Source organism: Populus trichocarpa, chromosome 1 (assembly GCF_000002775.5).
Source record: "Populus trichocarpa isolate Nisqually-1 chromosome 1, P.trichocarpa_v4.1, whole genome shotgun sequence".
NCBI classification, from domain to species: Eukaryota; Viridiplantae; Streptophyta; class Magnoliopsida; order Malpighiales; family Salicaceae; genus Populus; species Populus trichocarpa.
In genome coordinates, this window is record NC_037285.2 from 41,178,886 (window position 1) to 41,250,585 (window position 71,700).

The 71,700-nt window shown below is 33.0% G+C and overlaps 6 protein-coding genes and 1 long non-coding RNA gene across 10 annotated transcripts; 4 read left to right on the forward strand and 3 right to left on the reverse strand.

Moving 5' to 3' along the window:
* Positions 1-2,483: 2,483 nt before the first annotated feature.
* On the forward strand, positions 2,484-5,462 carry LOC18095470 (receptor-like protein 7). Its single transcript, XM_024589725.1, has one exon. It carries the CDS (start codon positions 2,484-2,486, stop codon positions 5,460-5,462), a length of 2,979 nt encoding a protein of 992 aa, XP_024445493.1.
* An 8,559-nt stretch (positions 5,463-14,021) lies between these two features.
* On the forward strand, positions 14,022-17,199 carry LOC18095471 (UDP-glycosyltransferase 74E2). The gene is made up of 2 exons (XM_006370069.3): positions 14,022-14,739; positions 16,325-17,199. The coding sequence occupies exons 1-2, from the start codon at positions 14,086-14,088 to the stop codon at positions 17,084-17,086; spliced, it is 1,416 nt and encodes a 471-aa protein (XP_006370131.1). The 5' UTR covers positions 14,022-14,085; the 3' UTR covers positions 17,087-17,199.
* A 6,132-nt stretch (positions 17,200-23,331) lies between these two features.
* On the forward strand, positions 23,332-45,848 carry LOC18095472 (anaphase-promoting complex subunit 6). Of its 3 annotated transcripts, none has more exons than XM_052445456.1 (16): positions 23,332-23,759; positions 23,857-23,991; positions 24,243-24,316; positions 24,424-24,463; positions 24,751-24,796; positions 25,002-25,081; positions 25,207-25,388; positions 25,478-25,603; positions 26,412-26,486; positions 26,590-26,715; positions 28,073-28,142; positions 28,621-28,703; positions 28,959-29,069; positions 30,003-30,102; positions 31,255-31,290; positions 45,589-45,848. In XM_052445456.1, the coding sequence occupies exons 1-16, from the start codon at positions 23,514-23,516 to the stop codon at positions 45,691-45,693; spliced, it is 1,635 nt and encodes a 544-aa protein (XP_052301416.1). In that variant the 5' UTR covers positions 23,332-23,513; the 3' UTR covers positions 45,694-45,848. The 3 variants fall into 3 exon arrangements, 2 of the variants coding, with proteins under 2 accessions (XP_052301416.1, XP_024447550.1); XM_024591782.2 differs by lacking the exon at positions 45,589-45,848 and adding an exon at positions 31,424-31,764; XR_002979410.2 differs by lacking the exons at positions 30,003-30,102; positions 31,255-31,290 and adding an exon at positions 45,117-45,455.
* On the reverse strand, positions 31,843-33,754 carry LOC18095473 (pathogen-related protein). The gene is made up of 4 exons (XM_006370072.3): positions 33,547-33,754; positions 33,287-33,419; positions 32,866-33,164; positions 31,843-32,289 (listed from the first exon to the last, which is right to left on the reverse strand). The coding sequence occupies exons 1-4, from the start codon at positions 33,697-33,699 to the stop codon at positions 32,131-32,133; spliced, it is 744 nt and encodes a 247-aa protein (XP_006370134.1). The 5' UTR covers positions 33,700-33,754; the 3' UTR covers positions 31,843-32,130.
* On the reverse strand, positions 35,235-36,162 carry LOC112325360 (uncharacterized). Its single transcript, XR_002979411.1, has 3 exons — positions 36,024-36,162; positions 35,778-35,915; positions 35,235-35,658 (listed from the first exon to the last, which is right to left on the reverse strand). It is a non-coding gene; the product is annotated as an uncharacterized LOC112325360 (long non-coding RNA).
* LOC18095474 (anaphase-promoting complex subunit 6) lies at positions 35,413-38,536 on the forward strand. The gene is made up of 7 exons (XM_024591800.2): positions 35,413-35,437; positions 35,592-35,671; positions 35,797-35,978; positions 36,068-36,193; positions 37,336-37,410; positions 37,514-37,640; positions 38,299-38,536. Exons 1-6 carry the CDS (start codon positions 35,428-35,430, stop codon positions 37,593-37,595), a joined length of 555 nt encoding a protein of 184 aa, XP_024447568.1. The 5' UTR covers positions 35,413-35,427; the 3' UTR covers positions 37,596-37,640; positions 38,299-38,536.
* Positions 45,849-46,091: 243 nt separating the features above from the next.
* LOC18095476 (pathogen-related protein) lies at positions 46,092-48,195 on the reverse strand. Of its 2 annotated transcripts, none has more exons than XM_006370075.3 (4): positions 47,982-48,195; positions 47,700-47,832; positions 47,246-47,544; positions 46,092-46,530 (listed from the first exon to the last, which is right to left on the reverse strand). In XM_006370075.3, the coding sequence occupies exons 1-4, from the start codon at positions 48,126-48,128 to the stop codon at positions 46,372-46,374; spliced, it is 738 nt and encodes a 245-aa protein (XP_006370137.1). In that variant the 5' UTR covers positions 48,129-48,195; the 3' UTR covers positions 46,092-46,371. The 2 variants fall into 2 exon arrangements, with proteins under 2 accessions (XP_006370137.1, XP_052301424.1); XM_052445464.1 differs by having other exon boundaries at positions 47,700-47,845; positions 47,982-48,127.
* Between the last annotated feature and the right edge of the window lie 23,505 nt (positions 48,196-71,700).

Sequence of the window (71,700 nt, forward strand, 5' to 3'; positions counted from 1 at the left end):
GCTTCTAATATCAAAATCAAGCGATTCAAAAGCCCAAATTCATCTACGTGTAAAGGACTACAACTTTGATTAAGGAGTCGAAGTGAGATAAAATCATTTTAGAGATCATAATCTGGCAGTAATCTGGTTAGTCAAAAAGTTTTCCTTGATCTGACAATGCCGAGCATCCAAATCTGACTGAGAGTCTGCCTTAAGAACAGTGATCCCTAGGACCCAATAAAGGTGTAGGTCAACATGTAATGAGTGACAGAATATAGCTAGGATGGTCAGATATCGTACGAAATCAAGTTAGAATCAGAGCCTAAGTTCGAACAAAAAATTACAACAGTAGCAGAATCAGTTTTTTTTAGTGCAAATTTTGAGGGATTTATACAACCTTAAAAACAAGATAATGAAGGGAAAAAAATTAGCATTATGAAGACCACTAGTCAGTCTAAGAAACTTGACGATTTTGGCAGCAAAGGGGAGGATAAAAAGAGTAGAAAACAACTCAAACAGGGTTCAAAAAAAATATTTATTTCTCCTCCGCTTTTGTCAATTTTCTAGCAAACATGTGTTACACTCCTACACTCGGTTCAAAACGAGTATACACCATCTCCAGCACGTGGGGTCCAAAATTGAGTAACAACATACTCTTTCACAAATCTTAAGTTACGTCGCCTGGTTAAACCAGGCCAACGACACATCCCTTTTCTCTCTCGCATCCGGGATCGTCTTAATAAACCATTACCCTCCATTCTTTGGGACATCACATCCATCTTTGTCTCCATATACATGGACTATCTTAATAGTCTTAAATCTTTTTGATATTTTCTTATCCCAATTAATCTACTTTTTCACACCTTGTGCTATCATTTGGCCTAAATTCTTCCATGTGAACTGCCATATAACAGCCATCCTTCTTCTACTTTTGGGATGTCCTTAACAGCTCCCTTTCTTACTACAATCTAGGCTCTCCTAAAAATCTACAAACATATATAATTTGTTCATAACTTATGTTGACATCACATTTTTTTACTATTAACCTTCTCATCATCTTTAAACCAATTTGAAGGGTTAAACGCAAAAATTAAAAGAGGTAAGAGAAGAAGAAAAAAAAAAGATTATTGATGCTGAACCGGAGATTTGTTGGTCACACGTGTCGTCTAGGCACGGAGGGGTCGTCGAGACAATCAAACACCATCGTAAAAGATGTTAGGTGATGTCATATGCACCACCTGAAGATCGTGAAGGCATTCCAGAGGTTGCACATGTGTTGCACACACCAACCACTTTTTTATTTTTATTTTTATATTTGTTAAAACACTAAATTGTTCATCAATCAACTTGATTATTATGAATAAACCAGGAAGAAAATACAAAAAGGCCCATCGATTATGACAGTTAAAGAAATTTTGCTTTTAAAAATAATTAAATTATTTTATTATTCTTTAAAAAATAAAAAGTCAAGAAAGCCTCTCGGCTCCAGTTAAATTAATTTTTTTTAAGAGTAATTTAGTTATTTTACTATGCCTGAAAAAATTTAAAAAAAAAGGTCTGAATTGTTTCCAATTAACCTAATAATGACTAATTAATCATAATAAAAAAATTATATTACTAACAATAATTAGTTCATTAATTTGTTTAAAAATACAAAAAAAAATTACTGGTGAATAATTATTTATATCCAAGGGCACACTGAATTCACCTTTACTCTCCGTGTGGACAGAACGCAAAAAAGGCACCTAGGATATTGAAAATCCAATGTTAAAGTGATCGATTATCTTAACTCTCCGTGTGGACAGAACGCAAATTCTGTGTGTGTGTGTTGTTTTGTTTTGTTTTTTTTTTTTTTTTTTTTGCTTGTTTTTCAATCAAACAGAGAAGGACTCGAATAAACTAATTAATAATGGCACTTCCATTCCACCTGTCATATCTATTAGCGTCCAATGTAACAGCTTGCAACCATTTCCTTAACATTATCAACTAATTACTTTAATTTGTTCGACCATTTCAACATGTTCCTATCACCTATACTGTTCGAAAGAGTTTTACATGAACAAAATGACTCCGAGCATTCAGTTTTTTTATTCAAAATGAATAAATTAACCCCTTGCGTGAGATCTTTTTCTTTTTCTTTTTAATGGCAGTGTCGGAAGGTGTCTGTCTTTCATGAACTTTTCCAACCATCGTTGACTTGAAAAGGTATCAGTTTTTAAGGAGTATGTTCAAGATATGTTAAAATAACTGGATATGATGCGAAGTCTAAATTAAAATGTTTTTTAGTCTCTCTTTTTTCCCAACTCGCTACACCTCACAAGACTGCAAACACGAAACATCCAAGAATTATACATGAGTTTGAAAGAATTAATTTATTTTGAAAGATTAATATTGCTGACTGATATATCGAACAAGTTGGTGCAGAAAGTGAACATAACTTCCACCATTTTGTACCTCCTTTCCAAGCATCACCTCGCCTTCAATCTCAGACTTGCGTGAGAACAATGAGTTGCTCAGGACGGGCTGGTCAAGTCATATTTTGCCTCCTGATATTGATGTTGTATTGTCAACTAACTGTGTCACAATTATGCCCCAAAGATGAAAGCTATGCTTTACTCCAACTTAAGGATGGATTTGAGTATGATGAATCCGCTTCGTTGGATTGCAGCCCTCCTTATCCTAGGATGGCCTCATGGAAATCTGGAACAGATTGCTGTTCGTGGGATGGAGTCGCATGCCATGGGGTCACAGGTCATGTGATCGCTCTTGACCTTAGTTGCAGTGGTCTTAGAGGCAACCTCAGTTCCAACAGCAGTCTCTTTCACCTTTCACACCTTCGGAGACTCAACCTTGCTTTCAATTATTTTAACCGCTCCTCCATTCCACCTGAGTTTGGTATGTTTTCAAGTTTGACACACCTTAACCTTTCTAGCACATGGTTCTCAGGTCAAGTCCCAACTGAAATATCTCACTTGTCCAAATTGATCTCTCTTGATCTTTCTTTGAATGAACCATTGATACTCGAAGCACCAGCCATGAAAATGATTGTCCAAAACCTTACTCTAGTAAGAGAGATTTTTCTTGATTACATAAACATGTCTTCAGTTGATCTTGGTTCCTTGATGAACCTATCTTCTTCATTAACTTCTCTCAGCCTCAATTTATGTGGATTGCAAGGACAATTCCCGGAAAACATTTTCCACCTACCAAACCTCCAGCTCCTGAGTTTATTGTTGAATAGCGATCTATACGGGCGTTTACCTGTGTCCAATTGGAGCAGTTCCCTTGAACTGTTGAAGCTTGGCTCCACAAGTTTCTCAGGAGGATTGCCAGAAATAATTGGCAATCTTGACTCCATCAAGGTGTTGGATCTTGGAAACTGTGCTTTCTACGGATCAGTTCCAGCTTCGCTTGGGAATCTTCAACAGCTCAATCAATTAGATCTTTCGAATAACAACTGGACAGGGCAGATCCCGGATGTTTTCGGCAACCTCAGCAAACTAAACAGCCTATCCCTTCAAGTCGGTAATTTCAGTGGTATGTTGCCATCATCTGTCTTTAACCTCACTGAACTCTTACGTTTAGACCTGTCTCAAAACCAACTAGAGGGAACTCTTCCTGATCACATATGTGGCCTTGACAATGTTACTTATCTTGACCTATCTTATAACTTGCTCAGTGGCACAATACCATCTTGTTTGTTCGGTCTCCCATCATTGGTCTGGTTTAACCTTAATAATAACCACCTCACTGGAGAACTTGGTGAACATTGGTCAAAGTCTTTGCTAGAAATAAGACTGGAAAGTAACAAGATAAATGGTCTTATTCCACCATCAATCTCTGAATTGGTGAATCTCACCAATTTTGACGTTTCATCAAACAACTTGAGTGGCATTGTGGACTTAAACCTGTTTTCAAACATGAAAAACCTTTGGGGACTTGATCTTTCACACAACAGTCTGTCTGTCGTCACTAATAATAATAGGAACTCAACCTGGCCCCAATTCTACAAACTGGCATTGTCGTCTTGCAACATAATTGAGTTCCCAGACTTCTTGAAAATTCAAAATCAGCTCAACTTTTTGTCTCTATCCCACAATAGAATTCATGGAGAAATTCCCAAATGGCTGTCAGCAAAGGGGATGCAGTCTTTACAATATTTGGATCTTTCTCACAACTTTCTGACCATTGTAAACGAACTTCCACCCAGCTTACAATATCTTGACCTCACTTCCAACTTGCTTCAACAACCATTTCCAATTCTTCCACAATCCATGTACATTCTTTTAATAGCAAATAATAAACTCACTGGAGAAATCCCACCTTGGATTTGCAATATCACCACCTTCCAGATCATAAACTTATCTAATAATAGTTTGAGTGGCAATATTCCACAGTGCTTGGGGAACTTCAGTACTGAACTATCCGTGTTGAATTTGAGGAGCAACAGCTTCCATGGCACCATTCCAGGATCATTTACAGAGGGAAATAAAATAAGAAGTCTTGATTTGAATGGCAATGAGTTGGAAGGATCGTTACCACTATCCTTAGCTAATTGCAAAATGTTGGAAGTCCTCGATCTGGGAAACAATTACATAAATGATAGTTTTCCCCTTTGGCTGCAAACTCTTCCGAAGCTACAGGTTCTGGTGCTCCGCTCTAACAGACTACATGGTTCTATAGGCAATCCCACTGCGATATCTCCTTTCTCTAGTCTAAGAATCATTGATCTCTCGCACAATGAGTTCATCGGCCTTCTGCCGACACAGTACATTGCAAATTTTCAAGCTATGAAGAAAGTGGATGGAGAAGTTAAAGCTACACCAAAGTATATAGGGGAAATATATTATCAGGATTCTATAGTTTTGACGATGAAAGGGACAGAGATTCCAATGGAGAGAATACTAACTATCTTTACAACCATTGACCTATCAAGCAACCGATTTGAAGGACAGATTCCAAAGGAGGTTGGACTTCTTAGTTCACTCATAGTCCTTAATATTTCAAGAAACAGCGTCACTGGTCAAATACCATCATCACTTGGGAACCTGACAGCACTTGAATCACTGGATCTCTCATCAAATGGGCTTGGTGGAGGCATTCCTTCACAATTAACAAGGCTGACCTTCCTTGCAGTACTAAACCTCTCATATAATCAGCTTGTAGGCCCTATTCCTCATGGCAGTCAATTTGACACCTTTCAGAATGATTCATATGTTGGAAACTTGCGGTTGTGCGGATTTCCGTTATCTGTGAAATGTAGTGGTGATGTGGCACCACAACCCCCACCATTCCAAGAGAAAGAAGATCCTGCAAGCTTATTCAATTGGAAGTTTGCCATGATAGGTTATGGATGTGGGCTGGTGATTGGATTGTCCGTGGGATATATTGTATTCACGACAGGAAAGCCACAATGGTTCGTAAGGAAGGTCGAGGTTGAACAAAAGAAATGGTTAAGAAGACGGACAAAGAGGAATATATAAAAAGCAAGTGGTGCTCTCAGGTTAGGTTTGCATGCTTCCCTATCTGTATATTAGCTAGTACTTGTCCATTTCTTTACAAGTTGTCTTGCCTAGTCTTCTTGTCAGCCAGACAAAGAGGATGGGATTTTCTGGTAAAATAAGCTCTGGCAAAATAATATATTTGTTTGTTTCTCTTTACTTTGTTAGTGCATTGCCTTCATAAAAAACAACAGTAACGACCAAGATTTCTTATGCAGACCATCTACCATGGCTGCATCCACTTTAAAACCGACCCATACATTGATTCACACAGTGAAAAAGTAAAAGAGAGGGAATCTTATTCAAGCAGACAAAAGAAGAATTTAGAAAAACAGAAAGGAAGTTGGATCATAATTGAGCTGTTATGCAGTGTCCTCTGATTCGAAAGCAAATGCCTGGCTTTTTAGCAGGAAATCCAGTCTGAAAATCCCTTTAGATTGCTGGCCGTGTCCCATGATGCGTCACTGTACTAACTCAAATATATTCTACCTCTTCAGTTCTTTATTTTGGAATCAGAAAACACAAATTAAACTTGTATCTAAGCAAGAATTTATAAAGTTGAACACAGTTGTTGAAGATTTAAAGTGTGGTACATCTATCATACAAGTAATAAAAAGAACAATATTGGCATACAGTACTGTTCCATTGGAATCTAAGTGCATTAGTCACCTAAAAGGGATACAAACGTTATTATACAAGACCATATACTTCAAGGGTTCTTTTTTTCCTGTGTTTTTAAACCAGATACAGTTATCGTCCTGCCCAAGGCTCGGGTCATAGGTTTTGACTGAGTCACCTGAGTTAACCCTAATCTTTTTTTTATAAATCAAAACGACGTCGTGTTGGTTTTAAAAAAATATAGTTAACTGGTTATAACCGGGTTTTTGACCGGGTATTACCTGACAAGATTTTTTTATAAACTATGCCCGGTTCCAGCTTCAGGTCTTGAGTCAACCCGTCAAGCCGGGACAGGTTTTAAAACTATATTTTAGACTTGAAAGCCCTTTTGACTCAGTTGATTGATAACTGCCGTAATTTTAGAATGAGAAAGTAGCACAACATTACATGTGGCCATGTGTATCAGAAAAAATACACAGTGTACGTACGCCGTGGTTAAACGGAAATGCTTAGGGTTCAATATTTTTTTTTTAACTTAATTAACCTTTTCTTACAATCCTTAAGCTTCCCAATGCAGTCTGGGAACGATGATTTGAGACAAAACATGCCTTTTGTAAAAGCAATTAAGGCGAGGATGGCACTAATTAAGGTAGTCGTCTTTTAATTGCACCAGAAGGCCTGCGAGTTAAGGGGAAAAAAGCATCCAAACATTATTAATTTTCTGGATAAAACTTAATTACAAAATGTTACCCAAATAATAATTAATCAAAAACAATACCAATAAATAATCTTAACAAAGAAGGGAAATTTCCGCTTTGTATCTATATATAAATTTAACTTTTACATAATCAGCATGCATACATCCATGTATCCATGTAATGTATCCATTAAAAAGATATCAAATAGAACCTAGGCTTCTGGCTCAGCGGCAGAGGCAAGGTTTCCTTATCTCTATTACCTGGGTTCGAGGGATTAGTTGTGGTGCGCGTAAACTGGCCCGGACACCCCGGGTTACCAAAAAATAAAAATATCAAATACGGATGCACATAATTTATGATCCAAGATATGCAAATTACTCGACATATTTTTCTCCCCACGAAATGCAATGAACTAATTGAGAACTGAAGAACATGCATAGCGTTATCTGGAATTAATTGCTCATATGCTGAAAAATAGAGAATTGTATATAAAAGCATGAAGAAGAAACCCCGGCGAACTGAAACAATAAAAATGATATCATAATGAAGAGATTTGCCATGATTAGTAGACTTACATTGAAACAAGCAATGCGCCTTGTACACGCTCTCTTTGCTTTCTTAAGCTTTGAGAAAAACTCATCTTCGGAATAAATATGGCCTGCTGGTGAAGCCAAGAAAACCCTTCTGGCAGGTATTAGTGGAGACCAAAGACCACTTTGCTCATTATCGAAGCCATATTGATATGCATCGAAGGAGCTACAAAGAAGAACCCTGAAAGGTGTAGTTCAACTGGTTAAGTTCTAGGTTTACTCTCTAGAGGTCACCGATTTGAGTCTCACAAATTTTAGGATCACTGAAGACTTACATGATAATTAACTTTAGAGCTCGTGGGATTAGTCGAGGTATGCGCAAGCTGGCCCGGACACCCACATTAATCTAAACAAAAAAGAACCTACCAAGAAGTCTCTCGGAGACTGATTTCGAAACCATTTGAATACTTGGACTTGCCAGTGAAGAACTTCCTGGTGATGATGATGCCTCCGACATGTTTTTCACTGAGAGAGAAAGTGTGTGTTTTGGAATTTTCTCTATGGGATTATGCAAGAGATACGAACATGACGGAATAAAAATAGCGGAAAGGGGGCTATAATTAGATTTGCTTGTATGTGTGCTTATGGACCGGAAGTTACTTTGGACTTGGACGGATTTTGTTATTGTTTGGTTGAAAAGAAAGTTACGGTTTGGTCGAGGATTTCAATGGTATTTAAAGGGCAGTAATGATTATATTTTTAAGTGATTTTTATTTAGAAATATATTAAAATAATTATTTATATTTTTTTATTATTTTAATATGTTAATATCAAAAATAAATTTTAAAAAATAAAAAAATGTATTAATTTAATATATTTTTAATAAAAAAATATTTTAAAACATAATTTTCATCAAAATATCAATTACTACCTAACAGTCGGTCTAATTGGCGTGTGTTGTCACATGTCATGGCTCGTTGGTATACCTCCTAGTCATTGTTTCTCTACATTGTCCTCCTCTTCTACTTCACGATTTTTGCTTTTGTGGTGACCAGCAAAGGTGCTGGTAAGATTTTGTCTAATGAAGGGTATAAGCTGGGTGAAGATTATTCGAATTGGTAATCTTTTAGATTTCTAGTTCAAATATAGACTCACGATATCCCATATTTATATTATTTTTATGATTATCTTTTTGTATTCTTCCAAATTTAAGATTGATGCGTTACTTCCTGGTGATTACTCATTACAAAATGTTCTGTGGGTGAATCATTCGTGTGTCACCCCATTGGTTAGTTAGATAGGAGTTTACTACTACATTATTGTAGCATGAGCCAAATCAATTTTTTTGGGATGCCAAAAAAAAATTACTAACAGCAATTGCCAATATAACCCGATTGACTAAGCAAGTATAAAACGTAGTCTAACCAAGAAAATATAAAAATTATATTTTAAAAAATAATATTAAAATAAAAATATATTTGATTGAATTAAGTTAACTAGAATTAATATGTTAAATCCATAATCTGGATTATGAGACTGTAATAACTCCATAGAAAGCAAGTGTTAAAAAAATACAAAACATAATCCTCAATCAACCGAGTGTTGAATGATGAAATTAAAAAAAAAAAATTGACCAAAGAAAATTGATCCAAGTCAGCCTTAGTTAACCTACTAAAGCTGCAACTCATGTCATAAGACTATAATAGCCTCATGAAAATAAAATTAAAAAAATTATGAATATTAATTTCTAATCATCTCAATATTAAATGATGAAATTGAAAAAAAATCAATCTAAAAAATTAAACCTAAAAAAAAGCTCAAGTCAACCTATGTAAACTTGCAAAAATCGTGACCCGGTTCATGAGACAAATATAACCCTATATAATTATTTATTTGAATGAAATTGAATTAAAAAAAAAAGCAAAAACAATTGATGGACGAACAAACAAAAAGCAAGCATTTAGGCTTGGGTGGCTATACCTAAAAATATAAGCATTGGACAATGCTTCTAATGTTTTTATATTAGAGGGGATAATGTGTCATCCACCTTTTAAATTTAAAAAAAAATTGTAAACGCTACAACGAGTTTGTTTGGCAGTGTGGCTGCGGTTGCTTTTCAAATAACTTTTTGTGCTGAAATGCATGCTAATGATGTTTTTTTCATTTTAAAAAAATTATTTTTGATATCAGCACATCAAAATGATCAAAAACATACAAAACATATTAAATTTTAGTAAAAAAAAAATTGAATTTTTTGGGAACACGGTTTGCACCATGTTCCCAAACGGTGTCAACGTCTGTTGCCCTAGAATTTGGCGATTGAAAGGTTGCTTGAAAGTCGAGGCGAGGGTATTTTAAGCCCAAATTATTTTCAACCCATTTATTACTCAAAAAAACCTAAAAAATAGCCTATATAATAAACTCATTTATGGCTTCAAACAACTATAATATTAATCTAAAACACAAAAATCAACCTGAATTTAAAAAAAATCATAAGATCATATATACTCTCTTAAGCAAGGTTAAGGATTCAATGAAACTCTTCTCATCGAATGGAACTTATTGATATTAAAATTGATATTTTCCATGGTCAGAATTGGTGTCACTAGACTATTTTTTCTCTCTACAACTAAAATTCAGTTATCTTATCTCTTTTCTCTTAAACTTAAAATCTGAAAATTAAGAGAAAGGGACAAACAATTTATATAGATTGAAAAGTAGAAGAACCAAATTTATCTTTTTCACACCAATTTTAAAAGGGCCATCTGATCCCCTGTATTTTTTACTTTAATCCCTTTTTTAAATATTGCCCTTTCTTAATGAATTATAAACAATTGGCCACCAATTTAGACACAAAGGGATGGATTCGAAATAGGAAAAAATGATAGAAGAATTACTAACTCGATGCTCGTATTATATATACGTTGAATTATCTTCATATCTTTTAATTTAGCTCTCTATAGAAAAGAGAAGTTGATTAGAGATAAATTAAATAATTTTAATATAAGGACTATTTTGAACTTCTATTAAACTATAAGGACTATTACTTACATCTTAGGGAAATTAATAGGGCAATTGCCCACGAGTGGATTTTCGCTAGATAAACACAAACCTAACCAACTGTGTATGCTATGTTACTAACTCGGTTTACACGATTTGGTTTTAATATCTCCACATACATCGCATCCAAATAGAAATGATAATCTAGTTTGAAATTGAAGAATATTTTCATGAACCAATTTAAATGGATATCTAGGTTTTGAATTTTTTAGGGTTCATGAGTAATTATTAAAGGAAACTCAAAATGATTAAGGTATATTATTAAAGAAATTGAAAGCCAATTGGAAGACAATTGAGCCTAAATGGCCGACCATTGCAAGGATTTTTTTTTTTTTGGGGGGGGGGGGGATTTGGAATATTTGTGATATTGCGTTGTTTGATGTATTAATGATGATGAAAGTACTTGTGAATTTTGTTGTGCAAACTACAAACCGTATTATTTTCTCAAATATCTTTTGAACCGGCCTCATATCATTCTTTTTTTCTTTTCTTTTTTTTAACTTTGATGTATTTATTAATATTTTTTTTAATTTAAAGTAATTTTTAAATTTATGTTTTAATTAATACCCTTTTTCTATAATTTATTTGGCTTATTTTAATTAATATTATTGTATTGAATGTGTTTAATTTTTTAAAAGGTTAGTTTAATTCATCTATATTATATATATTGAAAATCAAATTTTTATGATATTTAATATATGCATCCTTGCATATTAATTTTTTTTTAATTCTATTCTATAGATTTTATATGTGTATTAGTTTCTATAATAAATTGATTTTAATAAATAAATTCATTAAATACAATCACGTAAATGATCCATGTTGCAATATTAAATTTATTAATTTACATTTGTCTCTCAATTTTTCCAACTATTTTTTTATTTATCGTTAATGATTTTATTTATTTATTTACACAATAGTTTTTAATTTATTTAATTGGATGCATACATAAGTTTTTCAATTTATATTTATGGTTTTTTATGTAAGAAAATGCATTGATAAAAATTTTTTTTATCATGATCCTTATTCTCATTATTTCTTATTTTTTTTCCTAACCCTTTTAATAAAAATTTATTATTTTTAATTTTATCCTTCAATTCAAGTTGATAGTATATTATATTTTTTATTTTTTACTTTTTTACTTTTGTTAATGTTTTTATTTTTTTCGATTTAACTCTTGGATTTTAACTCTCATTATTTTAATTTTAATTTTTTATTTTGGATTTCTCTACATAATTTTTTTTTCAATTTTTTTTTAACATTTTATTTTTTAGGGATTAAACTTCATAATTTTTTCATATATAGTGTTTTTGTTCTTATGATCCGGATAATGGATTTGAAAAGTTAATAAGAATTAATATTTTTTTTGTTTTTTTATATCATCATTTAATATTATTATTATTATTATTAATTTTATAATTTTCTTTAAATTTTTTCTATCAAATTATCTTAATATCACGACATATAACACAGATTTGTTATGTTAATATGGAATATCTTACCTTTTAATATACAAATTACATCCTATAATGGTAGCGCCAACACATGTATAGTTAGGTTCAAAATGACAACCATCTAGGTGGTGGTCCAGTGGTAAGAACTTGGGACCAAGAGGTTTGCTTTCTCTGTGGTCTCAGGTTCGAGTCCTGTGGTTGCTCGTATGATGACCACTTGAGGTTTATATGGTCGTTAATTTCAGGGCCCGTGGGATTAGTCGAGGTGCGTGTAAACTAGTCCGAACACTCACGTTAAACAAAAAAAAAAAAAAATACGATATTAACGTAAGTACACACGTCACATGCAAATTGGGATTCACATTCCAAGGACGTTGTTTTCAATGTTTTGTCTCGTCTTGACTACATGCCAGATTACGTGTCCTTTTTTTTTCTTTTCTTGCTCCTACATCCTCACGTATTTCATCTCTAATTATCCAAGTGTCCTGCACTTTTAGCATTATCAATTTTTATTTGTGCGGATATCATAAGAACCAATTTCTACTTCGTTACTTAATCTGGTTTATCTCTCTCTCCAAACAATTACTAGGTAAAATTTTCCTCTAACTTTACTTCTTTAAAGAAAATAATTAATGAAAAGCTAAGTTTAACCATATATAATTTTTTTATATTTGGATATCATAATACATTACTAGATTTTATATTTAATTTTTAAATATAAATCAATCAATTTATTAAATTAATAATAAATTAAATTATTTAATTTTGTTTTAATAAAAATCATGCATGATTTATATTTGAACTAATATATTAAGAACCTAACGAGTCATTTATATTAAGAATCATTAGTAAAAAATTAAATTTGAATGACTAATCAAAATTGACTTGATTATTAATAAATTTTAAAAATTAAAGACTAAAGTGTAATTAATATAGAAAATTACAATTTTAGAACTAGAAAAATCAAGTAAGAATATGATTACATAAATTTCTAATAACTATCCTGAAATAAAATACATAATATTTTTTAAGAGACAAATTAAGTGATATTTTATTATTATTAAAAATATTAGGTTTTTTTTATAAATGCAATATCATGCCTTGTATTTTTTTCCGTACCAAGACAAACAAAACTAAGAGTTCAATTAACTCTCTTCTTATTTAATTTAAGGCTCATGAAAATAAATTATTATTTTGACTAAATAGTTATGAATGAATTGACAATTAGTTTAGACTCAAATAATTTATTATATTTATTATATGTAATATTTTTTAAGAGGCAAATTAATTGATATTTTATTATTAATAAAAATATTAGGTTTTTTCTATAAATATAATATCATGCCTTGTACTTTTTCCAGTACCACGGCAAACAAAACTAAGAGTTCAATTAAAATAGATTATTTTTTTGACTAAATAGTTATGAATGAATTTACAATTAGTTTAGACTCAAATAATTTATTATATTTTCCACGTTCATAGGAATGCATCCATGTTTTTATTTTATGAATATGATATTTTTCTAGGAATTTCTAATAATATTAAGTGTTTTTTTTTTTTTTTGCATTTCTAATTTCTGGCCCTTTATTTCTATTTAGAAAAGAGGCAAGAGTTATGAATGGTATAAAACCAATGGACAATGCTTAATTTTGAATCCATTATTATATGTTTGCTCTAGTTTTTGTTTTTTTTTTTATGTTGAAACAATTTTTTTCTCTCCATGGGCAATAAGTTTTGATATATTCAGGGTATTCATATTTATAAAAACTTTAATTTTTGCTTATCCTAATTGTTGGAATTTAGTTTAGGCATGAAGAAAATGAGCATTAAAATGGTAACAATAGATTTGAGAGTGGAATAAAGAAAAGTGTATATAAAAGCGTTTAGAAAAATTTTCATCTAATAATTCGTTTTAGATTCGTTTAAATTACTATATATTAAAGATGGACAATTAGATTATATAATTCATGACAACTTAGCCTATAAGAATTTATGAACCCTAAAAAGATTTGATGTTCACGTAATCTCCAACAAATCCTAAAAAAATTTATAAAAAAATTCATGATACTCTCAATTTTGTAAAATTATTATTCTCACTAAAATCCAAAAGAGAGAAAAAAAAAGAGTAGTTGAAAAATCTCCCTTTTGCTTTGATTGATTGGTTATAAATTCAGCACGGTAATCAATCTAACTGCAGAGAAGGGTGGGAGAGAGAGAGATTAGAGTTTGAAGGTATTGGAGAAAAATGGAGAGGGAACAAAAAACCAGCAGTGCAAGTCATGTGCTAGTCCTTCCGCTGCCTATACAAGGCCACATAAATCCAATGCTTCAATTCTCTAAGCGTTTAGCTTCAAAAGGCCTCAGGGTCACGCTAATTACCCCCACTTCAATGGGCACCTCCATGCATCAAGACAACGCTTGTTCCATCAACATGGAACCCATTTTTGATGGTTACAAAGAAGGTGAAAGAGCAGCAACCGCAGAGGAATACATCGAGCGTTTCAAGGCCACAATCCCGCAAAGCTTAGCTGAGCTCATCGACAAAAATAGTACCAGCCAATACCCTGCTAAATTCATCATTTATGACTCCATTCTACCATGGGTTCTGGATGTGGCGAAGAGCTGGGGCATAGAAGGAGGTCCGTTTTTCACCCAATCATGCGCGGTTACTGTTTTATATTACCATACACTACAAGGGAGCGCTTTGAAAATTCCTATGGAAGAAAAATCGCCGGTGTCCCTGCCTTCCCTGCCACAGTTGGAGTTCAGTGATCTACCATCCCTTGTTCATGGTCCAGGTTCGTATCCCGGTATTTATGACCTCCTTTTTAGCCAGTTCTCAAATATAGATGAAGCGAGCTGGCTCCTCTGGAACACTTTCAATGAACTTGAAGATGAGGTACGTTTTAAGTTCCCAGCAGCATATATTACACTCTCTGTGCACTTTAGTTCTGTGATTGATTGACTGAATTCAACATATAATTAATAATTCCTAGTTCTATAGATTGAAGTACTCAATCAAGTCGTGGTTACTCTTAGGCCTCTGTTAAATGTTAGTTCGATGAAATTTCCTGTGGTTAAAAGAAGAAGAAAAGTGCGGTTACATGTGAATAATGAACTGGTCATGGCTTGAACTACTATTCAAAGTCAGACAGTATGGGAACCTGTCAGTAACACTCATTATGTTTTTGCTGTTGCTTTCATTTTGAGTGGTGAGTGCCATTATTAAAAGCAATAAATAAAGTAGTAAAAATATAAATTTGTTAATATTAAAAGTAAAAAATAATCACATCACCTTTGGTTTTTAAAATATTTTTTATTTATAAATATATCAAAATAATCTAAAAACACACAAAAAAATATTAATTTAAAATAAAAAAAATTCAAATATTTTCAAAAATATTTTTAAAATACAAAAATAACGACATGTTTGAGGCATTGTATCGTTGTCACATGATCACATCACTTGGCATTTCCCACCCGAGAAAAAGTCCAGCATGCATGCATGCATATGTTTTCTCCAACAAACCTGTAATACAGCACTGCAACCTTTTTCTATGTGGCTTGAAATGTTTTCTGGCAAATATCATTACCACGTTTTACAGCCTACAGTATACGGCACCCAAATGATTGCATAAGTGGTCGGCTCCCGGATAGATGTCCTTGCTGATATTGATGGTATGCTTGTTGGAACATTTCCGCCCGTTCAAACTTTCAAAAGCTAATTAATTTGAGTTCTTTCCCTTGGAAAGCGGGATGGCTCCGTCCCTAGTCTGGCAATGTGATTATGACGATTTTTTAAATAATTTTTTGTGTTAAAATATGTGTTAATGATATTTTTTTATTTTTTAAAAATTATTTTTGACATCAACACATCAAAACGATTCAAAATGTAAAAATCATATTAAATTTTAACAAAAAAAAATTCAAATTTTTTGAGAATACGTGTTGAACCGCGTTCCCAAATGCTTTCTTAGCGTGGGTTGGTTACTGTACAGCTTTTCTTATAAAAATATATATTTTTTTATTTAAAAACATATTAAAATTATAAAAACATTAAAAATATATTAATTTAATATATTTTTTTAATGTTAAACGCATTTTTAAATCATTCCCAGACACACGCAAATAAAAAACGCAATGTCAATCAGCTCCTAGGCTTTTTAAATGTTTGTTGCAAGCTCTTTTTGATCTGGTGATGGCGTAAACTGAAGTTGTAGTTAATTGACAGCAAATGAATTCAAACTTTAAACCTTTTTCTTTTCTTTTTTTATGGAGTTAAGTTGTTAAAATTTTAACCTGATACCAAGTACTTGAGCTCAACAGTACTTGTGATAATTAATTGATAATAGCATTCTATTATTTTCATTCAGTTGGTCATTAAACCCTGTACTCTGAGTCCGGGTCTTCAAAATACTCGTACTAACTTATTTCTTTGACATCAGTGCTAAACAGTAATTAAACACCTTAATGTTTCTATTCAGATTGTCGACTGGATGGCGAGCAAGTGGCCAATCAAGCCAATAGGACCAACAATTCCGTCAATGTTCTTGGACAAGCGGCTGGAGGACGACAAAGACTATGGTCTCAGCCTCTTCAAGCCAAATTCTGAAACTTGCATGAAATGGTTAGACTCCAAGGAACCAGGCTCAGTTGTTTATGTATCATTTGGCAGCCTCGCTGTTCTGACAGAAGACCAAATGGCAGAATTGGCCTGGGGTCTGAAAAGAAGCAACACTCACTTTCTATGGGTTGTAAGAGAATCAGAAAAGCAAAAGGTACCAGGCAACTTCGTAGAGGAGACAACAGAGATGGGTCTAATCATAACATGGAGTCCTCAACTAAAGGTCCTGGCTCACAAATCCGTGGGATGCTTCATGACTCATTGTGGGTGGAATTCAACACTTGAGGCTTTGAGCTTGGGAGTGCCAATGGTGGCAATGCCACAGTGGACAGATCAACCATCTAATGCAAAGTTTGTTGCTGATGTTTGGCAAGCAGGGGTTAGAGTAAAGGTAGGTGAAAATGGGATGGTGACACAAGAAGAGATAGAGAGGTGTATAAGGGAAGTCATGATGGAAGGTGAAAGAAGGGATGAGATCAGAACTCATTCTGAGAAATGGAAGAAACTAGCCAGAATGGCTATGGATGAAGGTGGAAGCTCTGACAAGAACATTGATGAGTTTGTAGCAAGCTTGAATGCATGCAACTCCAATAGCACCAAGAGTCCTGATCAGAGACCTTAAACATGCATTGAATCCCTAAGTGCTAGATGTGATGTTGTTGTAATCATTTACTTTGGATCAGCAATGGAACTTGTTAGCCCCATTTTATTTTATGGAAAGTAACTTTTCAGACAGATCTTTCTTTCTTTCTTTTTTCTGTCATTGTTTATCCAATCCATCATCGACGTGGAAAATTTATAAATAGTCCGATTATTAATTTGTGAATTTTTCTTGTTTTTAATTTTTTTTAATTCATATATTTCTTTACATTCAAATAATAGAATTGAATTTCTTTTTTATTTTAAAAATTTATTTATGATTTCTTTTAAAAATAAAATACCTTTAATGAAACAGTTTTTTGTTTCTTTTGGTAAATGTAGAAATAGTTTTCCTATTTTTATTTAATAAAAATAAAATTGATCAATGAAAAACACTTTTTAGTCAAAGAAAAATTTGGTTTGTTTTTCAAGAAAGTATTTTCTTTTTATTTTGAGCGAAAAACACTTTCAAGAAGTTGTAAAAAAATTAAAAATATTATATTATTTGCTGATTATATCAAATTTGGTCCTCAAACTTTTGATTGCTATATATTTTGTTTTGAATCTTTATTTTTCAATTTTATCCCTTAGAATTTGATTTAATTTGATTTTTATATTAACTTTGGTCCTCATTTTTATTATTGTTATTTGCTTTTCTCTTATCATTTTTTTAATTGAATTTTTTTATCTATCAAATTTAGTCCTTATTCTTTTTATTGTTACTTATTTTATTTGAAATAATTTATGAAAGTGTAATTATTATTATTTTAATTTTATCATCTTTTAATTTTTTTATCTGTTAGATTTGATCTCCATTGTTTTGATTATTATTTATTTTATTTAAGATAATTTATGAAATTAGATTTTTTTTTTCAATTTCATTCTCATTCAACTTTTTAATTTGTAAGATTTGTTTCTCATTATTTTAATAAACTTGAAAAAAAAACATTAATAAGTTATTTTTCAGATCATTTTCCATGACATGGTCAAACATTGGAAATTGTTTTCCAACTTATTTTTCATGATACTACCAAACATCAGAAAATAATTCACTTTTCAGGAATCCATTTTCCAAGAAAACCACTTTTCAAAAAAAAACTATTTTCCAGCAAACAAACGGGGTCTTGGTTACCAGAGTGATTTAGGTACCGTTTATTATTGTGATTGTAGTTCTTTTTCAGAATATTTTTTACTTGAAAATATATTGATGTAATATTTTTTATTTTTAAAAATTTATTTTTAATAATCAACACATCAAAACGATATAAAAACACAAAAAAATTAATTTAAAGTAAAAAAAATTAATATTTTTCAAAAATACTTTTAAAACACAAAAATAAACAAGTTATTAAATAGAAAATAAAAATAATAATCACATTCAACATGCTAATTAGTACCTAAACAAAGGGGCATTTGCAATTTCTAAGAATAACTTCTTATTTGGCTCTTTGGCAATTGTTGAGACAGGTAATTAAAACCTTTTTCATTGAGAAAAGAGAAAATAAACATATCAACAAAACTTGACGTTTAATTACTACTGCCACAATTTTATTTTTTATTTGGGGTTTAAAATGTTAACTAGTAAAGTATATAGTTCAATTTCCTTTTCAATTAAACTATTTATTTTATCATTCAAAAATAGTTTTATACATTAATTCAGAACGAGGGACACAAGAATAAATTATATGACGCCATTAATTAATAGTCGATCATCCAAGTTCTGCAATTTCTAGTAATTAATTAAGTTAGTCCATTTCCTTATATTTTTTATTGTCTAAAGTTTTGTCTTAACCTTGATATTTCATAGTCCACGTATTTAGAGATTTCAAAAAATTCATTTTATAAATACACCAATTAACTAGCTTAAAAATGAATGGATATGTACTTGGTGTACTTACTTTCAAAAAAAAAAAGAAAAAAAGAAGAGGAAAATTCCCACCAAACAAAAAGGAATTACTATATATATATATATATATATATATATATATATATATATATATTGATTAACGTGGGTATTCGGACTAGTTTGCGTGCACCTCGACTAATTCCATGAGCCATGAAGTTAACAACCATGTAAACCTCTAGTGGCCATCATATTAACAACCACGGTGTTCGAACTTGAAACAACAAGAAAAACAAACAATTTGATTTCAAGCTTTTATTATTTGAATACCTACTAAATGGTTAAAAATATATATATATTGTTTGAACCAGCCATGTGTTGGCCCGATGATTTGAAATGATTTTCAAAACCTTATTTGATTATCTAATGGAATAAATATTTTTAAGAATTCCAATGATTTAAATTATAGAAAATAAAAAAAATTTAGTCAAAATTTCATCTTTTTATCAATGTATTTCTTTTTTATTTTTTTCTAAATATAACATAATTAAAATAAATATTCATAAAAATTCAAATGATTTAATTTAATGAAGGAGAAAAAAAATATATATATTTTGCCGAAACCCTCCTTCCTTGGAATTTTTTATAGCAAAAACAAGTCTTTTTTTATTAGAAGAATGATTTTGAAATAAAACCTAGCATCACATGAAAGTAAATTTCAATAAAAACAAAAACGTCATGATAGCAGTATAAAAAATAAACAATGATTAATTTAAGAAAATTATACTAACAATTAAAGTAAAAAAATACTTTCATTGAGTATTCATGTGCAATATTTAAAAAAAAATTATAAATTATATTTATATAAAAATATTTATAAATTAATTGATAATATTACAATAAAAAGTTGAATTCTTGTAAAAGTAAGTTTTTTAATCATTAAAAAGAATTGTTAATAAAAATTAAAAATTAAAATATGAAGTTGATCTTTGTTGTAAGAAGCAAATAATAGATCCAAGTGCAATTATATTGCTTTGATTTTTCTTCTCATTTTATTCACTTTCTTTTATTTATCTTGGATGCTAATTATAGTTGTATATGAATTTCGTTCTTGTAAATGTATTATTCAAATATAACTCATCTATTTAAAATTTGATATCAATAAATTCTTTAACATTTTTTTTTATGATAGTTAAAATAATTGTTCCTAAAAACTCTAATGATTTAAATTATGAGAAAAAAATGTATTTTTTCTTGTCAAAATTATTTTATTTATTTATTATTTTGCTAGAACAATAATTTTTTTTAATAGCTTGATTATTTGAAAAAAAAAACCTTACAGTAATTAAAATAAATATATGTAAAAACTCAAATGATTTAAATAAAATGAGAACAAAATGCATTTCGTTAGCCAAAACTTCATTCTTTTTATTCATTACTTTGTTTTTAGTTTTGGAAAAACATTTTTTTTTTATCAAAAACACGATTGAAAAAAAAAAAACCTTCTCATGACAAGTCACTATAAAACAAAAAATTAAGAAAATATAATATTTTAATTATTTTCATGTGACTATATAAGAAAGTAAAAGAATAATTAACGGAAGAAAATTATATAAAAATTGATAATAGTAAAAATAATAAAAATATATATTCTTTTATCATTGATTATTTATGCCAATTTTTTAACTTGTGCACATTAATTTCATATATAATCATAAAAAAGTAAATATTATAATAAAGAATTACAATAAAAATCTAAAATATTAGTTAAAAATCATGGAATAATTAAACATTTTTTTAAATATCATTATAATTAATTATCTAAGTAGTATTTTTTAAGATAAAAAAATTAAAAAAAAATAAATGAGATTTAAGAGAATTACGACCAGGTACCTCTAAGACTAAAAGGAAGGCTTATATGCACCTCAGTTTTAGAGTCAAGCCAATTTTATTTTTTTTTATAGATTGCAAACAATGTATCATCCACTCGCAAACATTTTCAATTACCGAACCTGTCTTCATGATTGAAAAACCAGGATCCAAATCTTTCAATCTCAAGAACCTAGATTTCACCATTTTTTCCACCCAAAACATAAAAAAACTATGTAACTTTGAAACTCCATTTACAACAACAAAACACAATTCAATTAGCCTAAAACTCAAAATCAAATTAAATTTTAATTTTTTTTCTAAGGCTCGATCTACTTTTCCTAACATCATTGAAGGTGAAAACTAACTCTATTTAATTCATCACTTAAAGATAAGTCCATATCCATCAAAATCAAAAGTTATTGGTGGTCATAATCTAATCACATTACAAGAACTTAAATTTGATAATAAAAAAAAAAAGTTTAGGACTAAAATGCAATAACCTATAATAAGAGGGATGAACTATGACAAAATCAAAACTTAAGGGATCAAATGAAACTTTGACACCTTTTATGGAAGTCATTTGATTATTCTTTTGTGTCAAATTTGGCCCCTGATTTTTTAATTTGTTTTTTAAGAAGCTAAAACTCAATTTTATAAAATTAATCGTAAATTTAACACCAAAACATTCAAAAACATATGAGTTAGACATATGAGTTAAAGAAGAGAAAATAGACCAAAATATATTTAAATGCATGAAAACATGAAAATATACTTCAAACAATGAAATTGAAATAAAATAAATTATAATGACCGAATTGCAAAAATCCTTGGAATTAAAAAAACTAGCAACTAATGGCCTCTTTGTCTATCTATTTTTTTAAACATAGTAAAATGACTAATTTATTCTTCATAATAATATTTTAAAAACTTGCTTCCAAGGACTTTTTCATCTGATTTTTTTTTTTGTTATTATCAAGTTGAGCTGGATAGTTTGATATTTTAATAAACATAAAATCTTATTTAAAATAAAAGGTGGTTGATGCATGCAGCGCGAATGCATCTGTGTGTGGGAGGCGCCAATTAAACTTGTGTGTGGGAGCCGACCAAAAATCTCCCTCCATCGAAACATAGGGATCTTCACGAGGTCTTCTTTTTCATGGAGTAGCCTGCGGCAGCAACAACATGATGGTTTATCGTTGGTGACCTTTATTTCTTTTGTCCTTCTTTTTTCTCTCATTCTCGTGAAATTCACGTTGACCATTTAAAATTTTAGAGTTGTTTTTTTATTTATTGATATTTTAACTTTGGTTTTTATTCTTTTGATTTTTAATTTTTGTTCTTGATCCTTTTGTAAAATCTTGATTTGTTTTCAATTTCATCATTCAATCCCAATTTGTTATACGTTATTTTTTATAGTTTGGTCCTCATTATTTGATTGTTTTTTTGGTCATTTTATTAAAATGATTTTTATTTTTAATTTCACCATTCGATCAAAACTCTATAGCTATCCTCTAATTTATTTTTTATTTCAATTTTGATCCTCATTATTTTAATTTTAATTTTTGGTTTTGGATCCTTTTGTGTAATTGATTTTTTTATTGATATTTCAACTTTAGTTTTTATTCTTTTAATTTTTTATTTTTGTTCTTGATCCTTTTATAAAATCTTGATTTGTTTTCAATTTCATTATTCAATCCCAATTTGTTATACGTTATTTTTTATAGTTTGGTCCTCATTATTTGATTGTTTTTTTGGTCATTTGTTAAAATGATTTTTATTTTTAATTTCACCATTCAATCAAAACTCTGTAGCTATCATCTAATTTAATTTTTATTTCAATTCTGATCCCCATTATTTTAATTTCTAATTTTGATTTTGGATCCTTTTGTGTAATTGAATTTTTTTTTTTCAAATTCATCCTTCGATATTTGATTTGTTGAGAATTGAGTTTTATGGTTTTTCCAAATAGGGGGCTTATAATCTCATGAACCAGATCACGAGTTTAAGAATCTAGCACGAGTTGATATTATTTTTTTTCACATATTTTCTTTTTTGATTTCATCATTGTTTTTTTTAAATAGGCCTTGTGGTTTTATTTTCTATTGGGCCATCCTGATCTTATGACCTAAGCCGTGAGTTAACTTAGATTGGCTCAATTCATGTTACTTGGGTTATAAGTTTGTCATGCTAACTCGGATTAGGTTTTTTGTTTTTTTTTATCCAATTTTGTTCTTTCATATTTAATTGGCTAATAATTAAGCTAATTTTTTTTTTGATTGTTTTTTCTTATCGTGATTTTTTTTTATTTAACCTATTTGTTGTCATTATCTAATTTTTTTTATATATAATCTAGTTATAATAGGTAAAATTTATAACTCAAATTATAAATATTTTTTTATTTAAAATTTATTTATGACATTTCAACATCATTTTTTATAAGAAAAATAATTAGAGTCCGCGGCGTAATCGAGAGAAAGCAACTAAAAGAATGGTTTCTCGTGTGAACAGCGAGCCACAAGAACATACGAGAACAATAATTAGCAAAAACAAAGGGAAAACCTCCCGCTCATTTGCTCTTTCTTTCTTTCCAAAACTAAGACAACACAAATCAAAAACCCTTGATTTCTTTTTCTCAGTTCTACCCCAAAATCTTTCTACCTCTCTCTTGCATTTCCTTTTTCTCCAAAAATAAAAAATGAGAGAAGAGCAAATAGAGAAGCTGCGAGGGGTAGTGCGCGACTGCGTGAGCAAGCACTTGTACTCCTCCGCCATTTTCTTCGCCGACAAAGTCGCCGCTTTCACCAACGACCCCGCCGACATCTACATGCAAGCCCAGGCTCTCTTCCTCGGCCGCCACTACCGTCGTGCCTACCACCTCCTCAACGCCTCCAAAATCGTCCTTCGCGACCTCCGCTTCCGCTACCTCGCCGCAAAATGCCTCGTAAGTCTTTGGTTTTGGATTTTTTATTTTTAATTTGATGGTTTATTACCTTTAGGTTTTTTTTTTCTTAACTTTTTTTTTTTTAAATTGGGGTCAGGAGGAATTGAAAGAGTGGGACCAGTGTTTGTTAATGCTCGGTGATGCAAAGGTTGATGAGCATGGAGATGTATATGATACTAAAGATTGTAACGTTATGTACTTAGATAAGGATAGTGAAGATCGCGAGATCAATGTGAGTTTTTTTTTTTAATGAGAAGTTGTTCTTTTTCTTGCTTGGTTGTGTTAGTTATGCTATTTTTAATTGGCAAGATTGGATTTTCTTTTTAACATTTAAAGTTTTGTTCTTTGTCTCTTAAAATTTTGTGTGAAATTGTGAATATTTATTTTTTTGGGTGCATTCTATCAGTTGATTGTGATAAATATTCTTAACTTATCACTAAAAATAGTGCTTGGCGAAATGTTGTTTTATCTGTTTTGGGACAGATTTCTGCAGCAACATGTTTTCTAAGAGGCAGGGCTTATGAAGCATTGGAAAATCGTGCCCTGGCTCGACAGTGGTTAGCTTTTCTCAGCGATCTTCTTTATCAAGATAGATTACTGTTTCTTTTGCCACTTTTTTTTTTTTTTGTATAATGATTGATTTGCTTATTTATGATGATTTAAGGTACAAGGCTGCTATCAAGGCCGATCCTTTATGCTATGAGGTACCCTGCTGTTTTACCTTTTCCTTCTGTTTGTAAGTTGCATAATAGAGTTTCTTTGCTTTATTGTAATTGTGCATGCAATGGTCATTAACATAGCTTTCTATGAAAAACTGTGAATTTCCATATTAAGAGCTTGATAAAGATCTAAGATTTTTCTTGATAGATTCAACTGAAGTTTTTAGTCTTTGTTTTTTGGACATATTCTTGTTTTCCTTTAGTTTTGCACATCATTTTTACTGATTTGGATTGGAAGTATGAATGATGGTTGTATCTTCATTGTTCCCCAGGCTTTGGAATGCCTTATTGAAAATCACATGCTCACATGTGAAGAAGGTAACGGCTCTCCAAAACTCTTTTTGTTAAATACATTCAGCTGCACATTGCCATTTAACTGTGGAGAATTAATGTTACCGGATTTTCAGTATTTATTGCTAATGTGTTGATTGTTGAGAATTCTCTATGCTGTACTATTCCAGCATTCGCTTCATTAACCAAATGAAATTAAAATTAACCCTGTATATTTGCTACTGAATTGCAGAAACAAGGCTGCTTTCCTCCTTGCAATTCGGTCCAGAAGATGGGTGGCTCTCTTCATTCTACTCATGCTTGATAAAAAAGGTAAACACACACAAGTTCAGAATATACCAGTCAATATGAATCCAAACAAACCATTTCCAGATAATCTATTTGCTTTAGTTAGTCTCTGTGCTTCTTTGAAACTAACCTTAGTCCCCTGGTCTCAGTATGAAAAAAAGAGTGTTGTAGAAGCCAAATTCAGAGAAGTTGAAAAAGAAAGCTGCAATAGCAATCCTTCTAGCCCATCTATCAAGCATACACTAAAAAATGATACTGATCTTTTGACCTGCAAAGCAGAGTACTTCAATCAGTGTGGTGAATATCAGAAATGCTTTGAACTAACTTCAGAGTGAGTTTTTAACTTTTTTCAAACAGAATACATCTAAGATCATACCTTGGATGCATCAGGTCATCTGAGCTTTATCTTCTCTTTCACAGCCTGCTTGAGAAAGACCCTTTTCATTTGAAATGTACCTTAGTACACATAGCTGCTGCTATGGAGCTTGGAAATTCAAATGAGCTTTATCTTATGGCATCGAACTTAGTGAAGGATTATCCTCAAAAGTGAGTTTTATTTCTCTGCCTTTACTTTTATGATATGCTCAGATGACTTGTGCTCTTTGGAGTTGAAGGATTACTCTCAGAAGCTACTTCTTTATTTCCCTTTCAATTTGAAGGATTATGCTTTGATTGAGCTCTCTGTTTTCCCTTTTTACTTCTATTTTCTTTGCTTGCTAGATGTGTTAAAGGCACAGGATGGTTTGCTTGTCATCATGATGGAATGTGATCATGGTTATTATCTCAAATGATTTGGTGTTCCAATAACAGCTCAGCTAGCTAACATAAATAAAGAAGTTAAAGAGATGGAAGTAAGAACTCTTAGCAACCATGTGTCCACAACACCTGAAATACCATTCACAAGTAACATGTGGGATATGCATATGATTTGCCAGTGATTACTTGCATAGTCTAATAAAAAGTACTGTGCAAGGAGTAGTATTCATCTATTGTAGTTATTGGGCTTCTCATCCATTAGGACAGTCTAATAGTGAGTGCATTCTCCTATTGTTCCTCACTTCTGTTGGATGATAATTGGGTATTGGCCTCCTTTTGTATTTCTCCAGATGTTTTGTTATGTCCTGCTCAAAATTGTAGAGAAATGATATCTTCTGGATGCTTATCTGTATTTCATTCTTAAGTGCTTTTGAATTACTAATTATGAAGTTTTGAAGAGAAAAGGAACAGGAAAACAAAAGGAGATTGTTTCTCTCTCATAGACTTCACTTCAGCTTAAGCATGAATACAAGGAGTGCCTATTAGATATTATGTAATCATGTATCATGTCTACTTATTAGGGCTTCTTGTCATTTAGGGCTCTCTCATGGTTTGCTGTCGGCTGCTACTACTACTGTATCAAGAAGTATGATCAATCACGGCGTTATTTCAGGTAACTGTTGCCTGAAGCTCGGCAAACCATGTACCCATTTTGCTTCTTTTGGCCTTATGGAACAAATTTGATTTTCTTCTTTATCTCTTTTTTTACATTACAGCAAGGCTACAAGTCTAGAGGGAACCTTTGCACCTGCTTGGATTGGCTTTGGGAATGCTTATGCTGCTCAAGAAGAGGGTGATCAAGCAATGTCGGCATACCGCACTGCTGCTCGTTTATTTCCAGGGTAATTTGGACTAGAACCTCATCAACTCTTCTAGTTGAAAATAATATAATATTTTTTCACCATGTAGTAATTGAAGAGTGCATGTTTTTGGCACGTTATATGCTTTTGTTAGGCTGCCTTTGTTCTAAGAAAATATTTTAGTATTTCCCTGCATAGTTGAATTTCCCTGCCTCTCTAACTTTAGGAGTTTTATTTGAGGCCTCTCTACCAGCCTCCAAGGGAGGTCCATATATTATTAAATATCTTCAATAAAAAAGCTCTAATTTATAAATTAAAATAAATATGAAAAAGAAAACATATATAGAATTGGCTTACAAGCAGTATAAGAAAATTAAAGTGTTTCATGTTCTTTGAAAAGTTTTTGATATAACTATAAATGGAAACATCCTAAATATACAAATTTTATAAATATATGCGGGTTTGGAGGCCAACGTGTTTTCTCCATACCCAACCCCATCCTTCTACTTGTAAGAATTGTAAAGGTTCACCATGGAATATTTCCGGCTTCATCTTCTTTCCTTTCATAGAATTGTTTTGGCCTCATTAAGAAAGAATAGAAGTATGTCTTTCCTTACCGTACTTTTTTATTCTCTCTTCCTTGCTTACATGGATCCAGAACTTAAGATTCATGGCAGTCCCATTTCTTATTGTTTGCGAAGTCTCAACTATTGGCTAACGTTTTAACTATGAAACTTTTAGATGAAATCCTGGATTTTGTCATTAACCAGCCCTTTCCTTAACTGTAATGTGTTTTCCTATACCATACTTTTTTATTCTCTCTCTTCCTTGCTCAAATTGAGTCAAAACTTTAGATTCATGGCAGCACCACTTTTGCTTATTGTTTGCAGAGTCTCAGCTACAGGCTAACATTTTAACTGTGAAACTTTTAGAGGAAATCCTGGATTTTTTTTTCGTTAACCTGCCCTTTCCTAATTGAATTGTATTTTCTTGTTGCTCTTGTTCCTTGTGTTCTCTGAGTGTAATTGTTGGTATTGCCTTTATAATAGGAATTTGAGGTGGAAATTTTTATACGTGAGCATTATAGTGTTGCCTGGTAGTTTGGTCTTTATCGCTTTGTTGTGATTGATATTTTCTGGGTGATTGGCTGGCTTACTGGCTGGTAGCTAAAGATTCTTTTAGGTTTGGAGGAGTTAATTTAAACCAGAAAGTAATAGTTGATTTGCCCTGCCTCGCAAAATCTCCATAGGTAGTTTAAGTTGACAAAGAAGCTACTCGTTGATATAATGTTTTGAAATTAATGTGTTTTTTTCTCTCCAAAATTATGCATTGTTGAAGACCTCTTATTACTTATCAATTGTCTTTTTACAGGTTGAATCTTGATATTCTGTTATTCCAGGTGCCATTTACCAACTTTGTATATTGGGATGGAGTACATGCGAACTCACAGCTATAAGCTTGCTGAGCAGGTGATGTTTTATCTTCTGAACATTGGCCAATTGCTATTTTTAGTTTGAATTTGGGAAATTGATAAAAATTGAGTTTCAATAACACAATTAACCACTGGTGTTTTAACGGGCGCTGCATGATTCTTCCCTGATGCTTGAGAAAACTCTGCTTTAGTTTTTAATAAAAATGAAAATGGGGGCTTTGGTTTTGTTATGTTTCAGTTCAAGAATGCTAGATTTGAAGTTTGAACCCTTGGTAGGATATTATTTGTTGCATTGACTTCAAATTCTTGCTTGTAGTTTAAACAAATGATTTCCTTTTTCCATTTGGGGAATTATTTGTAGCTTGCTTGCAAAATGAGTATAAGTTGGAAGGACTTTGAACATAATATTATTTCACTCTACTCATTTGTCTTTAGGAATCCTGTTTCCTTTTATACTTTTCTTCCTGTTTCTTGTTATGGTTTGTCAACATTCTGATTCGCCATCTGTTTTTCAGTTTTTCATGCAGGCAAAGGCAATTTGCCCTTCAGATCCACTTGTATACAACGAACTTGGTGTTGTTGCTTATAACATGAAGGAGTAAGGATATTTCATTCCTCTTATCATTCTGTGGAAGTTTGACTTGGAAATTTTACTAACATGTCTCTTTTATGTTGTTAATGTTCATGGCTTTTCAAAGCATAAAATAATCAATTTTGCAAACAGCATTCATTATTAAGTGTTGTATGATTTTCATTGTATATGGTGCTCTGTACTAAAAGTAATTGGATGTATACTTTTTGATGCCAGTCAAGCTATTTGACCTGCATAATTTTGTTTCTCAAACACTTTCAGGTACAATAAGTCTGTGTTGTGGTTTGAGAAGACTTTGAAGCACATTCCGTCTTTAAGTCAATTGTGGGAACCAACTATTGTTAATCTTGCCCATGCCTACAGAAAGTTGAAGTACGTTTTAAAATTTGTTGGAATGGCAGTTATACTCACTTTTTTTTGTTGCTTCTTGCCATATTTAGGTACTTCAGGATGTATGATTGGTGTGCTTTTATCTAGAGTTTTCCTTGTACTTGAAATGAAATATCTCTCTTATCCTCAAATTGAAAGATTGTTTTTATAATTCATGTTTTGATATTTTCATATTGTTGTAGCGATGATTAGTATATTATGTTTTGCATTTGTTTGTCAATACTCACTTGCTAAGGTCTTTATCAACCTGAATGAAAGAAAAGTAGTTTAACCCTCTAATTCAACTATTTCTGGTAGTTGTGACAAATATATTGCTTTGAACTTGCATAACCGTTAATTTCAATTAGTTCACTGAGCAAACCCATATTGATGAATGCTTTTTAGTTACAGTTTTTTTTTTTTGGAAACCTTTGGTGATGTTTTTAGTTCTTAGCAAGGTTCTTATAGACTTATTAGTTTCTGTTTCTCCTTTCAAAGCTTTTGTGCGAGTATTTTTAAGGTTCAAGTTGGGAGCTTTCTTGGTGCACTTGGTGAAATACAACAGATAGGAATCTAGTATCATGTTATAGCAACTACTTGCTCAAATTCCATTGATAAGATTATAGGAAGATCAACTCGGGCCTTCGTAACCCTCAACTCTTCAAGAATAGGATGGAAAGAATTTTCTTGAATACATTAATGCTTGTGTAATGTGGTCATATAGAGGCTCCTCATTATCACCTGATTGATTTGTTGAGCAGCATGGCTGACATTGAGACTTATGGTTTGAATTTTTGTACATATTCGAGTTGGAGTCTTGTTTTTCTCATCCACTGCTTGCAGCCATCATCATAGAAATACAATTCTCTTATTATGTGTATAAATAAATGACATGGCATATAATTGTTCATTAATCCTATCAAACTACAATGCCAGGATTTACCATGAAGCAATTTCATATTATGAGAGAGCACTTACACTATCACCTAGAAGCTTGAGTACTTATGCTGGTCTTGCATACACTTATCATTTGCAGGTAAATTGAGCTCTTTTCATTTCAATGTAAGTCTGTTAAACTGACATTTCATTTGGCTGTTGTAGTTGAAAGCAATAGTTTGAGAAAAGTAATTGTAAGTGCTTGAAGGGGGGGATAATGAATGAGTGGTCATGAAAATCCAAAATGTTATGAAAAGTAATCGGATTATGATATCATTGCTAATTTATAGGTTGTACTTCCAGTGACTTTTGTGCAAGGGTTCAAAACTAAAAACTATTTCAGAATATATTTTATTATTATAAAGGAGGAGTACTATGAGAAGATGAGCACTATCTATGACTGCTATGGAATTTTGAATATTTATTATATGAATAAGAAGCCCTAAAATCACTCTCAAAAAGGAAAAAAGAAGGATGAGGTCCTTAACTAGTCTATGAACTTTGATATGCATGATGTGTAGAACTCAATAATTGGTGGCCTTGTTATGATGTCAAATAGGCCTATTCCAAGGGTCAAGTACCTCAAGTTTCAAACAGATAAAAGAGAACTAGGTTCCTGAAGTTTAAGTCTTTGATATTGAAAACTATTATAGAATATTGGGGTTGCACTTGGTTTTGTTCTAGATCTTCAATAAACTTTCCGGGATGATACAAAAATTTTAGGGGGAAATTTTAGAACAGGAAATAGTACTCTCTTGACCTATCTTTCTCATAAAATTGTAGTCACGTTCTATGTTGTGCTTAAATGTCATACCTCATAGTTACTGGTCTGGTAAGGCAGGCAACAATGTAAAGGTGGATTGGGTCCCCGTAAAAGAATATATCATCATCGTTTGAGCATGTACACAAATTAACATGGGACTACAGTTCAGTTTCTCGTGTTGATTGCTTGACAATCTTTTCTATTATTGAAATCATCCAACAACATCCTGTATTTGCTTGAAGCTAAAATCCAATTCTTATACTTCATTTTTAAGTAGTAGTGGATTCCCTAATTTACTAGTTGCAGATTATCTTGTCGGACTTGAACTGACTTGGAAGAATGAACAAGTTTTAATGCAAATTATAATGACTTGCCATTAGGTTGCCGGAAAAGTTGGACTATCTAATCGGGGGCAATGTTACAATTTGATTCTATCATGATTTAAAAGCCATCTTATTGGTGCCCCTCTTTTTTCCCCTTTTTGCGCAGGATAACTTTACTGCTGCAATCACATGCTACCACAAGGTAAGTAAGAGTATTGTATGCTTTCAAACACAAAATTATACTGTGGTTATAGTGTGCTTCCCCCATCCCCTCTATCTTCTTCGTCATTAAAATCCCCTAAGCCCTGGTCTTATCATATTTTCTTCTGAATCAGGCTTTATGGCTGAAACCAGACGATCAATTTTGCACTGAAATGTTGAGCTTGGCACTTGTAGATGAAGGTCGTCGAGGCATAGACCCCAAAATTGAATTCCGCTGAAATGAGTCATTCTTAATGACACTATTTATACTCCTTTGTTCTTGTTGTAATGTATGTGGAATCTGAAGTCCAAGAATGGGTTGATTCATTTTGGTCCGTTTTAGAGTTGGGCAATATTACATTAGGGAGAGTTAGGCCCGTGATATGACTGACAAAACCAAAATTATTTTTAGCATAAAAAGGATGTTCAAGCACCTGAAGTATGTTTTAAAAAAGTAAGAAAAACTTGCGCCTCATCTTATGATCTTGTTGGTTAAAATAATCTGTTATTATTCAAGAAGATAAAAAAAAGCAATGACATTAAATCAACCGAATTAAATAAAAAAAGAAGTGATCATAACTTGATGCAAAGATGGAATCGGTGTAAGATCCGAGACCTGAAGATAGAAATGGGATAGTTTTTGCTTGACAGTCCATGTAATATGTGGAAGAATCTGCTAATGAAAATAAAAGCAAATGTTGCCTTGTGAGGAATGGACAGACACACAACAGCAGATGAAATGGTAACAAAAGCAAGCAAGCAAGCATGCAGTTTGATTCATCATACAAACGAAAGCAAGAAAACACTCCTGGCACAACGACAAACACATGCCAGCCTATGTTTATTTGGAAAATGGACAGCCACGCGTTGCTGTGGCGGTGTTGACAGTGTTATCTTCTGATTGGCATGGCGATATCAGCGCCCCTTTCAGGAGCCCCCCAAATAACTCTGCTGGGTCATAGTAAACCTCCACATCTTCTGCCCTCAAAGATTCATCCACCTGGGAACCCGGAAAGAAATCATAGTTATTTCGTCTTATGTATTAGGTTGTCCTTTATTTTTACTTTTCTTCCACAAATTCAAAATTTTCAAGTTCTTAAATTATAATTTCTTGTGATATTGTCAAATGGATACCAACTTATCAAATAAAATGCCATTATGAATATTTTGCAACCAAGAAGCTAAAAAAAATATTTATGTTATCAGTAAAAGTTTTTCTAATAAACTAAATACCGACGGAATAAGGCAATGATAAAATGCAAATTTTTGGACGTTAACATAATAAGATTATAAAAAAATAAAATAAAAAATATTAATTTAATTTTTTTCAAACAAAAAATACTTTTAAAATTTGGTTGAATCATAAAAAGAAATACTCTACAAATCCTCCATAAAACAATGAATAAGACCCATCAAACTTGAAAGTTGATGTATTTATTTCCAGAAATGTTTTTTTTTTTTTGAAAGAAAACGATATTTTGATGTTCTTAGCATGCCAAGTCAGAAATTTCTTTTTCTCCTTTACGATTACTAGTTTGGTGTTGTTTTTTTTTCCCCAGTATCTTTTAAAGCATACCTTGAGGATTCCAAAGCCATAGAACTCAACCTTTTCTTCAGTAGGAGCATGGCCTTTGAAAGGTCCTTCAAAGAAACCCCAATGCCTGAATTTGAAAGAAATCACTGGAGGCCCTGAATATACACTCAGCACTTCCCATGCGAATCCTCGAGGCAAGGCAGATCGAAAGGCATCATGAGATGATTCGAAGGTTTCTTCATCTGCTTTGTAGTACTGAAATTCCTTCGGCAGAGAACTCTTCAACAAAGCATTGTAGCTACCAATCCTAAGCGTCTCTTCTGCTGCTAATCCCTCTCTTCCTATCATAGAGTAAAAATATTTACAACGCTTAAATTATTACCTTCGTAATTATATTTAATAGCTTAAATCAAATATAAGAATAATTTAATAAGAAACCAAATTGAGTTTTAGTTTGATGAACCATTAACAATGAGCTTGAACGTGTCAGGGTTGATGGTCTTAATGTCCTGTACGCGAGTCTTGTGTTCGATTTCCATATCCCATGTCTTTATAGCATTTTGCACTACTTCTTCTAGCGATCCTTTTGGCCATTCCTTCAAACCATATATCAAACACAGAAAATGAGACTCAAAAATTCAAGGGTCATAAACATATACATATACAAAAAAAAAAAAAAAAACATAAAGCATAGGCACTAAGGGTATAAAGAAGGTTGAGGACCTTAGTTCGGCCTTCTTCAAAGAGCTGATTTACTGTATCGAAATTGGGAGGGCCACCATGCCTCCACTGTGTGGTATTCTCAGTGTCTTCATGCAAGAAAGATCTGTATTTATCTCCTACTTTTATAATCGTACATGCTTCTTCAGTAGCCATATAAACTTCCCCACATGGTATACTACTAAGGTTTAATTTTCTGAGGCTCTATATAGGGCTGGAGATGGCCACATTTATAAAAGACACATTTGTTTCTTCTGCCTGGTGCATGCATGATAACCACATAACATTGACACCAGATGTATCAAATAATATAATTTTTTAATAAAAAAAAAAACAGACGTAACTTATGGTTTTTTCCTACCTCGACCACCAGATGCAATTTTGTTTTTCTTCTTTTGTTTGGTTTATGGAGAGGCTCAACGGAAACAAATGTACATAGTTAGATATAGGCCTCTTAGGACGAATTTGAGACCTTATTCAAGCATAAATTATAAGCTTATTAACCACTTTGTTGGGTTTGTTTTCAAGTATGTTTGGTAGTGTGATAATAATTATTTTTTAAAATGTTTTTTGTTTGGAAATATATTAAAATAATATATATTTTTTATTTTTTAAAATGATTTTTTATATTAACAAAACAAAATAATCTGAAAATACTAAAAAATATTAATTAATTTGAAGTAAGAAAAAAATAAAAAAATTTAAATTTTTTTAAAAACACTTTTGAAACACAAAAACAAACATGTCAAAATATAAAAAACCATAGTATATTCGATATAAAATCTTTCAAAAAAAAAAAAATAATAATCTCATTCCTGCAATCTTCCCTGTAAATGACCAAAATATTAATTTTATCATTCCGATACAAGTCGTCTTCGGATGTTGGATAAAAGAAATCTAACATCCGATAATTTACGAGTAAATAATAGTGTGATTAGATGACAAATTTGAATAGCAATTGTGTACTATCCACACCATTTAACTAATACTATCAAGATCTAAAGTTCAACCGAGTGCCTGAATGTATTTGGTGAGACTTTTTGGCTAACTTATGCCTCATTTTCCTTGATTCTACGTAAGCCCTTACGTAAACTTGGGCAGTGATCAGGGAAGATGGAAAAATAAACCAAACGAAAGGAGATTGATTGCACAAGAGCTCGCCTAAAGAAAAGTCCAGCGGTCATAGATATATAGAATAACATAGAAAAGTTCAGAATCTGGCATGGACCCCAGAGATCTTGATTGCAAGTGATCTTTGGCTTGATGATATTAATTAATAATCCTGAATTGGGTGTGCCTTACCAATAATGCTAAATTCTTGTTAGTTTATTACACAAACATTCAACCATCCTCGTGAAAGAAGTGCTTCTAGGCAATGCAATGCCATGAACAACTTTATTGGTTCTAATTCTCAAAGCTAGGTCCCATGATAACACTCATGAAATTTGAAATATAGTAGTATAATGTTTGATTAATATCTCAGAATAAAAAAGAATAAAAAAGATGAAGACATGTCTCTTATTTTGAAAAAGACTATAAAAAAAATTAATTTATTTTTATATTTTTATCTCTTTAACCAAACACATTTTTATTTTTATTGTTTCAATTTTTTCATTTTAGAAATAATAGCCAAATAATATCCAGGAGGCAACTAGAAATCAACAAAAGAAATTACACGAACAAAGCTAGTCAATTTTCAACCTTGTTAGCAAGTAACCGATATATATATATATATATACATAGACTATCCGTTAAACAGGAATAAAAGATGGAAGATCTTTGGCAGCATTAGATTCCTTTGATAACAGGGTTATAACTCCGTGTAGTAAGAATCTTTGGCAGCATTAGTTTTGCACATCATTTTCACTGATTTGGATTGGAAGTATGAATGATGGTTGTATCTTCATTGTTCCCCAGGCTTTGGATTGCAGTATTTATTGCTAATGTGTTGATTGTTGAGAATTCCTCTATGCTGTACTATTCCAGCATTCGCTTCATTGACCAAATGAAATTAAAATTAACCCTGTATATTTGCTACTGAATTGCAGAAACAAGGCTGCTGTCCTCCTTGCAATTCGGTCCAGAAGATGGGTGGCTCTCTTCATTCTACTCATGCTTGATAAAAAAGGTAAACACACACAAGTTCAGAATATACCAGTCAATATGAATCCAAACTAACCATTTCCAGATAATCTATTTGCTTTAGTTAGTCTCTGTGCTTCTTTGAAACTAACCTTAGTCCCCTGGTCTCAGTATGACAAAAAGAGTGTTGTAGAAGCCAAGTTCAGAGAAGTTGAAAAAGAAAGCTGCAATAGCAATCCTTCTAGCGCATCTATCAAGCATACACTAAAAAATGATACTGATCTTTTGGCCTGCAAAGCAGAGTACTTCAATCAGTGTGGTGAATATCAGAAATGCTTTGAACTAACTTCAGAGTGAGTTTTTAACTTGTTTCAAACAGAATACATCTAAGATCATACCTTAGATGTATCAGGTCATCTGAGCTTTATCTTCTCTTTCACAGCCTGCTTGAGAAAGACCCTTTTCATTTGAAATGTACCTTAGTACACATAGCTGCTGCTATGGAGCTTGGAAATTCAAATGAGCTTTATCTTATGGCATCGAACTTAGTGAAGGATTATCCTCAAAAGTGAGTTTTATTTCTCTGCCTTTACTTTTATGATATGCTCATATGACTTGTGCTCTTTGGAGTTGAAGGATTACTCTCAGAAGCTACTTCTTTATTTCCCTTTCAATTTGAAGGATTATGCTTTGATTGAGCTCTCTGTTTTCCCTTTTTACTTCTACTTTCTTTGCTCGCTAGATGTGTTAAAGGCACAGGATGGTTTGCTTGTCATCATGAAGGAATGTGATCATGGTTATTATCTCAAATGATTTGGTGTTCAGCTCAGCTAGCTAACATAAATAAAGAAGTTAAAGACGTGGAAGTAAGAACTCTTGGCAACCATGTGTCCACAACACCTGAAATACCATTCACAAGTAACATGTGGGATATGCATGTGATTTGCTAGTGATTACTTGCATAGTCCAATAAAAAGAACTGTGCAAGGAGTAGTATTCATCTGTTGTAGTTATTGGGCTTCTCATCCATTAGGACAGTCACTCTCTCTTCCACAAAGCTAAAATTTACCTGATATATAACTGGCAGCAACAGTTTTCAGCTTGCATACGTTTCTACCATCATAAACGGAAAGATTGTAAATCCTAAGAAGAGGTAATGTAATGGTGGACCTATTAGAATAGGATGCTCTGACTGCAAGATTCTTCCCTCCAAGGGGTATGGCATGTGAGTTATTATTCAGTTCCTCAAATACAATAAAATCATTGAAAGTGAGAACAACCAGTGCAGAAGATTTTGAATCAATAAAATGAAATGGTACATTAGAAGTGAAGATGGCTTCAGGGTTGTCAAAAAAAAAAAAAAAAAAAAAAAAAAGAGAAAAAAGAAGTGAGTGCATTCTCCTATTGTTCCTCACTTCTGTTGGATGATAATTGGGTATTGGCCTCCTTTTGTATTTCTCTAGATGTTTCGTTATCTCCTGCTCAAAATTGTAGAGAAATGATATCTTCTGGATGCTTATCTGTATTTCATTCTTAAGTGCTTTTGAATTACTAATTATGAAGTTTTGAAGAGAAAAGGACAGGAAAACAAAAGGAGATTGTTTCTCTCTCATAGACTTCACTTCAGCTTAAGTATGAATACAAGGAGTGCCCATTAGATATTATGTAATCTTGTATCATGTGTACTTATTAGGGCTTCTTGCCATTTAGGGCTCTCTCATGGTTTGCTGTCGGCTGCTACTACTACTGTATCAAGAAGTTTGATCAATCACGGCGTTATTTCAGGTAACTGTTGCCTGAAGCTCGGTAAACCATGTACCTGTTTTGCTTCTTGTGGCCTTATGGAACAAATTTGATTTTCTTCTTTATCTCTTTTTTGACATTACAGCAAGGCTTACAAGTCTAGATGGAACCTTTGCACCTGCTTGGATTGGCGTTGGGAATGCTTATGCTGCTCAAGAAGAGGGTGATCAAGCAATGTCGGCATACCGCACTGCTGCTCGTTTATTCCCAGGGTAATTTGGACTAGAACCTCATCACCTCTTCTAGTTGAAAATAATATAATATTTCTTCACCGTGTAGTAATTGAAGAGTGCGTGTTTTTGGCACGTTATGTGCTTTTGTTAGGCTGCCTTTGTTCTAAGAAAATATTTTAGTATTTCCCCGCATAGTTGAATTTCCCTGCCTCTCTATCTTTAGGAGTTCTATTTGAGGCCTCTCTACCAGCCTCCAAGGAGGTCCATATATTATTAAATATCTTCAATAAAAAAGCTCTAATTTATAAATTAAAATAAATATGAAAAAGAAAACATATATAGAATTGGCTTACAAGCAGTATAAGAAAATTAAAGTGTTTCATGTTCTTTGAAAAGTTTTTGATATAACTATAAACGGAAACATCCTAAATATACAAATTTTATAAATATATGCGGGTTTGGGGGCCAACGTGTTTTCTCCATACCCAACCCCATCGTTGCAGACTTGCAGGTACATATGGACCTTTATCGCAACCTTTTAAAAAATATCACTGTCTTTTAGTACTATTCCTTCTACTTGTAAGAATTGTAAAGGTTCATCATGGAATTGTTAGAATCTATTTACGAGAATCTGCCTTGAAGATAGAGTTAAGTGCAGTCAATTATTTGAATTTGAATGTAATTGTTTTTGTATCAGATTCCGCCACAGGATTTGCTGCAGAGTCTGTTATTAGAAGACGAATAATTTCTCAAGTTTGTTGAGAGTTTTTATTAATTTCAAGTTCTTTGTAAGCCTTTAAATAGGCATTCTCAATTAATTAAAAGTATTGATCTTTCTATACTTAACTCTGCTATTTAGATTTTTTTTTTTTATTTTTAAATCAATGTTAGCTATCAGCAAAGAATTCTATCAGTGATATCAAAGCTTTATATCCTACGGGTTGTGAGGCAAGTATTCTTAATGATAAACACAGAGAGGGTAAGGCAAGTATTCTGAGTGATAAACTCAGAGAGGGTGAGCGTAAACACTATTGATTTATTCTTTTTTTTTGGTTCGATGTCTACTTCAAGTAATACTGCATCTGCAATTCCAGTGTTCAATGGTGAACACTATCATATTTGGGCTATCAAGATAAAGTTTTATCTAAGATCTCAAGGCTTATGGAATGTTGTAGTGTCTGATTCCGATCCACCACTATTGACAACAAACCCCACCATTGCTCAGATGAAAGCACATGAAGAAGAAAAACTCAAGAAGGACAAAGCCATCATCTGCCTACATTCTGAACTTGCAGATCATATTTTCACCAAAATAATGAACTTGAAATCACCAAAACAAGTATGGGACAAGCTCCAAGTTGAATTTGAAGGTAGCAATACAGTCAAAACAGTTAGGCTTCTTGCATTAAAAAGAGAATTTGAGTTGATGAAGATGAAAGACAATGAATCTGTCAAAGATTATTCTTGCATGTTAATGGATGTTGTAAATCAAATAAGACTTCTTGGAAAAACATTTGAAGATCATAAGGTGGTAGAAAAAATTATGATGTCTGTACCACAAAAGTTTGAAGCCAAGATCTCTGCAATAGAAGAATCTTATGATTTGCAAAATCTCATTGTTGCATAGTTAATTAGCAAACTTCATGTACAGGAGCAAAGGGTACAAATGAGAGATGATGTGGTTGTTGAAGGTGTTTTCCAAGCAAACAACAAAGGAAGGAGTACTGGTAACCTGCTAAGAAAGAAACCTGTCAAGTTTTCTAAGGGAAAGACAAGTATATCTTCAAGAAGACAAATTTTCTCACCGTGCTCTTATTGCAGAAGAACTAACCATGCTGCGAAAGATTGTTGGTTTAAGGGTAAACCTTCTCTCCGGTGTATGTTTTGTAATAATCTTGGCCATAGTGAAAAATATTGTAGAATCAAGAAGAAACAATCTTAGCAGCAAATACAACAAGAAGCACATGTTCTGAAGAAGGCAAAGATGATGAGGAGCATCTGTTTATGGCATCTTAAACTTGCAACACCTTTGAACTGAATACATGGCTTATAGATAGTGGCTACACTAGTCACATGACTAAGTTTCTGTCAATTTTTTCTTCTATTGACAGATCAGTTCAACCAAAGATCAAGTTGGGAAATGGAGATATTATGCAGGTTAAGGGAAAATGCACTGTTGCGGTAAGGACAAATAGAGGTACTAAAACTATCACCAATGTTCTTTACATTCCAGAACTAGACCAAAATCTTCTTAGTGTTGCACAAATGCTAAGAAATGGTTATCAAGTCTCTTTTAAAGATAGTTTTTGCTTTATCACTGATACACATTATTCAGAGATAGCAAAAATTAAAATGGATGGTACGGTAATAGCTTCTATTTGAAGCTTGATACATTTGAAGGGCATGTCTTTAGTGCCAAAGTTGATGAGAGTATTGTTTGGCACAAAAGATTTGGTCACTACAACTTAAAATCATTAAAATTGATGTATGATGCTGGTATGGTAGAAGATATACCTGAAATTCATGTTACTGCCCAAACCTGTGGAAGCTGTGAATTGAGGAAGCAACACCGACAGTCATTTCCTAAAGGTATATCCAAAAGAGCTACTCACAAATTGGAGTTAGTCCATTCAAACATTTATGGACCAATGAGCACAACCTCTTTGAGCAATAATGTGTATTTTATCTTGTTCATTGATGACTTCAGTAGAATGACTTGGGTTTATTTTCTGAAAACCAAGTCACAAGCACTTTCAATGTTCAGAAACTTCAAGAGTATGGCTGAAACTCAAAGTGGTCAGAAAATTAAGGTGCTGAGAACTGATAATGGAGGAGAGTATACTTCAAAGGAGTTCAATGCCTTTCATCAAGAAGTTGGGATTGTACACCAGTTGATAGTTCCATACTCTTCACAGCAGAATGGAGTTTCTGAAAGGAAGAACAAGACTGTGATGGAGATGTCCAGGTGTATTTTGTTTGAAAAGAAGTTACGAAGGTTTCTATGGGCTGAAGCAGTAAATACTTCAGTATATTTGCTTAATAGACTACCAACTAAGTTTGTTCAAAGCAGAACACCATTGGAAGCATGGTCTGGTGTCCGACCTACTGCCAAACATCTCAAAGTGTTTGGATCATTGTGCTACTTTCATGTGCCTTCTGCCAAAAGAGGAAAACTTGATGAAAGAGAGAGCAGAGAAAAGAATTCTCATTGGATATGCAGCTGAATCTAAAGGTTACAAAATATACAATCTGAATGGAGCTAAAATTCAGATTAGCAAAGATGTGCATTTTGATGAGAATTCCTGCTGGAATTGGGACTTAAAGGAAGTTGATCATAAAACCACAGCTGCTCTTGAACCAGCAGTAAGAAGAACTGGTGTTGAAGATCAACTAGACATTGAAGCAACTTCAGATACTATAGTACTTAAGGTGAGGCCATTGTCTGATGTGTACGAAAGATGTAATCTTGTACATGCTGAGCCTACAAACTACACTGAAGCTGCAAGAGTTCCAACTTGGATTGATGCAATGAAATCAGAAATTGATTCCATTGAAAGAAATGGAACTTGGAGATTGATAGAACTTCCTGAAGATAAAAAGGAAATTGGTGTGAAGTGGGTCTTCAGAACCAAATTCAATCCAGATGGTTCAATTTTCATACACAAGGCTAGATTGGTTGTTAAAGGCTTTGCTCAAGTTGCTGGAGTAAATTATGGTGATACTTTTGCACCAGTAGCTAGGCATGACACTATAAGACTTCTACTTGCACTTGCAGGTCAAAAGGAATGAAAAGTTTATCATTTAGATGTCAAGTCTGCCTTTCTAAATCGTATAGTCCTTGAAGAAATCTATGTTCAGCAACCAGAAGGCTTTAAAGTTGCTGGTCATGAACACAAAGTATACTAGCTACACAAGGCTCTTTATGGCTTGAAGCAAGCACTAAGGGCCTGGTACAACAAAATTGATACTCATTTGATTCAACTGGGATTCAAGAGAAGTGAAAATGAAGCTACTTTGTATCTGAAACAAGATGAAGATGGTCTGCAGCTGGTAATATCACTCTATGTTGACGACATGCTAGTGACTAGAAGCAATGTAAAATTGCTAGCAGAGTTCAAAAGAGAAATGCAAGATGTTTTTGAAATGTCTGATGTTGGCATCATGAACTACTTTCTAGGAATGGAAATACATCAATGCAGCTTAGGTATTTTTGTTTCACAAAGGAAATATGCTGTTGATATACTCAAGAAATTCAAGCTTGAATCATGCAAAGAAGTAGCAACTCCATTGGTACAAAATGAGAAGATTTCAAAGAATGATGGTGAGAAACTTGAAGAACCCTCTGCATTTAGCAGCTTAGTAGGTAGCCTACTATACTTGACAGCAACCAGACCTGACTTGATATTTCCAGCTGATTTGCTATCAAGGTTCATGAGCTCACCTAGCAATGTTCACATAGGAGTTGCTAAGAAGGTGCTGAAGTATATTAGAGGAACAACCAACCTTGGCATCTGGTACTCAAAGATAGGAGGATTTAAATTAATTGGATATGTAGACAGTGACTGGGTAGGGAGTGTTGATGACATGAAAAGCACTTCTGGGTATGTTTTCACCATTGGTTCAGGTGCAATATGTTGGAATGCAAAAAAGCAAGAGGTGGTGGCACAATCAACTGCAGAAGCAGAGTATATCTCCATGGCAGTGGCTATAAATTAAGCAATCTGGTTAAACAAGTTGCTTGCTGATTTGGGCCAAGAACAAAGCTCACTAACTAAGTATTATTGTGACAACAAGTCTGCCATTGCCATTGCTCAAAATCCGGTTCAACATGGCCAAACCAAGCACATCAATGTGAAATTTCACTACATAAGAGAAGCTGAAAAGAATCTACTTATAAAGCTTCATTACTGTCCAACTAATGTTCAACTTGCTGATATAATGACTAAAGCACTTCCTAGATCAAGGCTGGAATTTCTAAGGATGAAACTTGGTTTGTCCAAGGCAAGTCTCAAAGAGGAGTGTTAGAATCTATTTATGAGAATCTGCCTTGACGATAGAAGATAGAGTTAGATGCAGTCAATTATTTGAATTTCAATGTAATTGTTTTCATATCAAATTCTGCCGCAGGATTTGCTGTAGAGTATGTTATTAGAAGACCAATAATCTCTCAAGGTTGTTGAGAGTTTTTATTAATTTCAAGTTCTTTGTAAGCCTTTAAATAGGCATTCTCAATTAATTAAAAGTATTGATCTTTCTATACTTAACTCTGCTTTTTATAATTTTCTACTCTTCTCAAATCAGTGTTAGCTGTCAACAAAGAATTCTATCAGGAATATTTTCGGCTTCATCTTTCTTTCTGTCGCACGTGTGCGGCGTCGCGGCGATCGAGTCCACTCTAAAATCCTAGATGTTGGTATCCTGGAAAAATCAGGAAAATGGGGTACACAAGGATTTCTTGTCTTTTATCTGTGGAAAGCAGGAATGAGAATCGTCACCTAGTATTTTGGTCACTAGAAACCCTAACTGGTCTCAGAGATCGGGTACGAAGACTGGTTGCATAAAGGGAAGGTATTAACACCCCAAATACGCCCTACCTAAAGTAAGCTGCATTGTTTTATTGTCCGATAAAATCTAAGGTATTGTCGTTTTTTCTAGTTGTTGGTCCGTCCATGATTTAAGAAAAGTCCTCTTTAGTAAGGAGATCCTTATCTTATCGAGTAAAACCTAATTGTTCTAACATCAACACAAGAATTTAATATCCGGAATACATCTTACGTATAAGATCGTAACGCCAGATACTAAAAGAAAACAAAATAATTTTTTTGGAATTTATGAAATATTGGCCTAGTTCTTGTGACTTTAATAAACTGGTTATTAAAGCCAAAATGCATGATAATACATATTTTTAAATTTTTGTTGTATGAAAATATGATATGATTTTTTTTCTTTGAGATACTTGGCCGAATGCATGAAAACAAAAACTTTTGATACCGGATTTATATCTTTACGGTATAAAAATACAAACTTATAATAAGAAAAATTTAATAAAAAAATACGCGGAAAAATCACAAATTTTTTAAAATAATAATTTTTTTTGAATAATTTTTTTTTTTTTGGAACTGAGTCTAGCTCGGTCCATGTGGCTGGGCTGGACCTTAACAGCCTAACCTGGTCACTGGTTCAAGCCAGTGACCTGGCTGAGTAGCAGGCGTGCGTTACAATTCACTTATTTCAGTAGCATGTGAATTATAATCCACAGCTACAGTAGCATGTGAATTATAATGCAAAGGAGAGAAGAAAGGACTCACCTGGAGACGAAGCCGAATGCACTGGTGTGTTGTTGGTCCTCTGTTCGTGTCTCTATCCTTTTTCTGAGTTTTCTTTTTTATTCTCTGCCCGTGTGTTGCTCCACTGTCTTCTCCTTTTGCTTCTTCGGTTTTTTTGTTCCTTTGTGCTTCTTCTGGTTCTGGAGAAAGGAAGCCGATGGTGGTGCTGACCTCCTCCGCTGGTTTCCTGGTTCTGGAGAAAGGGAAGTCGATGGTGACGCTGACCTCCTCTGCTGGTTTCCTGGTTTTGGCAAAGAGGACGCCGATGGTGACTTAGCTCCCCTGTTCTCTGTGTTCTTTGCTTCGCCGTTTGGTTTCTCTTGTTTCTCTTCCTTTGCTCCTCTGTTCCCGTCTCCTTGTTCGGCCCTCCTTCGTGTCTCCCTCTTTTCTCCTGTATTTTCATTCCCCTTCTCTGCTCCTCCCCTGTTCTCTCTTTCTTTTTTTCTCCCCTCTTCCCTCCTTGCGTCCGTCCTCCTTTTCAAAACTTCCCCCCCTGTGTTCGGTCCCTTCTCTGGGCTTTATAGCCAAAAGAAAAGTAGTTTAACCCTCTAATCACACTATTTCTGGTTGTGACAAATAAATTGCTTTGAACTCGCATAACCGTTAATTTCAATTAGTTCACTGAAGCAAACCTATATTGATGAATGCTTTTTAGTTACAGTTTTTTTATTTTTGGAAACCTTTGGTGATCCTTTTAGTTCTTAGCAAGGTTCTTATAGACTTTTTAGTTTCTGTTTCTCCTTTCCTAAAGCTTTTGTGTGAGTATTTTTAAGGTTCAAGTTGGGAGCTTTCTTGGTGCACTTGGTGAAATACAACAGATAGGAATCTAGTATCATGTTATAGCAACTACTTGCTCAAATTCCATTGATAAGATTATAGGAAGATCAGCTCGGGCCTTCGTAACCCTCAACTCTTCAAGAATAGGATGGAAAGAATTTTCTTGAATACATTAATGCTTGTGTAATGTGGTCATATAGAGGCTCCTCATTATCACATGATTGATTTGATGAGCAGCATGGCTGACATTGAGACTTATGGTTTGAATTTATGTACATATTCGAGTTGGAGTCTTGTTTTTCTCATCCACTTGTTGCAGCCATCATCGTAGAAATACAATTCTCTTATTATGTGTATAAATAAATGACATGGCATATAATTGTTCATTAATCATATCAAACTACTATGCCAGGATTTACCATGAAGCAATTTCATATTATGAGAGAGCACTTACATTATCACCTAGAAGCTTGAGTACCTATGCTGGTCTTGCATACACTTATCATTTGCAGGTAAATTGAGCTCTTTTCATTTCAATGTAAGTCTGTTAAACTGACATTTTATTTGGCTGTTGTAGTTGAAAGCAATAGTTTGAGAAAAGTAATTGTAAGTGCTTGAAGTGGATTAGTGCGGATAATGAGAGTGGTCATGAAAATCCAAAATGTTATGAAAAGTAATCGGATAATGAGAGTGGCAATGTTACAATTTGATACTATCATGATTTACTGCTGCAATCACATGCTACCACAAGGTAAGTAAGAGTATTGTATGCTTTCAAACACAAAATTATACTGTGGTTATAGTGTGCTTCCCCCATCCCCTCTATCTTCTTCGTCATTAAAATCCCCCAAGCCCTGGCCTTATAATATTTTCTTCTCAATCAGGCTTTATGGCTGAAACCAGATGATCAATTTTGCACTGAAATGCTGAGCTTGGCACTTGTAGATGAAGGTCGTCGAGGCACGGACCCCAAAATTGAATTCCGCTGAAATGAGTCATTTTTAATGACACTATTTATACTCTTCTGTTCTTGTTGTAATGTATGTGGAATCTGAAGTCCTTGAATGGATTGATTCATTTTGATCCATTTTAGAGTTGGGCAATATTACATTAGGGAGAGTTTGGCAATATATGTAATTCTGTATCGTTTGGTTTTATCTATTGATGCGACGACAAAACCAAAATTATTTTTAGCATAAAGAAGGATGTTCAAGCACCGGAAGTATGTTTTTAAAAATTTTAAAAAACCTGCGCCTCAGCTTGATCTTGTTGGTTAAAATAAGATGTTATTATTCAAGTAGATAAAAAAAAGCAATGAAATTAAATCAACCGAATTAAATAAAAAAAGAAGTGATCATAATTTAATTCTAAGATAGAAACGGGATAGTTCTTGCTTGACAGTCTATGTTTATTTGGAAGAATCTGCTAATGAAAAACAAGGTGATGGTGTTATTTATAGGCACTTCACCCGTGACCATTTCTTATACACACCAAGAGGCAAATGTTGCCTTGTGAGGAATGGACAGACACACAACAGCAGATGAAATGGTAATAAAAGCAAGCAAGCAAGCAAGCAAGCAAGCAAGCAAGCATGCAGTTTGATTCATCATACAAACGAAAGCAAGAAAACACTCGTGGCACAACGACAAACACATGCCAGCCTATGTTTATTTGGAAAATGGACAGCCACGCGTTGCTGTGGCGGTGTTGACAGTGTTATCTTCTGATTGGCATGGCGATATCAGCGCCCCTTTCAGGAGCCCCCCAAATAACTCTGCTGGGTCATAATAAACCTCCACATCTTCTGCCCTCAAAGATTCATCCACCTGGGAACCCGGAAAGAAATCACAGTTATTTCGTCTTATGTATTAGGTTGTCCTTTATTTTTAAGTTTTCTTCCACAAATTCAAAATTTTCAAGTTCTTAAATTATAATTTCTTGTGATATTGTCAAATGGATACCAACTTATCAAATAAAATGCCATTATGAATATTTTGCAACCAAGAAGCTAAAAAAAATATTTATGTTATCAGTAAAAGTTTTTCTAATAAACTAAATACCGACGGAATAAGGCAATGATAAAATGCAAAATTTTGGACGTTAACATAATAAAATTATAAAAAAATATATTAATTTAATTTTTTTCAAACAAAAAATACTTTTAAAATTTGGTTGAATCATAAAAAGAAATACTCTACAAATCCTCCATAAAACAATGAATAAGACCCATCAAACTTGAAAGTTGATGTATTTATTTCCAGAAATGTTTTTTTTTTTGAAAGAAAACGATATTTTGATGTTCTAAGCATGCCAAGTCAGAAATTTGTTTTTCTCCTTTTCGATTACTAGTTTGGTGTTTTTTTTTTTTTTTTTCCCAGTATCTCTTAAAGCATACCTTACCTTGAGGACTTCAAAGCCATAGAACTCAACCTTTTCTTCAGTAGAAGTCTTAGCATGCTAAGTCAGGAATTGTTTTTCTCTTTTATGATTACTAGTTTGGATTTTTTTTTAATCTTTTCAGTATCTTTAATTAAAGCATACCTTGAGGACTCCAAAGCCATAGAACTCAACCTTTTCTTCAGTAGGAGCATGGCCTTTGAAAGGTCCTTCAAAGAAACCCCAATGCCTGAATTTGAAAGAAATCACTGGAGGCCCTGAATATACACTCAGCACTTCCCATGCGAATCCTCGAGGCAAGGCAGATCGAAAGGCATCATGAGATGATTCGAAGGTTTCTTCATCTGCTTTGTAGTACTGAAATTCCTTCGGCAGAGAACTCTTCAACAAAGCATTGTAGCTACCAATCCTAAGCGTCTCTTCTCCCGATAAACCCTCTCTTCCTGCCATAGAATCGAAAATATATCGATATCAGTATACTTACAGGTGAGGTTCAAGGCAACTTACCTTAATTGATAATCCTCCCCTCTGTGTAACACTAGTCTAGTTTAATAAATAAGTAAGAAATGAAATTTGGGTTTCAAGTTTGGTATAGTACCATTAACAATGAGCTTGAATTTGTCAGGGTTGATGGTCTTGAAGTCCTGTAAACGAGTCTTGTGTGAGAGTTCCATTTCCCAAGACTTTACAGCATTTTGCACCACTTCTTCTAGAGATCCTTTTGGCCATTCCTGCAAACCATGTCTATAAGCACAGGATTTGAGAGGCAAAAGAAACACTCATCACAGCAAAAGAAACACTCATCACACATACACGAACGCCTAATTTAGACATACACAAGGACAAAGGAAATTAAAAAAAAAAAAAGAGAGTCGATAACCTTAGTTCGGCCTTCTTCGAAGAGCTGATTTACGGAATCATATATGGGAGGGCCACCATGCCTCCACTGCGTGGTATTCTCAGCTTCATCATGTAAGAAAGATCTGTACTTATCTCCCGCTTTTTTAATCAAAGCTTCTTCTGCCATATCAACTTTCCTAGAGGCTAAAACTACAAAGGCTTTTTGAGGGTTTTATAGGAGGCCGGAGGAGCTGGCAAAATAATGTTTGATATATATATACCAGAAAAGAAAACAAAATCACTAGACTTTTTATTGTGGTTGTGTGTGATAACCGCACAACAATTGTATAATTTACTTCAATTTTATAGTATTATGAATGACCTTATCTATTTTAACGGGTTCTTATCTTTTTTGAATAAATAATTACATCTTATGATTTGTTGTGACAATTATGTATAAACGCGATCTTTGATCAATTGAGTATAAAAGCGCAATAATTCCTAGATTAATTTATGGTAACTTGAGACTTTTCTGTGTACTCGAGATAAAATATAATAGGTTTTCTTACATTGATGTTTTCAGATTTGTTAATGCTCTGTGATGCGAAGGTTGAGGATCATGAAGATGTGCATCACGATGTATCAATTATTTTTTTCCGAATGTATCACGATGTATCACGATGCTCACACCTTCAAAGTCTGAACCTTATAAACCGAATGTATCACGATGTATCAAATATTTTCCGAATGTATCACGAATTCACGAGGTATCACGATGCTCACACCTTCAAAGTCTGAAACTTATAAACCGAATGTATCACGATGTATCACGAATTCACGATGTATCACGATGTTCCCTTAGCATTTAAATCATGTTTGGAAATGTGGTTATGGTTTTTTTTAAGTGTTTTTCATGTTAAAATGTATTAAAATGATGTTTTTTTATTTTTTTTAAAATTAATTTTTAAATCAGCGTATCAAAACAATTCGAAACATATTAAAAAATTAAATTTTTAACAAAAAAAAATTAAAATTTTTAGAGAACGCGGCAGAGTCTTAGCTGATGTGGGCTCTGCATGCTTCCAAATTTCTTAGAACTTAGGTAGGAGAAGATTAAAATCTCGAACTATAATAATGAAGATAACAATGAAAGTCCTTTTCTCATAAATAGAAAAAAAAAACAGATACTTGATTTGAAATGATCTGTCTAAAATCTTCATCCACGATCTCATATCCCAGCCTCGCGATTCCTTGCGTGCATCGCTCTTGAGACCTGAATTCCCATGAGCCCGACTTTCAACTTGTTTCAATGTACCTAGGGCCTGCAATTATGAGGCCGAGTAGACAGAAACCCGCATTTGCGTGATTTCTTATTTTTTTTAATTACTTTATATAATTTTCAAGTTCACCGATGAAAGGGAAGGCTGTGAATTCATATTCATACTCATGGAAGAGATATTTTATTCTTTGTAAATATCATATATTATGATGAAATTATTATTCAGTCTCTTCATTTAAGAAAAAAAAAAGGTATAAGATTATAAATCTGAAAACATTTTGGTACCATTTGTCAACGAGATTTCAATCAACTTTCTACTTAATTTTTTAAATTATCCCTCTTAGGATTACCCTACACACATTTAAATATATTAAGCACTATAATAAATTTTAGGACTAGAATTATAATATCTGAATTAAATATATTATAGGGTTTAATTTCTAAAATTATTTTCAATCAAGTTACACTTGATTAATTGTCTCAGGTTAATTTTTAATTAATGATTTTTAATATATGTGACCAATTAGGTTTCTAATATGTTAACTCAAATATAAATTATAATTACAATTAAATAAATTAAGTAATTTAATTTATTATCAATTTAATAATAAATTAATTTACATTAATTTCAAGATCATGTGCATTGGTCTAGCAACGTATCATGATCCCCCAAATATTAAAAAAATTATTAGTGGTTTGTTCATGTGGAATTCTCTTGGTGGTTAGTTTAGTGTACATATCTTATGACAAACACCTACATATTAGTTCTAGGTATCCCTTATATCTCAGTTTATGAAAATAACTGCTTCCTTTCATAAAAGAAAGAATATAACATGTATCAGTCTCAATGACTCTAATAAATATACAGTATTTCAAAGAGCATCAACCAAGAACATTTTAGGAACAATACTTTGATGCAACATGAACCTATAATTATAATGACTTTATAATTTTCTTTGTAAAATATTTTTATCTCATGAACTTTATCTTTACTCTAGATTCATAATCAAATATTAGATTCATAAATCTAATATTATATGAATATTAAAAATAAATTAAGTCTTTATTAATAATAAATATATATATTTACATGAATATAATAATGCCATATATAACCAACCGATTAGCTACAAGACATATTAAATTATCACGTTCTTGGTGTCAACAAGTTACATTCCATAAAAGGAGTTCCATTTGGATGTTCTTTTGGCTTTCCATTACTTGAAAGGGTAGATTTAAGATCAAAAAGTTTTTTGAATTTGGGTTTATTTTGAATTTTTGGACCAGTTTTTTAGATTATAAATGAGTTTATCGAGGCCTCTAAGTGTCTTATGATTTTTTTGGGTAAAATATAAGTTGAAAAATAAAATTTAATTTGAGCATAAAAACCTTTACCTTGAATTTTTGACAACTCTTCGATCGCTAGATTCAAAGGCTACAAATTGTGGGATGTTGGTTGCGTCGATCTAGAAAAAAATAAAGAGGGACAACTCTAATATAAAAAAGAGAGAGGTTTGGCGAGCGAGGCAAGCTTTTTTTATAGGCCACGCGCGTGTGGCCCTACCCATACGCCTAACCTATTTGTTCTTTAATTCTTTCTTTCTTTTTGTTATTTAATGCATTTTCATCCCCTTAAACTTGAAAAAAATAATAATTTCATCATTTGTTATTTAAAGATCTCTGTTTATTATCTGACTTAAGAAAGACCTTTTTTTTGTTATTTAACTTAAAAAATTAGGTATGTTTTTATTTTCTCAGTCTTATGTGTTTATCCTGTTTTTTTTTTTTTTCTAAAAACAAATATTTTTTATTTGATAGGTAAATAATCCTAAGCACCTGGTTGTCGTACAATTAAATAAACAGTAATTTCATTTTTTTTAATTTAAATATCTCTTTTCTTATTTGACTTACAAAAAAAACCTCTTTTTGTTATTTAACTTAAAAAAAATTATGTATGTTTTTGTTTAGTCTCATGCATATGTCATGTTTGTTTTTTTTTTTTTTAAAGAAATATTTGTTATTTGATACAAAAAGAATCCTGGGCGCCTGGTTATCATATAATTAAATAAAAATAACTTGTAAAATAAAAAGTTATCAAATCCAGTAGGGTGCATGACCCGTATCACGAGTTTGACACGTTAACTCGGGTTTACTAGGGTATTTTTTACTTCTTTTTTTAATTGAATATTTTGTTTTCAATTTCATTCTCCAACATTAGATTTATTTGGATTTAGACATTATATTTTGTTTTGATTTTCTATTTATAGAATTATATAGTCTCATAATCGAGATTGTAAGTTTGGCTAGTTAATTCAGGTCTATTAAATATACTACAATCTTAATATTTTAAAAACAATTGACCAATATATCACCATCTCAATATTGTTTTTAAAATATTATCTAATATGCATGGGATTTTGAGTTTATGATTTTTTTTTCTCTTAGAAAACATGTTTTTTTGCATTCGAAATACCTCTCGAACTTAAGTGGAAAAAAATCTCTAAAGAAAATAGCCCTTGAACTTCCATTCTAAATGTTATGATATTTTTAAATATGCCTCTTATGTTAAGTTTCTATTAAGAAAACGAAAAACAAATCCCCATAATATCTTTCTAATTTCTTTCTCTTTCTCTTCTCATTAAAAAAAAAAAAGAGTCAAGAAGTGTCTATATCTTTTCTTTTACTTAACATCACCATCAACCACCTAGATCAATTCAAACTAAACTGAAATTTAAATTAAGAATTAATCTTTAAAATAAAAATTAAAACATAAAATCATCATTAAAAACACACATAAAAAATATTATTACAAGTTGTACTTAATTATAACAACATAGTCAATTTGTTCAAATAAAAAAGAAATGCATAAATAAAAAGAGGGAATTTTAACCCAAGAAATACATTTTTTACTCCCGAATTTAATTCATTAATTAGAATTCTCACTGATATTTATTTTAATAGCCCTAAAATTAAATAGAATGACTATTGTATTAACTATTGTATTGCACGACAATTAGGAAAATCCAAATAATTCAAATAGGACAACAATTGTTAAACTTGGATAAAGTATGGATATTTTTAAACCCAACTGAAAATCCAACTCAAACCTAATCCAAGATATATATTTATATGATATAGATATATATGTAGAACATTTATATATATATTTTTTAAATCCAACATATATATATATATATATATATATATATATATATATATATATATATATATATATATATATATATATAGACATAACACACACATATAAATATTATTCTTTATTTTTTTGTTGAATAATAAATAATAGTTGTAAAATAAATATCAATTTGGATCGCAATAGATACAAAGTAAATATCTAAATTTTTTAATCTAGTGAATATACAGGGTGTAACTTGATCAATAAATACCTAATTATCATCTGCAGTTATTAAACATGAAACATATTTTACAAAAAAGAAATTATTGGATATACAATCACTAGTGGTTGATTTAATAAGATGGATTTTGAATTTGGTTCAGCGCATTAAAAGCCCCATTTATTTTTTCTAGAGTTTTCATTAACGTGGTACTGGAGGCCCTTGACCACATATATATTAAGCATAGTTTGACTTTTATGTTCGAATGAGCTGGTCCAAGAAAGAGGACAGAGACCTCTCTCGTATGCCAATTACAACCAGAAAACTAAACGATGGATTGACTTTTTGTTTTGTTTGGGTCAATGCTCATCCATAAAGCTGGATTGTTGGTTTAGTTTAAGATGGCATGACAAATGACAGCAACTCAGCAAGAGTATACGAAGGTGGAAAAAGAGATGGATTTCGTTGCTCTTTATGAAGCTGCAAAAGGGCCTGATGGAGCTGGAGTTCGTCTACATGTATCGTTGTGGGATTGTCCTGCAGCGTCAGCAAAATTAAGCAACCTTGAAATCTCGAATGAAATTTATATACACGCTGGCATAATTATAGAATAAATTATTGGATATACAAGCTAGATTAGCTAGCCAGTATACACGAGAGTAGACATTGTACCTTAGATAGATAAAATGGTAATAAAAGCAAACAAGTGGATTCATTCATCGTGCAAACAAGTGGATTGATTCATCGTCCAAACAAGAGTGTTGACAGTGTCCAGTAGCACAATTAATGTCTTCACATGTCCAGTTACTTTTTTTTGGAAAATGGGCAGCCATGTGTTGCTGTTGCAGTGTTGACAGTGTTGTCTTCTGGTTCTGATTGGGATGGTGAGATCAATAGCCCTCCAATTAACTCTGCTGGGTCATAGTAAATCTCTACATCTTCTGCCCTCATAGATTCATCCACCTGTGAATGATCACCAGTAAAATCATAATTAACCCAGTTTACTTTTCTTACAGAAAATCATTTTTTTTTTATCAATGAAGTTGTTCCTGTAATTTATGTATGTTCTGAGGTATCTCAGTTTTTCATTTCATGTCCAAAATGAAATCACTAATTTAGCTGCCAGGTGCGATTACTTGAACAAAAAGATTTCCCTGGAGCTTGATTAACGTGTTAATTAATTTTGCAATCAAATCATAGCAAGTAGGCAAGTTGGGATAATAGTTGAAAGCTACTGGTTCATCGTGATGTTTTGAATTTTTGTACAGCATACGTTGAGGACTCCTGAGCCATAGAACTCAATTCTCCGTTAGGAGCATGGCCTTTGAAAGGTCCTTCAAAGAAACCCCATTGTCTGAATTTGAAAGAAATCGCAGGAGGTCCTGAATATACACTCAGCACTTCCCATGTGATTACTGGTTAAATTATTATTTAATTTAACTAGTAAAGTAAGAAGTTGAGTGATTATTAGTCAAGGTTGTTAAAATCACGTTTTTACTCTAAAAAACTTCAACGTTCTTCCCTTATTTTATGATTATTTTATATCATAAAATAATCTGAAGGCTTAATTGAGAATCTTATAAAATTTGGCTTTGCTCTCTTAAAAGTAGTCGATATCCAGCGTCCTCTTTCTCCTCATTTTCAATAGAAACACTCCTCGTCCACTGCCACATTAAGTAAACCCAGGAAAAACTCGCACAATACGAATATCAAGAGCGGCATCAATGGACATTGCAAACTGGCCGGTCCACGCACTTTTCTCGATGAGGGAGAGATTTTCTAATTTCTCTCGTCATCTACGAGGTATTAATTGGGTACCTTTCGTGGTCCAGGAGTAGCATGTTACCTTCTCTTTTTTTACACCTTGTAATTATATTTACTAGCTTAAATCAAATATAAGAATAATTTAATAAGAAACCAAATTGAGTTTTAGTTTGATGAACCATTCACAACGTGTCAGGGTTGATGGTCTTAATGTCCTGTACGCGAGTCTTGTGTTCGATTTCCATATCCCATGTCTTTATAGCATTTTGCACTACTTCTTCTAGCGATCCTTTTGGCCGTTCCTTCAAACCATATATCAAACACAGAAAATGAGACCCAAAAATATTCAAGGGTCATAAACATATACATATACAAAAAAAAAAAAAAAAAAAAAAAAACACAAAGCATATGCACTAAGGGTATAAAGAAGGTTGACGACCATAGTTCGGCCTTCTTCAAAGAGCTGATTTACTGTATCGAAATTGGGAGGGCCACCATGCCTCCACTGTGTGGTATTCTCAGTGTCTTCATGCAAGAAAGATCTGTATTTATCTCCTACTTTCTTAATCGTACCTACTTCTTCAGTAGCCATATAAATTTCCCGAATGGTATACTACTAAGGTTTAATTTTCTGAGGTTCTATATGGGGCTGGAGATGGCCACATGTAGAAAAGACACTCTTGTTTCTTCTGCTTGGTGCATGCATGATAACCACATAACATTGAAACCACCAATTCTAAGTTGTGCGAAGACCTAAATTATGTATCAAATAATATAACTTTTATATATATATAAAAAAACAGACGTAACTTCTGGTTTTTTTTAAAAAAAATTTCAATATGAGACCTAATTGAAGCGAAAATTTTAAGTTTATTAACCACTTCGTTGGGTTGGTTTTCAAGTATGTTTGAAAGTCTAGTTGCAGTTATTTTTTAAAGTGTTTTTTTGTTTAAAAATATATTAAAATAATTTATTTATTTTTAAAAATTATTTTTTTTTAACATCAACACATCAAAATAATCTGAAAACATCAAAAAATATTAATTTGAAGTGAAGAAAAAAATAAAAACATTTAATTTTTTCAAAAACATTTTTAAAACATAAAAACAAACAAATCCTTCATAAGAAACCAACGTAAATTCCATATAAAGTCTTTCAAGAAAAAATATAAAATCTCATTCTTGCAATCTTCCCTATAAATTACCAAAGTATTAATTTTATTATTCCGACTAACTATATATATAAGTCGTCTTCGGACGTTGGGTAAAATAAATCTAACATCCGATAATTTACGAGTAAATAATAGTGTGATTAGATGACAAATTTGAATAACAATTGTGTACTATCCACACCATTTAACTAATACTATCAAGATCTAAACTTCAACGTGCTTGAATCTGAATGTATTTGGTGAGATTTTTTTGGCTAACTTATGCCTCATTTTCCTTGATTCTACGTAAGCCCTTACGTAAACTTGAGCAGTGAGGGAAGATGGGAAAATAAACCAAACGAAAGGAGATTGATTGCACAAGAGCTCGCCTTATTAGAAAAGTCCAGCGGTCATAGATATATAGAATAACATAGAAAAGTTCAGCATCTGGCACGGACCCCAGAGAACTTGATTGCAAGTGATCTCTGGCTTGATGATATTAATTAATAATCCTGAATTGGGTGTGCCTTACCAATAATGCTAAATTCTTGTTAGTTTATTACACAAACATTCAACCATCCTCGTGAAAGAAGTGCTTCTAGGCAATGCAATGCCATGAACAACTTTATTGGTTCTAATTCTCAAAGCTAGGTCCCATGATAACACTCATGAAATTGAAATATACTAATATAGTATTTGATTAATATTTCAGAATAAAATAAAAGAGATGTTAAAGATGAAGCCGTGTCTCATTGAACTTTTTATTTTAAAAAATACTACAAAAAAAATAAATTTATTTTTATATCTTTATCTCTTTAACTAAACACAGTTTATGTTTTTATTGTTTGAATTTTTTCATTCTAGAAATAATAACCAAACAATATCAAGGAGGCAACTAGAAATCAACAAAAGAAATTACACAAACAAAGCTAGTCACTTTTCAACCTTGCTTGGAAGTAACCGTCTTCAAATATAGAAGTCAGTCGTATATCTGCTTCGCATTCCTAATTGCCTATCTTATTTGATTATGATATATATATATATATATATATATTATCCATGTAGTAAGAATTGTTTGCTGCAAGCATCAATTGTCGGCCCTTCTCCACATCAGTAAAACATAAAACTGGTACTGATGTGGAGAGGGCCGACAATTGATGCTTGCAGCAAACGTCTTACTACATGGATAATATATATATATATAGACCATTTATACTTACTTCAACAAAATAAACACGAGACTCTTTTTTTTTTAATTGTCTTGGTTTGAATTCAACATTAAACACGGACGAATTAATTGAATACTTGTTTTAGAAATTTTCTAAATTGATTTATAATTTTCATAAAAAATATAATTGACAACTTGAAGTTTAATTTGAATTTTATTAATATTCATAAAATATTAAAATAAAATATGAATATAAAAAAAATCATAATCATTCAGTTAGAATCCATCTAAACCAGGCCATTATGCATACAATTCAACATACCATCTATTAAACAACTTATTAGAAACACAAGAAAGCCAATACCAGTACCAGTTCTATGTTTCACTGACGTGGAGAAGGGCCGACATTTGATGCTTGCAGCAAACAATTCTTACTATATATATATATATATATATATATATATATATATATATATATATATATATATATTTCTGTGGACATTATAGATTGTGTGAATTAATTTTGAAATAAAAATTCTTTTAGTTTTTCTAAGTGTCTCCTACGTGTTTGAATAACTATTTAAAAGTATTTTTTTTAGTCTCTTGTTTTATCTGTACATTCATATAAGTAATGTATGTTGAGTATTGCAAATCCAAGTCCAAGTTTAGTAAAACTTTCTTTTTTAAAAGAATAATATTTATTTAAATGAGATTGTCTTCCCGTACCATACTTCCCTTTGCTCCTTTAAATATTTCTAACATGATAGCGGAGCTAGTTCAATCTAATAAGGGCATTTAAGAACTTTAAATATTTCTAACATGATATCAAGCTAGTTCAATCTAGTAGAGTTTTTGAGAAATTAAAGCATGTGTAGCTCAATCTAGTGGGGGCATTTGAGAAATTAAAGCATGTGTATAGATGAGAGTGTGAATATACAAGTGACATCCAAATAAAAAAAATAAAGATGCAAGATGATAGAGTCTAACAAGCAAATTGACAAGAAAAAGACATCACACTACTAGATTTAATAGTTTTGCCAATGACATACTATGTTAGTATTTACTCTACCATTTCGTCGGTGCGTATTTTACCGATTGATTCATGGATAGAAACTGTCCGTCGGAAAACCATTCGTCAGTAATTTATTTTATGTCGAAATGTTCGTCGGTAAAAAAAACCCGATGTTTTTATAGACAGAAAATAAGTGCAAAAAAGATTTATCCGCTAGAATATACCAACAAAATTATTCTATCGGTGATTGCAATGGCATTTGGAGTAATTTTATTCCAACCCTCTGCAAAATACCGACAAAATAATTTCATCGGTGATGTAACAGTTGAAGTGGCATATGCAATAATATTTTTCAACTCTCTGGAATATACCGACAAATTAAGTCCATCGATAACTACGTCCATAATAATTAAAAAAATATATTTTTTAAAAAACTCTATTGAACAGAAAAATCAAAAAAATCAAAAAATTAAAATTGTATAAAATTCAAGTATGTAAAAATAAATTATCTTAATATAAAAGCCAAATATTTATTACAAATTTATATGTTCAAATACAATGAAACTAGAACAAAGGCGGCGCTAGAGGAGGAGGAGGAGGAGAAGGAGGCTGGTAGTTCTCGGGACCATAGGGCAAAAAAGGGGGTGCACATGTACCACCCATCTAAGATCTAATATCCATGACCATTCGACAGAGTTCTTCATATTTCGCAGAGAGTCATTCATATTTTTTATTTAGATGGGTCGTATGTTCTTACACTCCTTGCTGTAACAAGACCACGAACTTCGAAGACTAGGTGTTCGGTATCGATTGTAAGCTCCCAACGGTTGAGAGATTACGGGTCGCCTGCAAACTTAATTTCTAGTACGTTCATTGAGATTTGAGGAGAGGATTTGAGAGAGTGAGAGTGATTTTGAGATTGAGAGAAAAAAATGAAGTTCTTATATGTTCGTTGGGTTTTATATTATGTTTTACTGAAGGGATCACTGATAGACTATTAAATATTATTATTTTAAATTAGTCCATTGGTGATTCCCTCGGTAATGTCCCCTTGATATTTTCATTTCGCACTAAAAATTTCAAAAAACCCTCTAGATTGTTTTTGGTCCATCCGTGATTCCATCGATAAAACTATAAATAGTAAACAATTAGAGATGCATTAATTACCAATGCATTGGAATTCGTAGTTTGTTGGTGATTCCCTCGGGAAACTTGTCACTCAGTCAATGAACTTTAATTGTCATCACCGACATGTGAAGGGAAACAATTCCCTTTGCTTTGTAATACACCAGCGAACATGAATCGTTAGTATTTCCATCGGTGTCATGTTCTATGAATAGTGCCAAGGGGAGGGGAACAATTCCCTTCACCTCTGAAATACACCACCGAACACGAACCATCGGTATTTCCATCAGCGTGATATTAAATGAACAGTGCCAGGGGAAGGGTAAAAGTTCCCTTTGTCTATGGAATACACTGGCGAACACGAATCGTCGGTATTTCCATCGGTGTGATGTTTCATGAACAATGCCAGGGGAAGGGGAACAATTCTCTTTGCCTCTAGAATACATCGACAAACACGAACTATCGGTATTTCCATCGGTGTGATGTTCCATGAACAGTGCCAAGGGGAGGGGAACAGTTCCCTATCTATCCATTCTACAAATACTTAAATTTAAAGCTACACGCATAACACGATAACACAAGTTCACATAACAATTGTCGCACCATCGCGAGAGCGCGGCGTCGTGATGACCCTTCCCAGAGCAGGAATTTGTTTTCGGGGTCTTTGTTTTGTGAAAAATGGAGTCCCTACCTAGTATTATGGTCACTAGAAAACCTAACTAGTCTTTCAGAGATTCTAAGGCAAGGGACTGGTTGCGTAAAGGGAAGGTTTTAGCACCCTAGTATGCCCTACCTAAGGTAAGCTGTTTGGTGTTTGGTTTGCCTTATAATTACTATGGTATTGGTGTTCTCTAATAAGTTTTCCTAAGATAGGTTTGCTATGATGAATGGACTTGGGTTCAAAGTCTAAAAGCAAGAACCCTTGGCCAATATAGATCATACTTTTAGATATGTCTACAGAGTGTCAAGAAGAATCGATAGCTAAGATAGAAATCTAAGGAGATTCAATGTGCTTGAAAGGTCATTTTTCCCTTAGTATTTCAAGTGTTCGCGACTCGTGAATAGCAAGGAAGAGGGATAAAAATTTAGAAATATAAGGAAATTCAGAGCGCTTTAAAAGCCTATTTTTGCCTTAGTGTTTCATACTTTCACGGGTCGTAAACCGTGGAGTAAAAAATTAAAATGTCCGCAATTATAATCGAGGCTTCTTTCAAGGATGTGTGATGACTTATTATTCATAGAAAAATATTTTGGATATTAACCACTTGGGTTTTTTTTATCCAAATATTAACAGTGAATAATAATAAGTTATTCCCAATAATATTTTGGATATTAATCCATTTGGGATTTCTTTATCCAAATATAAATGGTAAATAACATAGTTTTGAAACCCGACCCGGTCATCGACCCGGTCAAGTGATCGGGTCACGGGTCAGATGGCTTGACCCGGGTCAACCCAAAAAAAAACCTATAAAAAAAAACACATAACTAGTTACAATGCAACACTTACATAAACCAAATTTAAATTATAAACCAACAACATAAATTTAATTCAATATCCAAAAAACAAACCAAATATAAATTCTAAAATATTTAAAACAAAACATCCAACCACATAAATTCTAAAATATTTAAAACAAAACATCCAACAACATAAATTCTAAATCAATAACACATTCACTACTTGAAGTACTACCATCATGTGAAGACATTTTAAGACCTGACATAATTTAAATCACCCCTTAAAAAAAAAAAACAGGATAACATAGATTCAATAACACAGATTCCTTCAATTTCAAGCAGAGGAGATGGAATTCATTCAACAGCTCTAATTGGAAAGCATTCTCATTTCTCAGTTCAACACAGATTCCACATTTCTCATTTCTCAGTTCATTTCTCAGTTCAACACTCAAGAGATTCAAAATCTCGAAAGCATAACAGGATAACAGCATAACAGAGATTCACTGCCGAGAGTGAAAGCATAATTCAAAACAGAGATTTACATATATTCCAAATTGTAAGCTAATAGCATAACAGAGAGTGAAAGAATCATGGTAACACCATAACAGGATTCACTGCCGAACCATTGGTAACACCATAACAGCATCAAACGAATCAACGAACAATGAATCGGGCTAGATTTCATCAAAAGAATCATGGTAACAACATTCTAGAGTTCATCATGCAAACAACACAGTTCTATTGATGCAAACAACACAATTCTATTTGAAATCGAGCTATAGAAACAGAGGTGACTGGCAGAAGAAAAGACAGAAATTGATGCAGAAATCTGGTTAGAGAAACATACATGAGGGCTGAGGTGACTGGGCTAGAGGAATTGATTCAGAAATCGGGCTAGAGAAATCAATGGCAGCGAGTGAAAGAAGGATTATCATAGAAATTGAGGTGCTGGGCTGAAATTGAAATTGATGCCAGAAATGAGAAAACGACCAAGAATAAAGAAAACAGAGAGTGAAAGAAGGAGATTAAAACCTTTTTCACAGAGATCAATGGTCAGACGTTCGCTGCTCCTCTGCTCCTCAGTTGAGTTTCAAAGACAAAGAGTAACATTAATTAGGTTTATTGCTTCGTTCTTCTTCTATCTTCAGTCTTCAGCGTTTTGGCATTTTAGATGGCAAAAAACGACGTCGTTTAATGACAGTGAAAATAAAATAAAAATTAACCGGGTCTCACCCGGGTTTGGCCGGGCCAATTCCCGAGCGGGTTTTTGCCTCAACCCGGACCGGTCCAGGTCCTGGTCGATCCGGGTTTTAAAACTCTGGTAAATAAAGTAGAATTCCCTAAAAATAAGATTTTGTATTTTGTTTGAAATATTGGTCAACACCCTTTGGATTTAACAAACATTTTGTAAAATCCAGAATGCAAAAAAATAATTTTTTGTGTTTAAAAAATCCATTCTAAAACACATTTTCTTTTAAAACTTTGAATATTATATATATATATATATAAAAGGAGGAATGTTCAAAACGTGTTAAGGTATTGGCCGTATGCAACATACAAGAAAACATTTTTTTTAGACAAATATATATACGCGAAAAAAAACCAATGATCTTACTCGTTTTTTTTTTGGCTGGGTCCATCTCGACCCATGTGGCTGGGCTGAACCCAGCAGGCCTAGCCGGGTCACTTGCCCAAACCAGTGACCCGGCTAGGCAAACAAACAAAAGACACACGCAAGTTTCCTCACGCGTGCATGCTTGGCTACTGTTGAAGTGAATTATAATTCACTTGAATAGTACAAAACAACAAATATGAATGCATGCAAAGAGGTGAAGAGAACAAACCTGGAGGCGGGAACGAAGGGACGATGGTGATGTTGAAGGCTTGCTAGCTAATCGATCAGTGTTGCCGTCTGTTTCGGCTCTTTCCCCTCTATTCTCTGTTGGCGTCCGTCTCCTGAGCTTTACCTCTGCGTCTTCGTCCCTCTCTCTACTGGTTTTAGCTCCTTTGTTCTCCCCTGTTCTGCAGATCTTGTTTGCAAAAAATGGAGCAGAGACTGAAAGGCAATCCCTGCTTGTTTTGGCTTTTGATAATCTTAAGAAACCTTAAGCTTTTCTGTTGTTCCTTTCTAATCTCCCTCTCCTTCCTCTCCTCTGTTCTCTCTTCTGCCTCTACGTGTTTTTTCTTTTTTGCCTCTCTTTCTCTGCCTAGTGTTGTTTGCCTCTCTCTGTTTTTGTTTTTTCTTCTTTTTTGTTTTGCCTGCCTCTCTCACTTTTTTTCGTTTTTCTTCTTGTCCCTCTTTTAGGTTAGTAGAGGAGGTATATATATAGCCTATACATAGCTCTATTTAGGAAAGATTCAATGCACTAATTCTAGGATATGAATCTCGGTTGATTTACAATCAAATAATGCAAATGAGGAAACTAAAATATTCTCATTGATTCTGTGATGATTCTAGTGATTTCTTTCCAGTAATTAGAGGATGGTGTGGCTCCTTTCTAACCTTCCATAGCTGGGACTGTGAGGCACCCCAACTGTTTCCTTTGGACTGAGGTAGAAAAAACATGGTATGTAGCTCCAAAAATCAAGTGCGATGATAAAGGAAACCAATAGGAATTTGTAAAGAAATGGAAATAATTGCATACGGGGAAGGGTACTATTCAAAACACAAATGAACAATACCATGCTGATCAATTCCTATGTTGTTTCATGCTGCAAAGTCTCAAACGACAGTGTTTTTTTTCTTATGAAGAGGAGTAGAATATAATCCAACGTGGCGGCCAGTAACAGCAATGGGGGAGGATAAAGAGAGCAGAAAACAGCTGAAACAAGGTTTGAAAAACACTTCTTTATTCAATCTTCCAGCAACCATGAGCTAAACTCCTGTATTCGGTTCAAAAGAGGTACACACCATCTCCAGCATGTGGGGCCCAAAAATGAGTAACAATAACAATAATAAAATAAATGCTTCTTTGTTAGTGTGAATGCCTTGTTATTGTCCATGCAGTATGTACATGCTAGTTTTCCATGCGTGCTCCAACTAGAAACCATTCTATAAGCTGAAAAATCATTGATAGTCTACAGCAAAGCTGCTTTTATAACAAAATTTTGTTTTGTCAATACATCATAAGTCAAAGTCCTAGAGGACCATAACTATGTCAACTCATCAATCAACGATCAAAGACAAACATCTATATTCCAGCCAAGACTATTAAGACTGGGTATGACCATAGATAAAAACATGAACTTCGGCCTCATATACATCCCTGGTGGCAAGTTATAAACCCTGAGTATAACCAGCCAACAAGAATAAAGAGCAGCAAATGACCTGAATGGATTGAATCCGTCTATACATAACCCAAGAAGCACATTCCTTGATTCAACTGAAAAGTAAGGATACACACTGTTAAAGTGTTTCCATGCTTCATCGTCGGAATGATGCACCATCACTCCACTCACCACATCATGTGATTGGTGTCATGTCATGTGTTCAACAGTCTTTCGTGACATGAATAACCTCTGCAATCTAGGTGTGATTGAGAAGTATCTAAGTTTTTTTATGTGCTACAAGAGTCTTTCTCATGTTAGTTCTGGGTTTAGAACGAGAATGCCCACATGTCCTGCATTTGGTTAGCTCAGCATTTTTAATGTAGTACAACATGCAAAAGTTTGGACACATGTTAATTTTCTGGTATCCTGGACCGGGAGGTTTCAACATAGACTTAGCAGCATAAAAGTTCTCTTTCAACTTATTCCCTTCAGGTAAAATGTTTCTCGCCCATTCGATAATTTTGTCATAACCGGCCTTACTTATCCTATAATCCGACTTGATGGTAAACACATGTGCAACGACTGATAATTTACTGTGATTTGTGCAACCATCTCATAATGGTTTGTCGGAATCTTTCAAAAAATCAAAAAACTTGGTTGCGTCTGCATTAGGTTCTTCATCTATGATTGGACATTGACCGACATAACCCTGATTCATTCTCATCCCATCCATAACCATAGTCCTATAAGGATTACTGTTGTCATTTACAACTCCATGCACGTTGCTAGCACTAGAAGTTGACCCAAACATCCTTTCTACCATGGTCTCGTGAGGAACAAATGGTTCTCCGTGTGCATACCAACACAAGTATTCCTCCATGAACCCTTTGTGTAGAAGATGCATCGTTACAATATCTGGATCGAGAAACTTTTTATTTTTAAACCTCTTGCATAAACACTTAATACCATCTCCACTAATATTTCTCGGATTAGATGTTGCGTAATTAATAAAACCCTAAACCTCATTACTATAATTCATCCTCCACAATCCTTGGGGTGAATCTCGATACATTCATGAACGATCCATGACTTCTGTCGAACCTATATCAAATAATGATGACAACATGTATTAATCAATTACGTTAACTAAACAAATTTGCAAAAATATTGGTTTAGCTCAAGATTATTCAACCTACTCTAATACTTCTCTTAATTCATTATCAATTATCTACATTCATACAAATTTGTACACATTTACAGAAATTACAACTCGTCAATAAAATTGACAAAATATAAAATAGACATGTTAAACAAGCCATTATTTATTTCATCACAACACACCTAAGTTGGTAATTTGACATAAGTTTCAATAATTTACAAAGAAATAGAATTTCACAAAATCTAAAACAAACCATAACATGTACAAAATCATAAATCCATACAACAAATTTTTTTGAGAAAAAATAATAAAACAAGTAAACACCAAAACAAAATACATATACTACAAAAATATACCATAAAAAATTAACATTTTAAAATTGTATTCAAATTAAAAAAAAATGGTAGATTTGCTTACTTAAACTGAAAAATCCGCAATAAAATTTCAATCAGAACATGGATGCTGTTAAATAGAGTGTTGTTATGACTGTAAAAGTTGCGGAATGATGAGTTGTGTTGAGATGAGGGGAGGATGTGAGGGGGGTGTCTTTTTCTTGTAGAGAGGTTTTTTAAGGAAGAAGAAGAAATAGGGGAGGGGAGTGGGTCAGGTTATACATTAAATATTACCGATGGATTTACTAACGGAATTATTCCAACGGTGACTCCATTTGCAATTATATCGGTATAAGTGACATATCACTGTACGACTTGTCTGTTTGAATCCAACTGTAATTCTATCGGTAATGGTGTCCGTAAAAACTTACATGTCATTGTATTGTTTGGTTTTTTTCTAATTCCTTCTATTCGACCTGGGATTTTCTCGGTATATAACGACAATATATTTCCGTCGTTAAATACCGATGGAGTTAGCAATGAAAAAAATTCGGTCGATAAAAATCACCATAAAATACTGATGAAAAAAATCTATTAGTATTTTCATTTGTATTCATAGATTTTCTGGTAGTGACAGTATGAAGAAAAGTGAGTTAAAATGGAATTGCCACTTGAAGAGCCAAATATTGAAAAGAGATTTTTGGTTAGAGAATGGTGAAAGCAAGTTGATCTAGCTATAATAAGACAATGATCATAACAAAACAATAATTGCATGCTAAGCTAAATGGTAACAAGAACTAAGGTTTGCAAAAATCTACAACACATTTTCAAATTTTAAGAATTGTGAAACTTTCAATAAAGGGGGGTGTTTGAATTAATTTTGAAGTCAAAGTCAAAGTTCTTTTAGTTTTTCCAATTTTAAATTTTAAGAATGGTGAGACTTTCAAGAATAAAGGGGGTGTTTGAATTAATTTTGAATTCAAAGTTCTTTTAGTTTTTCCAATTTTAAATTTTAAAAACTGTGAGACTTTCAAGAATAAAAAGGGTGTTTGAATTAATTTTGAAATCAAAGTTCTTTTAGTTTTTCCAAGTGCCTCTTAGTGTATATGTATATAACTATTAAAGAGTTTTTATCTTTTCAAGTCTCTTGATTTATATTTACACTAATATAAGTAAGCGTATGTTAAGCATTGTAAGTCCAAGTCCAATAGACCTTCTCCCCTTGTAAAAGAGAAATATTTGTATGAATAGATTGTTTTCCACCATGCTTTCCTTTTCTTTTTTAAATAATTTTGCAAAATCTACAAGTAGGTAAATTTCAATAATGATTTTGAATAAGCACATTATTTCTACTTTGGAACTCACTAGCAACTAAAACATAATTATGTAAAAGATTATTGTCAAAACTCTCTCTTTCTATCCATTAATCAAGAGGCAACGGTTGTCTATCAAAATAATCTTGTATTTGGTCGTAAAAAAAGATCTATTGCACCATCATCTTCCAGCTAAATTTGCTACTTTCGATCTTCTTTACTACCAGTAAAACTTATTTGACATTGATTCAAATGCTGGCCAATTTCTTTTTTTGTTGAGAATTACACGGCTACATGCTTACGACCCTCTCCACCCATTCTGCTTGCCATCTGGGGTCCCTAAACATATTTATAAGACTTGACCGACTTATGACCCGATCAAAGTTAGGGTTATAGGTTGGACAAGTGCGCGTTATAGATTCACCTGGGTCTATTGAGTTTTTTCATTAAAAAATTTTGTTTTGGGGAAAAAAACTAAAATGACATTAATTAAAAAAAATATCACGTCAACTAGGTTTTACTATATCAAATCTCTAAGCAATTTGAAAAGGGAACGTAGTTTAAACCTAACTTTGGGTTTGCAAGTAGGGTCATGCCAAGTTTGATATCGATGATCCTGAATCAGTTTAGCCATTGCCAAAGAGAATTCTTCAGGGTAGGGTCACAAGTAATCCTGTTTCTACATCCTTAACAGTCTCCACAAGGCCACCACTATTGCATGCAAGTACAGGCTTATGAGCTGCTATTGCCTCCAAAGGGACTATGCCGAAGTGTTCATCCTCCATTAATAAACTATTAATTTTAAACCCACATTTCACCTCAAAGCACGATGTATGTTTTAGACAAGTGCATGGGATTGCACCTTAGGAGTATAAATGACACAGAGGCTCTGTGAAAGAAGTTTATTTCTTTCATCCGTTGAGCAGGACGCTAGATGAAAGACTCCTTCCTTTTTGCCAAGCAATTAAGTTGATCCAGGTATTCGACATTCTCTCGCAGCCGATTGTCTTATCCACCTGACAGACAAATTACATGCAAGCACTTAGTGAGCAAAGTCATGGTATTGTCATTTAAACCATTTTCCAAACTCATCAATTGAGAGAAGGATTAATTGAGACAAGACTCAGCCTGTGCTACATGAAACAGATAAGAATAAGATTCTGAACTACTGGAGGGAAAATGCAATGAAATAAATTCCTGTTCATTCTTTCAAGAGCTTATGTAAAGTTATAAGATGCAAGAGATACACAATAATTTCGTTGCTTACAAGAATGAGGTACATCAAATAGATCAACGTTAACAGCAGGGTAAAGAACAGCAGGTAAGATTCCTCGTGCATGAAGATGCTTGAATGTATTAGCAAACATAGATGCAATGAATTTATTATTAATTAACAAGTATCAATGCCTGCAGTCCCCAAGACTAGTTAATGAGAATTGGTTGTTTCTACTTTCTACGGGGACAAACTTGTTGAGGATATGCCAGGATCCTCTCACGACATTCACTAATTATCTCCTGATTATAGTAGTTGACCTTTAATTGTAGATATGAATCATTCATTGTTTGATTTCTTTCCGGTTGTATTTTATTTTCTATTCATGTATTATCATATGTGTATGTATCTCTTTATAAATAAAATATATTTCAACCTCTCAATCAGAGTGGTTTTACAAACATTCTCATAGTATTTGAGTAATCCCTAGATTAACATATTTCTCAAATTCCTAGAATGGAAAGCCAACGGCCAGCGGATTCTCAACCTCATCCTTTCTTCCCTTTTTGAGAAGGCAATAGGTGCAACTGTTGGTCTCACTACCTCTTGTGATGTCTAATTAGCTCTTAAGCATCTTTTCAGTCATGGATTCAACACTTGTGAAATTCATCTCAAAGATGAATTACAACTAATAAAGAAAGGGTCTTGATCTATTAATGATTCTTCTTGAGATTTCAAATCTCTCTGTGATCAGTTACTGGCCATTAATTGGACGTCCTATGAATGAAGTTGACAAATCACATTGGTTTCTCTATGGCCTTGGAACTGAATTTGCTAGTTTCTCCTCCACGCAATTATCGCTCTCTTCGCTAACTCCCATTCATGATCTGGTTCTGCTGGCTGAGAGTCATGATCTCTTCCAAAAATCATTGGAATCTCAGTCTTTGCCTATTGTAGCTTTTATAGCCAATCGCTCCTTATCTGGACATTGAAATCAATTTCGTAATCATCACTCCCGTGGTGGTTTTTATAGGTATTTTGGACACTCCTCATCTAGAAACATCAATAGTTAGCCTAATGGACCCAGAAATAATTAATGCCCTTATAATCTAAAATGTCAGACCTGTAAAATTAACGGTAATATGACTGATAAATGCAGGAATCGCTATGATCATTCAAATCCTTCAACATGGCTAGATGAATCCCTTTAGAGTTCTTATTCTGTATCAAATGGTCCTTCTCTGATTGGTATCTGGACATGGGTGTCTCTGCTTACATGACACCAGACTCAACAATCCTGGACTTTTCTAAGCAATATGTTGGGATGGACAATGTTGTTATCCTTTGGCTTGGAAGTCTTCAGCTTCTCCAAAAACTATGTACTAGATCTTTCCTATGTAGTTGTAACCTTTTATGCTTGGATCAGTCCTTTTGTCCATTCTAAAACACTGTAATAGAGACTTCAGATCATATGCTAATATTTTGCATGGACATTATGGGCCAAATTCTTCTTATGGTGGGGGATCTTTTGGTGTGTTCCACACATACTTGATGAGCTTCTGAATTAATGGCCAATGATGGTTAAAGGGCAGGTTTTAGCGGAAGGCATTGCAAATACTCTTTTATGGTATCCCTTGAAGTATCTGGTTAACTAGAAATAATTTGGTTTTCAATGATGTCAAATCGAATTTGGACTCATGCTTTTCTCTGACACTCCTTTGGTCGTCTGCTTGGTTAAGGAATTGTGAGGCTTATTTTCCTTACACGGGTAATGATCTTCATATCAGTGCTGAATGCATTCGAAGCTGGAGAAATAGCAAAAGACGACACTGAATGTTTGTATAGGCTTTATAGCCATATGTTGCAAGCCTTTCTTCTGTTTTATCTAGTTCTTTATTTTTTTTCATTAGTTAATAGTCCTTTTTTGTAAAAACTTCATCTTTTCATGGTGGCCATCATCTAAATGGCTAGCATGTTTTTAATAAAACTTTGATTACTATAAAAAAAAAAAAAAAGGAAGGACAATGTTGTTCTGGGTAATGAAGTCTGTTTATCCATCACTTATATTGGCACTTCTCATTCCTTTTCTGATGTACCTTTGCTTGATGTTCTAGCAGTTCCCCACCTTACTAAAAACCTTTTATCCATTATCAAATTAACTTTCGATTCTCCCTTAAAAGTTATGTTTATTGACACTTCCTTCGTTGTTCAGAATTGCATAACAAGGAAGGTGGTGGCAACCAAAAAATGTAATGGTGCATGGTCTTTGTGTATTAAAGCGTGACAATGCTGCTTTTACTTCTGTCCTAAATAAATTTGCTCTTATGGCATACACGTCTTAGACATGTAAAATCATTATGTTATTTCCTTATTAAATGAAAAGGGACAGTTTTCTCTCAAATCCATCTTGCCTACTTCCTCTTTATATTCCGCGTGCCAACTTGCCAAGAGCCATAGGCTCCTGTTTTCTAAACCTGATACTTGATCAAATGATATTTTGGGTCTTGTCCACTGTGATATCTAGGGCCCCGCTCTTGTCAAATCGATAATGGGTTTTTCATATTATGTTATCTTTATTAACGATCATTCTCGCTTTACTTGGTTTTATCTTATGAGGTAGAAATCTAATTTCTATGAAATCTTTCTCCAATTTCAGAACTTTATGGAAAATCAATTCTCTTGCAAAATTAAAAATTTTCAAAGTGATGGCGGTGCTGAATTTTTTAGTTCATGTTTTCATTCTCACCTTCGCAATACAGGGATTCATCACCAAATGTCCCGCCCCTATACATCATATCAAGATGGTTATGTTGAATGTAAGCACTGTCATGTGACTGAGATAGGCCTTGCTCTCCTATTTCATCATATGTTCCCACTTCATACTACCCCATTATCAACCGGTTGCCTACACCTCTTCTTGGCAAAATTTCTCCCTTTAAAATCTTGTATTGTAAGGTCCATCATTATATAAATTTCCATCCTTTTGGTTGTAGATTTTTCCCTATTTATATGACCATGCTTCTAATAAACTTTCCCCTGTAGTCTTCCTCGTATCTTTTTAGGGTATAGTCTTGCCTACAAAGGATTCCATTGCTTTGATCCCACTACCATAGAAGTATATATCACTTATTATGCATGCTTTGAAAAAACTAATTTCCCTCCCATCCCTAACTCTTCTGTTCAACGCTTAACTATCTTGGATTATTCTACTTTTAGTGAGCCTAGCCAGGTATAAACCATATTTCCACCTGATGTCCCATTACCAAACAACATTTTGTCCAAACCTATTACTCAGTCCAAGCTTATAAACTGTCATATTTTTATTGATTCATGTGTTGAGCCAATACAAGTTTCTCAAATTAACTCCATTCTCGCATGTGAGTCCGCAGCACAGTGGGATCTTGTTGTCCTGCCTAGCCAGTTCGCTCTAATATCAAATTAGCCTCCTGCTGCTACAAGACCCTCTGCCATTGTTTCTACTTACCTGATGGTCACCCGTGCCAAAACAAGCGTTTTCAGGCCACACCATTATAGCTATATTAGCCGGCAAGCTTCTGGTCTTCTTTATGCCTTGCTCTATGTCTCCATACTTCATGGTTTTACATCTGCAGCTAAGAATCCAGACTGGTTAGCTGCCATAGATGAGGAGATTAAAGCTCTTCATGATAATTAAACTTGGGACCTAGTGCCACGTCCCTCTAACACCAATATTGAGGGATCATAATGGGTTTTTTTAACTAAATATATCTCTAATAGAATCATTGATCGTTTCAAAGCCCGTCTTATTGGAAAAAGCTATACTCATCTTCTTGGCCTTGATTACACAAATACTTTTAGTCTAGTGATCAAGGCATCCACTATTTGTATGGTACTCTCTCTTGCGATTACTAATCATCGACTCTTCACCAACTTCATGTCAAAAATGCTTTTCTTAACGGTGTTTTGCATGAGAATGTTTATATGTAGCAGCCCCCAAGTTATGTTCACCCATGTTTTCCTGACCATATATGAAAGCTTAAAAGAGCTCTCTATGGCTTGAAATGGGCTCTCTATGCTTCGTTCCAGCGATTTATCACTTTCTTACTTCAACTTGGATTTTCTTGCAGCCGAGCTAATACTTCTCTAATTGTTCTTAAGCATTATCATTATCTCATTTA

Bases quoted from the DNA above. Each gene is read 5' to 3' on its own strand.
- LOC18095476 (XM_006370075.3), bottom strand. From the start codon at position 48,128: ATGGCAGAAGAAGCTTTGATTAAAAAAGCGGGAGATAAGTACAGATCT. The intron at 47,833-47,981 runs GTTATCGACTCT...CATGGTTTGCAG, and splicing joins TCGAAGAAGGCCGAACTAAG to GAATGGCCAAAAGGATCTCT. The intron at 47,545-47,699 runs GTACTATACCAA...ATTCTATGGCAG, and splicing joins ATTCAAGCTCATTGTTAATG to GAAGAGAGGGTTTATCGGGA.
- LOC18095472 (XM_052445456.1), top strand. From the start codon at position 23,514: ATGAGAGAAGAGCAAATAGAGAAGCTGCGAGGGGTAGTGCGCGACTGC. The intron at 23,760-23,856 runs GTAAGTCTTTGG...AATTGGGGTCAG, and splicing joins ACCTCGCCGCAAAATGCCTC to GAGGAATTGAAAGAGTGGGA. The intron at 25,082-25,206 runs GTAAACACACAC...CCCTGGTCTCAG, and splicing joins ACTCATGCTTGATAAAAAAG to TATGAAAAAAAGAGTGTTGT.
- LOC18095471 (XM_006370069.3), top strand. From the start codon at position 14,086: ATGGAGAGGGAACAAAAAACCAGCAGTGCAAGTCATGTGCTAGTCCTT. The intron at 14,740-16,324 runs GTACGTTTTAAG...GTTTCTATTCAG, and splicing joins TCAATGAACTTGAAGATGAG to ATTGTCGACTGGATGGCGAG.
- LOC18095474 (XM_024591800.2), top strand. The intron at 35,672-35,796 runs GTAAACACACAC...CCCTGGTCTCAG, and splicing joins ACTCATGCTTGATAAAAAAG to TATGACAAAAAGAGTGTTGT. The intron at 35,979-36,067 runs GTGAGTTTTTAA...TCTCTTTCACAG, and splicing joins TGCTTTGAACTAACTTCAGA to CCTGCTTGAGAAAGACCCTT.
- LOC18095473 (XM_006370072.3), bottom strand. From the start codon at position 33,699: ATGGCTACTGAAGAAGCATGTACGATTATAAAAGTAGGAGATAAATAC. The intron at 33,420-33,546 runs GTCCTCAACCTT...TATGGTTTGAAG, and splicing joins TTGAAGAAGGCCGAACTAAG to GAATGGCCAAAAGGATCGCT. The intron at 33,165-33,286 runs GTTCATCAAACT...ACTCTATGATAG, and splicing joins GTTCAAGCTCATTGTTAATG to GAAGAGAGGGATTAGCAGCA.
- LOC18095470 (XM_024589725.1), top strand. From the start codon at position 2,484: ATGAGTTGCTCAGGACGGGCTGGTCAAGTCATATTTTGCCTCCTGATA.